Consider the following 72,089-nt stretch of genomic DNA (forward strand, 5'->3'; position numbering starts at 1 on the left):
TATATAATGTATTGTAACATTATAAATGAGCATAATGAAAAATCAATCTGGTTTTCCCAGTCTTGGGCTCCAAGAGAAAATTTTCTTGAAAATTTTCTATGTATATTGTCTATGATTACCTTTGTATCTTTTCTGTTAGTTTTAAGAATTAGTTTGCAAGTATTATCTATTCAGAGTTGAAACCTATAGTTTTCTTACCAACGAGGAGTTGATTATGATAAGACTTTTGTTCCAAATTCCAAGTAAAATCCTATCGAAACCATTCTTTCATTATCAACATACTATAATTAATCTTTGTATCAAATGAATGTAAATACAACACTCTTGAATGATGTTATTTAAGAAGAAATATGTATATTATTCTATAGGTTTTGATGTGCATGGGGAAAACCCATGATTTGCATAGGGTACAATTGAGGTACAGAGGGGAGAGGGGAGAAGACTATTGTTGGTAAAAACAATTTCCTTTTAAGTGTTAACTTTTGGTTGCTTCCAAAGTCCATGTTTCATTATTTCACTCCTTCACGTAAGTGTCTTTGTAATGTATCACTCTTAGAGTGTATTATGCCTTAGAGATGTGATGGTGTGATGCTAGCTATTAGAGGATATTGGAAGAACAATTATTTACTATTGGAAAAAAGACAGTGCTTGTAAAAGGTATGCTCTAGGGTTCATTGGTTTGTGTGATGCAAGAGAAGGGTAATTTTTGTGAGATATTGAAATGGATCTAAGGGTTGGCTAGTTGGTGTGATGCTAACTTCTCGTTGAGATATTGGAGAGGCTATTATCATTTGGAAATATGCTTTGATAAGCCTTGTTGTTATTCGTTGAGTTTTGGGTGATTATGGGTGCCCTAGATAAGGTTTGAGATGCATTGAAGAATCTTTACTTGGGATGAGTTGAAAGGAGTTGTTGCACTAGCATCGGATGAGATAAGGTGTTGTATTTATCTTCATATTGTGACAATGGTATCCTAACTTCTCTTATTGCAAATATGGTTTTCATGTGTTTTGAGCAAGTTTCATGGTGTTTCGAGATGCTAACTTATTAAGACAATAAGATTGAGATGTTGAGGATTTGGCATGCTTTCAATGAATCATTAGATATAAAACATGTTATATTTCTAATTTTAATGACTATAACTTTTATATATACATAGTTGATTAGATCACACCCTAAGGATTGTCTTAATCCAGTCTTAATGCATTTTCTGGTATTTATTTGTTTGAGCTTGCCTAGACAACTAGTAGATAACTTTGAAATATTTGTAGGTATACTTCTAAATATTTTTTAATTCATCCCCGAGGATGAAAGACCTATGTAACAAATGTGTGACCTAATTAAGATGAGGTAAAATTCATGATTTGGGTAAAGCATAGATCTCTTGGTGAAGATTTCCATCATGAAATTTCTATATTCTGAGCATAAGCAACTAGGAATTGGTCACACAGAAACTAGGATCTCGGTTTATTCTTTGTCTTGCAAAGAACCTGACAGTATACATGGATGTGAAGATGGGAAGGCGACTAAATCCAATAGAATCCTAGAGAGATTCAACACAAACATCCATCAAGTAGGAATCCATCTAAAACTAAAGGTACGCCTTATATCATCATATGAACAACAAATTGAGAGAGTGACGAAAGGAGGTGGGAGTGGAGGGGTATGTAGTTAGATGTTTGTGCATGAACTTTGAAATCTACAATTTCGTTATTAGTGAGATGCCGAGGGGAAGATTTTTGGAGTTGGAAAGTTTATGATGGTCACAAATCTCCAACTTCACGTGTTAACAAGATGATCGGATTAGCATTGACATCAACAGGTAACGTCAATGAGGGTTGAGTGGACTTGTGTTGGGAGCATCAACAAGTAAATAGTTGAAGATCAATAGGAAACAAGATTATGTTAGGTAGTTGACGTATGGTCACCATTAGTGGGTTCTTCTATTATAAACACTGGTTGATAAACCATGCTTTTATATAAGAGGGAAAGAAATTTGAAGAGATTAAGTTTGTTCTTCCAAATCTTGAGCTTGTTGCTTTGCATATTATTGGAATATTTTCTGGTTAGTGATGTTATCGTGAGAATTCAAGGGTGACTATTGGTTCATCTAATATTGGAGTCATCCTCTCTGCCTTTGATGATTGTCATGTATATACTTAATAGTGCACGCTAGGCACCCTGTTGTGCACGTGTGCAGAAGCCAATCCTTTATGTTCCATCATTCTCACAATATTTTCTGGTTAATGATGTTATCGTGAGAATTCAAGGGTGACTATTGGTTCATCTAATATTGGAGTCATCCTCTCTGCCCTTGATGATTGTCATGTATATACTTAATAGTGCACGCTAGGCACCCTGTGGTGCATGTGTGCAGAAGCCAATCCTTTATGTTCCATCATTCTCACAAAGGTTTAGAGTGCATATGTGTGCAGAAGTCAAACCTCTATGCTCCATCATGCTCACAAAGGTTTTGAGTGCATATGTGTGCAGAAGTCAATCCTCTATGCTCCATCGTGCACAGAAAGGTTTAAGAATAGTTTGTATAGGAGAAAATAACAATGCACCAAACTCCAAGCTAATGTCCCTAAAGGAGCGGCTTTGAAATAAAATGTTAATAGGGCATTCACAGATGGTTCAACACAGTTTTATAAGGCTCTTACAATAACTAAATGGTGTTCACTTGATTCTGAAAAACTCACACTGCATAGAAAATATCAACATAGAGAATTGAAAGGTATCACTAACTATATATTGCAAGCCAAACAAGGAAACAACCCATGAATACATCTTCTGTCAGGACTTCAGTATATTCACACTGCTAAGCTACACATTAAATCTCCAACTCTTGACAATTGCAAAATAACTAGTATACGCATCAAAGCGTATCTCATGCAACTAACAAAGTTTTAACACTATTCAAAGGTAACATTTCTGCACTTAAGTCGCAAGCATTAAAAAAATCCCCCAAGGACATTGGGAAAATCTTTCATGATCAGATATTATTGAATACCGTCTTGTACGGGTTTCGTAACAAAAGAGCGTGAAAGATCTAATGACATCTAATTTTTTAAATTCATTTCTTAGTTTCAAAACAAGAAGCCATACTTTCACAAACTTCGACAATATAAATTCACACAGAACTCCAATATGATGGTTAGAGAAATCAACTGTCTGCACATCATTACAGGAGATGGTCTTCCGTTACAGATACATCCATTAGAAAGATTTTACATAGCTTGGACTTGGATAATAGAAGACAATAGGGTGAAGTAAGTTTCCTTGTTATGTGAATTTGAGTTCTATAGTTACCACTGCCAGCGCTAAATGAGGATAACAATTTAGAAATCAGCTACACTTAAATACTTGCATTTAAGACTGCAATTCTATACCAGTGCCAATACTCCTTGGGCTTTATTAAGGTCCATAAATCATAATAATTAGGTTTGAAGTTTCACCAAGCTAAATGAATGCTAATAAACATTTATGTTGTACATATTATTTATCAAATGCAGTTATTACCCCTTATATGCCTGCCCAAATGGACTTCGTCATGGCCTAAAGCCACACGCTACTTGGTGGATTCAGGTTTAATGTAGTATGCTATCCTTTGCCGCAAAACAGATCTCACAATTTGTTGAGAACTGTACATTTGTAAATTTTAGTATTGCTGGCCAGGACTTTCCCATGATAGCACCCCTGAAATCCTGCAAATTTCAGGATTATGTCACTTCACTCGTGATGAATGGGAGAAACAAAAGCAGGTTGTAGCACAGGATATAAAGCAATAATATAAAAATAACTACAGACGAGAATTACAAGTTACAACCACTCACGAGGGTGAAAGCAAAACAGATGAAACAATGACTGAAAGAATGCATATAGGCAACAATTCTAAAGGTACAGCTAGTTTAATTTTTACGTTCAGGTTCAATTAAATATTCCAAGCTTCCTCATAATAAATAAACCATGCTTACTGAAGATATGCTGAATAAATCCATGTCAACATCCTTCTAATATCTGACAATGTGTTCTTGCTCGGATTTTTTAGATTTCATTATTGCATTAGGCTTGATCAGCTCATCAACAAAATTATAATGTGTCCTTTTTCTTATGACTGGAACTAGTTTCAAGTTTAGGATAATACTAGTCTTTTTTATAAAAATCATGCTGTCCAGTCCACAAAGACTGCTGAAAGATCCAGTAGAAGAACAACGAAGCAACTCCTGCTGACTTACCTCTGCTATCCTTGAACCATAATTGAAAATCAATCACTGGAACAACCTAGAAAAAGCTTTGCGCTCCTGTTCACGCTTCTCAGCAATCTGAAAAACAAATTACCCCTCTAATTAGATCAATAATTAACACGAAACTCCTATAAGGAATGGAGCTGTGAGATAATTTTGCCATCCACTGAACGTAAAATATCAGATTATTGATCCATAGTTGTGCATATTTCTTCAATCACACTGACAAGGTATGTATAAAGTCATACTTTCTTCTTTGCAGCTGCCATCTCCTTCTTTATTGCCACTGCAAAGGGAATACAAAGTGATGAGACAAAGTGACTGTTTATCCAATGCTCATAAAAGTTTCAGTTCAACAAAAGGTAGTGACATGCAAATGTTATACAATAGAAATAACCTACCATAAATGATGCATTTTAGTTGAAAAAGAAAGACAAACTGAAATTACCATCATTGGGTGCAAATTCCAGAGCTTTTGTAAAGCTTAAAACAGCAGCCTCCACATCATTCAGGGCCATATGTGCCTGAAACACCAAACATAAGCTAAAATAATTACAACAAACATCCTCCAGAAAGAACCTGTCAAATAAAAGGCATAACGATAAAACTTTATAATGTTATAATCCATCCTAGCATTTAATTGGAGAAAAGCTAGTTTGGGAACCCATATGTAAACCACCTCAAAAATTAAGGTTGTTTTTAATTGTAAACTGACAACCAAATAAGGAGGCTATGAAGAATTACAGAAACTGCACTGGATAAATGAGTATATCATTTAGTGCAACTTCTATAAAAGTTGATAATATTTCGCAGCACAGAATTCTACATATGAGACAAGATGACAACTCTTAATAGTAGTGTTGCTTTACCATAGTATATATGAAACACATGTTTCTAAAGAATTCTTAATGTGCATCCTTGCTTTTAAGTTGTTTTGTTCATTTTATTCTTAATGGCATGTTACCCCTTACACTAGCAGGGGTACATATATATTTTTGCAGCATTTTTTGACACCATTGTGAGCCCAAGGTCACAAGTTAAAGCCTTATAACAACCATGTGAGGCCCTATATTAGGTTTTCTAGACCTTGTGTTGGGTTGGACCATGGCCAGTCCCTTTGAGTTCATCTCTAGCTCCTTTTGTCCTAGATAGGATCAGAGACCATTGAATGGGCTTAATTGAGAGCTCATGGCTTTCGAGGAGCCTGCATTTGTAAGGGTGATCACCAGTGTAGGGGTCAATCTAGTACATGTCCCATGCACCTATGTCTTACCGCATGGTTGTGAGTCTATTGACATTGTATGTGGCCTTAACCTTGGTGCAATATGCCTAAGATGTTTCTTAACATGGAAGTTTCATAGTGTCAATTTTTCATGTTTCCCAAGGGAGTTCACATTTCTTGATGCAAGTGGTTCTAGAAGTCAAAAGTCAACTTGGTCTTAATTTGTTCACTTTGATGGAAGGATGACATGCCACATGGAATTTTTCCAAACAGTGAAGGCATTGTCTAGTTATGGCTGGTCAAAGTTGGTCAATAAGTACTACAAGTTTCCAAGTGGATAGGGGCAGCGTTGGGTAGTTTTTGACATGCATTATGCCAAAAGTGGTATACAAGAAGAGAGCAACAAAACCCGTTTCTCAGATTTGTCAGATTTCTTAGGGCATTACAGATCCTTTACATGGACATGATGATGTGGAAGAGGTTAGGGTGATGTGGCAATGTCGTGAACTTTGGGAGCCAATGGGGCTTATCATAGATGATATCAAGGAAAATAGTACCTAAAACATGTGGAACACTTTGCCAAATCATCAAGGTGTTGGAGATGAAGATAAAAGGTGGCAAATCAAGTTACTATTCATGAAAAGTCAAGTCAACTAGCCATTGGACGGATAAGGTAGCCATTTGAAAGGTCAAAGTGGACGTTGGAAGCATCTTGGACCAAGGACATTAGTTTGTGGACAAGTTACTAGCCATTGCAAGTCAACGAAAAACCATCTTCAACAAAGTCGAGTTCCAAGAGGACCAAGTCGAGTACTATCTAGTTGTTGAGTGGAACATTAGGGCTTTCAAGTAGAATGTTGGGGTTCCAAATCCTAATATTCATCATTTCTTAGTCTTTCAGGCCATACACAAGTGAAACGTTCGACTACTTGGGGATGTGTGAGTCAAACCAAACTCCTAAGTGGGAAAACTTGATGCAAAAAAATATTTTTCTCATGAAATTCAACTTAGTCTCCAACTTGTGGATGACATGTCAAGAAAATATTATTCTAATGGATGTAGGAAACAAGAGTGGGATAATCAGTGCTAATGTGGGTATAGTAGTTGGGGCATCTCGAATGAGTATATCATCCAAGTGGGATCAAATTTGTTGCATATGTTCTAGATTAGTTTGAGTGGGATAGTCTCACTTCCAATTCCTCATTCAGTCTTAGTCCTCATGGGAAAGCTGACAAAGGGTTGTGATCCCAACTCGACAAAGTGGAAAGTAAAAGGCCAATGTAAGCCTCAGTCCATCAACCATATTATATATATATATATATATATATTCCTTTTTTGTTTTTATTAACCAGCATGCGGCATAATTTTTTATCATACATAGGTAGTAAAGCCTCGGGAAAAAGAGAAACTAATTCTAAATCTAAGCCAAGGAATCAAGTACATCCATTTTGAATCTATTTTACACATTTCGCAAGCATATTTAGTTTTTTGTGCAGAAATACAGCAAATCACAATTGTAGCATATCATTTAATGCAGAATTCTTACCTGACAAGCTGCCTTTTTTCAAGTAAGTATCTTAAACACGGCCTATTTAGCTTCAAATCCAATTTTACAAGTTATATCTTCAATTGGTAGCTAAAAATAGTAATTTTCAGCCATCTAAAAACATTAGCATCTTGCCGGAAAAGATTTATGAGTTTGCACCCAAAGGGTTTTGACCCCAAAACCACTTGAAATTCTATTTTGTTGCAGGTCTAAGGATTAGAAGTGGTGAAAAGTGACTCATTTTCTATCTTATAGCCTGCCCACCCGTAAATCTTATATCTAGAAGTGTTTGGGCACCTTTGGGTGGCCTGTAAAGGGGATTTCCTTATAGTTTTATGCAATTTTACGCAAATTTTGTAGACCTGCTATAACAGGACAGCAAGTTAAATTGCATCACAACCCCTCTAACCAAGGTACTAATCAGAGAAATACCTTAACATTTGCTTAGCATATTATTTGTACACTCAATTTGACTACTCACAATATATCTTGTTACATTTGAGTGTCTTTCTTGCTGGTTTAGTATATTCTCTACAGATTTTACACATTGGGCCAATAGGCATCAACATATAACTCCTCCACTTCAACCATTTGACTCCATGCAAGGCACTGGTCTTGTGTCGGTTGGTTGAATTCATCCAAGGGAAACCTTTCAAGGAAACCTCCCATAGCCATTTTGGAGGTAGTTGGGCTAGAGGAGTGGTGACTATTACCACAAGATCTAGCAGCTTAGTGCAAAGCCTCACTAAGCAACCTAAGTCTTATGTCAACAAAGAGATCAATCACCACTGTCACCTAAGTGGCTTCTCTCCTATTTTTTGTGCTTAGATGACCTAGGGTTTCCAAGCGAAATGAGAGCCTAAAAATCTTGTAGATAAAATTAAATATAAAATCTTCACTAAAGGAAGGCTCAAAGGTGATAGAAATTTAATGGTTATGGAAGAAGGTACCATCAATCCTTGAAGGCCAGGATAAGATTTACAAATGTTCAAATATGCTTTCCAACAACCCCAATAAACTAAAGAAAGGTTGTTATAAGTTAGGGTTTTAAAGATATGCAGATTTACAGCATGCAATAGCAAATAACAACAAGAAGATAACCTATAAAGGATAAGATCAACAAAGGCCTTAGGCTATCCAAGACGGTAAGAAAGGGACAGGTAAACAAGTTATTTTTTAATGGCTAAAAATGCACAAAACAACAATAATACCTAGACATTAGCCCTATTTTTAGTGGTAAAATATACAATAAATAATATATTTTGTTTTTCAAACATTAACGAGTCCAAACCCTACCTAAAGGACAACAATGTATAGGTGTAAAAATGCTATTAAATGCAGATTTAGACCAAATTCTAAGCCTAGCTAGCATAAAATAAAGAAAAAAATAAAAATTTAAGTTCATCGACACACCAAGACTAGTGCCTTCAATCAATTGGGCAATGGAGTCTATTAGGGCATGGTCAAGAGAGAAGGACCTTGGATAGAGAGGGTGGAAGGAAATTTTCTTCACTTTAGAAACCCCAACAACTTTCTTCTTAAGAGATTTAAAGTCAAAGGATGCAAGAAAACTAGTTCTTTTGATGGATTCTTGATGACAAATTTTGCACAAATTCATAGAAATGAGAGTTCATAAAAGATATTGCACTTTTCAATATGGCATATAACAAACCCTAATTTCAGAAATTTCATGCAAAATGGAAGAAAATAGCATTAAGTTCACACCATTCAAGCAAGAATCACATTATCAATCCATAAGAAAACCTCTCCATCCAAAGCATATCCCCCCAAAGACAATTTGCACTCTACTTAGCCATTGTGTCGAAGCAAAAGAAAAGAAACACTATTGTACACTCCTTCAAGAGAAGGATGACGAGTGTGTCAAGCTGATCCAAATGAAATTAAATCCTCTCTATTTATATGAGGGTAACCAAGTCAATTTCCCATAACTTACAAATAAAGGCCCTAAAAGTTTGTTCAAAGCACTCAACAAGGCTAATAGGTCACAAGCCAACCTAAAGATAACCTTACAAAATGATGCATCATAATAAAATGCCATTAATTTCCCACACGTGTGGGAGAATCATCTCTCCAACATGACATCATTCTCCATAAATGAGCATCTCCACCAATTCAGGTGACAAAATAAGTCCAAGAGTTCTCATAACTCCAAGATACCTCATCAAAGTGAATAGGTGCATCTCCAAGTACATCTCCTCATCCAAGACGTCATCATCAAAAGCCCTACGTCATCTTTCTAGGGTTTGCATGGGTTACGTGGAAACCCTTAAACATGGCGTTAGATCAAAAGGGAGTGAGTCATCCCTCCCAAAGTGTCTCAAGTAATCTCATCATCATCTAGGCTTAGGAACATAGGCAATGTTCATCAAGTAGGTATAAGGCCTACCTGGGGGCATCCTAGGTCCTTTGGGGCACATCATCAATCAATCTAACACCCTGACTTCTTGGCTCAACATTTCAGCATATGGAAGTGTAGAAGGGGCCATGCATCCATGTGGAGGCTCCTCAAGGTCCAACATTGATATCTAAAGGTGCAACGATGGGGCTGTAATGTCAAAAATGCTTTCATAGTTGGGATAGACATCCTTTTCAATGTGATGGAAAGGTGTCAAGCCATCCCTCAAGGGACATCCAATGTATCTATGAGAAACCACCTAAAACGTACCCTCAAGATCAAGTGAGATCAACATCACTAGGTAAAGAAACCACTAAAGTACTATAGAGGACCATATTTAATGCTAGCAACACAAAGATACTTCACAGAAACCTTGCCTTCAAATGTCTTTCTAGGTAATGATCTGTAATAAAGTTACCACCCTTGTGCTAGGGATGACTATGCAATTAACCCCATTAGGTGTTTCTAGCCCAATGATAAATGTGGTCATGGAGTGGGAATGGGTTCAAGGAAGATGTCTTAGCCATTGCGGTAGTTGAAGGAGGTACAACGTCTTGAGTATAATGATGATAAGAGGGAGAAACCATGGAGGCCTAAGTTACCCGTTTCCTCGACCATTTTTTTCCACCCCTCTAGTGTGCCTTTTACTTCAATGATTTTTCTTTTCTTCCTTACATAGCTTGGGTGACCAGCTTGCTTTATGTTAGAAAAATGATTAGGACAACATGTTTCATTTTAGCATTTTCCTTTAATGACATTTATTTGTAATTTAGGTTCTTCTTATCTTGATTATGGTTATGTTCTTATCATCAAGTAAATGCCTAACATAATGAAGATCATATGAACACAAGATGTAGGCTACATGCCAGGGCAAAACCCCTCCAACAGGGGAAAATCCGCAAGAACTTCTATTCTTATCAACTTCAACGAAGACTTCCAAGACCAAATGACCATGTCTTTCTAGCTAGAAGTCAATACTTCTCCAATATTCTTCTCAAGTCAAAATGCCACCTCATGCAAGCTTCAAGAGTTTGAATGCAATCCTGGACTTCACTATTCTTCTTGTTGCAACTTTCAAACCTCTAAGATACCACTGTGAAATCTTCGGGCCTTTGTTGCTCTTCCTCCAAACTACATACCTTTGTTCCTCTTCCTACAAACTACATACCTTTGTTCTTCTTACTGTAGACTTTGGATCTTTGTACCTATTGTAACTCTTGGTCCTTCTATGCTTCATGTGACCTTCAAACCTCTTACTGTGCTTATGACTGTAATTTTCGGGTCTCCAAGATATCCATGTACCTTCGCCCTAAGCATACCACTTCACATTTCAGTTAGAAGCAGATTCTTTTATGTTTTTCAGTCTTCTAGTCTTGTCTCAGTTTTGTCTTCTAATTTGTCTAACTCATCGAATTCTAAACTGATTGTAGAAATCTCCCAAAATGATCTGAATCTCATGATATATATACCAATCTTCCTAAGTCGAGTAGTCTGAAACAAGGCCAACATGAAAAACTTCTAGGCCGACTTGAAGTTTCATAGGGCCGACTTGTAATAGGGCCAACGACTTGTAATAGGGCCAACTTGAAGTGCTTCTGAAGGTTGACTTGTAGCTAGAGGCCTAATGACTTCTTGAAAACAAAATTACATGACAAATCCTATAGGCATGCAGTGGATTCCTTGACCTATTTTCCAATGACCCAAGCATGAAACCCATGCTTTAATAATATTTTTCTTTACAAGAATTACACCATGAAATGAGACAAAATAAAAATTATGAAGATCGCAACTAGTTACATTTCCAAACACTTACTCTTAACTAGGGAGGTATTCATAATTTTCCAACTAGTACAAGGACAATACTCCATTTGAAAAGTTCTTATAAGAAGAGATCCAGATTGATAAGCATCACTCATCATAAGAAGAGATCCAGATTGATAAGCATGACTCATCATAAGAAGAAATCCAGATTGATAAGCATCACTCATCATAGCCAGTGTTGTCACATTACCCAAGGCCTTGACAGGTACACTCTATCTCTCACAAGATCAAAGCACAATGCTGCCATACTACCTCATCATGGTACATGCTCCAACTAGGATACCCAGAGTAATCCTACCACCAGACCATTCCTATCCAAGTCCATGTGACTTAGGATCTTTATCCTAATCCATCACATTACATGACTCTAAGAACGTTTGTCCAAGATGCTTATCTGATCCAACATTTTCCTTATCTATGTCCATGTACTTGACTTAGGACATCAGTCCTAATCCATCATAGTACCTGACACAAGGAGAGCCAAACAAGTCATCATTCTCCCTATCCATGATGCATGCACTAGACTTACGACCGATAATCCTGGTCTAGTACACGACATAGGGAGAACCAGTGTCCAACCATATTCCCTCTCAATTAGGGAGGATATCCCTATTCTCCTTTTAATCAGAGAATAGATCATGTTCCTATTCAAGGAGACTCCTTTTACTCCCTCTCAAGCCAAAAGGAGATTCCAACTTCGAAGTCACTACCACAAGTCTTCTTACTTGTCTTTCATATAAGCACCAACTATTAGTTATTAACTTATTTATATCTAGCATGGCTCCCTCTTTCCTTCATATTTCATTGTACAAAGCATGCTTCCTTTTATAGTATCACAAATCATGGAGCCATCATCTTATGATAAATTCAAGTCATCCATCTTGTACATCACTTTCCTCTCGACTTTATCAATGAAGACATTCTATTGAACCTTCCCAAACTTCAAGCTGATCATAGCTTCCTCACAAAAGTGATCTCCCTTCTAGACCTTCAGGTTTTCTTCTTACACTGTTACCTTCCAATCCCAACATGAGCACATCTTGATCTCCATAGATGTTAGTTACCAGATGTTGGGCTTTCCCTAAACATTCACATAGTTGAACTTGCCTCAATTGTCATCATGTATACCTCCAACATCTTTCCAGGTAGCAAAAACAACATGTTAACAAGATAACCAATAATAGATATTAACATCAAACTTACCTCACCATGACAATCTTCTTCAACAAAGCATCAACATCCTCATGGTCCATCTCCATATGAGTCTACCTTTATCAGAGTGCCCAAGGATCCAACTTGATTACCAAGTTACCATTCCCTCCATTCATCATGCTCTTCATGGCATAAGATCAACATATCTTTCTCATTTTGCTTCCTTCATTATGTACTTGCAACATTCACTGACAAGTACCACCAAGCAAAATATACAAGTACAAGAGCATGATTGACAATCTAGGGATTCCATGGAATCTTAGAGAGGGAGAACTCCTAGGGTTTTTAGATCCAAACCCTAAGTCTCTTGATATTTCCTTTTGAAACATCAACCCTAGGGTTTGAATCTCAAATCCAATTCTACCCTCACTAGGGTTTTCCATTCACCTTAGACTACCTACAAACCCTAGAGACCAAAAGCTAGGGTTTCTATGAGGGAACAAACAGATTAGGGTTAGTGTTTCTCTTTTGACTAGGGTTCCAAGTATCAACTAGGATTTTACAAAATCCTAGTTACCAACAACTTTTAACAAGATGAAGACTAGAAACCCTAGAATCAAAACATGTCCCAAAAACCCTAATGCAATTAATGTCAAACCCTTTATGTATAAATATACGTACCTTGTAGACAAGGATTACATACCTCAGTCCTCCATGGAAGTCTACTACAAAGCTTTCTTCACGATCTTCTTATTGTTTTCAAGATTGAAAACTCCAAAGATGCCAAAGCCAAAGACTGCCATCAATGATCTATTTCTTGAGACATTTGAAGCCCTTTTGGAAATGTCATACTCTTGTCAAACTATAGGACTTTTTCACTAATCATTTCTAGCCTCTACTAAGTGTAGTAACTAGGGACAAGGACTTGATTCCTCTTCTCAATGATTGCTCCCAATAAGTGACATCGGCCCTCTACAAGGTCTCCACACTACTCACTATATATGCCTTTTAAAATAAGCCCAACAGGTCTTCCATGTAAGTTGGCCTAGATACCTTTTCTAGGAATTCCTTACATTGACCTCTAGGACTATATCAAGGCTCCTGTTCATTCATATAAGACGCCTTCTAGATTAGGCCTCTTAACATACCTTCTGAAGATGACAATAGGTCTGCCTTTTTCTTCCTCCTTTTTCTTTTATTGTACATGACTTACATCCACAATTTTGTTCATATTTAGAGAGGTCTCAAACTCTTAATGCACAGAACTTAGGAACCTATATTAGGTCTCTTTACTTGGCTTATTTAGCACAGAGTTTTGGCCTAGCTTAGGCGGAGTTCTTGTCTATTTAGGATGGTTGACTGTTCTTCTAGTCTGAAGTTTGATGTGTTGAACTTCAAATAGATGCTAGTATGCTCTGATATATACCTTTGGTTCTTTGTTGGCCTAAAGGACTGAGTTTATGTCCTTTTGATATTTTTATTTGTTTAGAATGTGATTGCAAGTCTTCCTTACAGGATCTTCGGCCTAGTCTAGCTCAGTGAGATGATCTTTTTCGACCTCCTTTTTATGTTTCTTTCTTGCTTATCCTTTAATAGAATTGCCTATTTCAAAGAATGTTTGGTCTAAACCTTTACCACAGAGATCTCCTAGCTGCCAATGATACTAACCTCGCTCTGATACCATGCTGGAAAAATGATTAGGGAAGCATATTTCATTTTAGCATTTTCTTTTAATGACAGTTTGTGATTTAGGTTCTTCTTATCTTGATTATGTTTATGTTCTTATCATCAAATAAATGCCTAACATAATGAACACAGGATGTAAGCTACATGCCAGGGAAAAACCACTCCAGCAAGGGAAAACCCGCAAGAACTTCTCTCCTTATCAACTCCAAAGGAGACTTCCAAGACCAAATTACCAAGTCAAGCCTTCTAGCTACAAGTCAACACTTCTCCAAGAGCCTTCTCAAGTCAAAATGCCACCTCCCGCAAGCTTCAAGAGTTTGAATGCAATCCTTAACTTCATTGTTCTTCTTGTTGCAACATTTAGACCTCTAAGATACTACTGTGCAATCCTCGAACCTCTATTCCTCTTCCTGCAAACTATGGACCTTTGTTCCTCTTCCTGCAAACTTTATTCTTCTTACTGTAGACTTCAGATCTTTTTAATTATTGCAACTTTCAATCCTTCTGTGCTTCCTGTGACCTTTAGATCTCTTACTGTGCTTATGACTGTAATTTTTGGGTTTCTAAGATATCCCTGTACCTTCGCTCTGAGTAGACCACTTCCTGTTTCGGTTAGGAGCAAATCCTTTTATGTTTTTTGGTCTTCTAGTCTTGTCTCAATTTTGTCTTCTAATTTGTCTAACTCATCGAATTCTAAAATGATTGCAGAGATGTCCCAAAATGATTTGAATCTCATGATATATATACCAATCTTCCTAAGTCGAGTAGTTTGAAACAAGGTCAACATGAACAACTTCTTGGCGAACTTGAAGTGTCATAGGGCCAACTTGTAATAGGGCAGACTTGAAGTGCATTTGAAGGTTGACTTGTAGCTAGAGGCCTAAATGACTTCTTGAAGACAAAATTACATGACAAATCCTATAGGCATGCAATGGATGCCTTGACCTATTTGACCAATGACCCAAACATGAAACCCATGATTCAATAATATTTTTCTTTTTACATTTTTCTTTATAAGAATTACATCATGACATAAGACAAAATAACAATTATGAAGACCGAAACTAGTTACATTTCTCAACACTTTATGCCTTTCCAATACCCTTTAAAGATGTAGTAGTTTATTGCTCATCAGGTTGGGACATTATAAGTTCCTTTGATTTAGATAGAGCATGAAATGCTTAGGAATTGGGTGATGACTTATGAGGGGGGTAGAGCTCAATCTAAACTTTTTCCCACATGCTTATAATTAGTCTCAACCATATTTTGCATTTTTCATTTTCTTTCACTTGTTGCCACATATGCTTTTATCTTTCTTTCTATTGCATCAACTTCTTAGGGCAATTTTTCCAAGTCCTAACTCAAAAATGTGGATATAGGGTGTCATTACCAGTGAAAAAAGACAATCAACCAAAGAATAGAAATAAATATCAGGGATAGATGGAAAATGACAAGTATGGATAACCTTGGGCATGCTATATCAATCAGTTCATCCCACTTGTGCCTCTCCATAAAAAATGGAAAGAAAAGGCCTCAGGGGAGGTCACATTGGACTAGGATCAAAGGATAACCTCCCAGGTGAAGTGTGCGAACAAAGGTACAATCAAGAGCTATCAATCATCCAACTCAACTTGTGATCCCTATTAGAATGCCCTTAACATTGAATGAAAGCACATCATTACATAAATGGTTAGTATATATTTTGATAGATGACCCACTTTCCTTCGAGAAGTATGCTAGATGGGAAAGAGCACAGACCAAAACATAGGTGGAGAGCCCTGAAGTAAAGCTATCTATAGATAATCATAGACTAATTTTTGGCTTGTTGACCAAAGGTGGTAAAAAATTTCTCCTAAGGATTACCCACTTTTGGTGGGTAACAAAGACCTAGGTTGTGGTAATAGTGGGTCCTTGTCCTATGTGTGCTGATTTTAATAGGTTGCAAGGATCTTTGGAAACCATACTTATAGGAGCGGTAACATGGCCAAAAATGTTAATTCCCCTCCAAAAGCACACTACTACTATAAATAGATTGAGGTTGGTCTTGATAGCTCACCCATCAAAAAGAAATACAAGTAAATATATTTAATGAAAGATATTTGAAGAGGCCTTTATATATACATATAGAAAGTCTTCACTTACCAAATAAATTCCCTTGACCCACATGCCCCTATTTCTTCAAAAATCAATCCAATTGTAGTAAATCTGAGCCATTGGAAAAACTATATACGCAATTGCATGTAATGATAAAAATTAGTCTCAAATATATTGATAACTAAGATTCTCTATCAAGTAAAACATCAAAATTGAGCAACAAAAGGAGTTAACATTAGTAAATTTCATTTGAGATGCCCAGACTCCATGTTTAAATGTACACATGACTCAAGTCCCACATCCAATGAAAGCATCCCACAACTTCTCTAAGTCAGGTAGCTTCTCGTGACCACAAATAGCTTGAACAAAGTTGTGCCGCAGTGGACTAAAGCCATTCAAAATCTGGACTATCTCATTATCCTCAATTGTGTTCTCAACTACGGCAATTTGATCACTCAACTCTTTCATATCCATGAGATAGCTAACTCTTGTATCTGTTTTTCTCATGCAGGTAGAGGTGAGCTTGTTCTTTAAAAGCATCTTCTTGATATGTTCACACTTTGGTACAAGGTCCCCAAGGCATCATACATATATTTATTATTTAGCAGTCTCTTCCCCAACGATGTAAATAATAAAGCATCAGGTGATTTAACGAATCCAACAAGATTCGCTCCACGGTCACTGCCACCTTGTTGTGTTCTGCCAAATCTTTGGAATCTGTAGGCAGTGCAACCACCTTCTCCATGAGGTACCATAACTCTGCCATTCCCAGGATGTTATGCAATATCAACTTCCATGGTCCAAAGTTTGAGGCACCCTCCAACAGGTGACCCCCTCAGTGCTCACACACTAGGAATGGCCATTACTGCAAGTCTGTTGAACAACCTTCGATCTACACTCACTGGATCAACTAGGGTTGCACACCCCACAACCCTTCTCAATTCCACGTACTGATCATTGGCACAAGATTTGCTTCAATCACTGAAGCTTGGACATATTTCCCACTGAGACCCTCTAACAGCTTTCTACTTAAGACAGCTTGCCTCTACATACATGGAATTTGGAGGATTCAGAAACTGCGCTCTGATACCATCTTAGATTCTCTACACCATGGTAAGCAAACTTTACACTAGAAGAATTTCTAAACTACTAGATAGCTGAAACCTGAAAGTCACTCAAGCTTACTGCTCTAATAATGCCAAAGTCTAAAAACATTCTGCAGAAAATTATAATAGAAACTCGCAGATCTGTCCTAAATGATACCACTGTTATTAAGCAGAAAACAGAATCACTGTGTACGTGCTAAATCATTGTTAAAAGCAAAACACAAACTCAGTAGATGGACAGCCAAAACCTGTCACTGCTTTCTCATTAACTCTCAACTGAAATCTGTTACAGGAAAATACAGCACGCTAATTCACTGCTCAATGCTGAACTGAATTAATTAAACCTATACCCTACCTTCTCCTTTATAAACTAGGAAGTAGAGTAGGTACAATGAATATGGACACATGCACAATAGCACTTCAAACGGAAATGGTAAGTATGCATCCTCCTCAAGATCTGCAACTTTAACTAGACTTCATGCACCTTACCTAAATAAACCAACCCTAACCTATGGTGTCTTGAATTAGAGTGCTCAACACACATGAATTCATGTACCTTTATCCTCAAATCAACTGCACCTTTAAGAATAGTAAAGCCACAGAACAATGGCCTGTCTCCTTGGAATCAGTGTTGATCAATGCTTATTCCTAAACTGGACCCAATGCATAACATTATCCTATCCTAATCCATAGATGGTGCATGCATGTATGCATACACCCTCATTGTTGGAAGCCAACAAATATTGATGTGCTCCCTCCTAGTTTATTCTACTGCTGCACCCTCATCTGCAGATCATGCTACATGGAAGTCAATACTGTATGGATCTGCTGAGACTCGCACATGTGCCTGTACAGACCTGTAGTACTTTCTTTACCTTCTGATGTTAATGGACCTGTTCCAGCACCCCCTTTGCCCAGCTATTCTCTGCCCATACCCACAACTGTACCTTTTTCTGCCACATGTTCACCCAGGACTTGGCCACACTGTTCAATGTACCAAAAAATAACAGTAACTGACACCTCTGCCCTCAAGAACCTCAAGAAGAGGTATGAATGCTGACAATGACTTCCATGAATGGATTGACGGAGCTTAATGAGGAGCAGGCTGAAATCAAGGCACATTTCAGACTGGGAAGGACTCCAGAAATAATAGAAGCCTGTCAGCCTCTGTGTCACCATGTCTGTTATGTTCTTCTCTTGAGTTTTCTAATTTCAGATAGGATTACCCATGACTATCGTTTGGGTTTCCAGCTCTGAATCAAAGTAGTTGTCAGTGTAGACTGTAGTATATCTTTGATGGTCTTTAGATATAGGTGTGATATCAAAAGTCCACACTACCACACCTCTACTGACTGGTGAAATATTTTTGTATATGAAGAATAGTACAAAGTCTGTACGTAATAGAGTCTCCTAATAGTTTGTGCAGGATTCTGGTATGATGAGCAAGATGAAGGTTGTACACAGTAGATTATTCGGACAATTTGCAAGATTACAAAGAAAAGATGCTTCTCGAGGAACTAAAATTCTTTGTTTTAGTGGGAGCACTTTTTTTCCTTACCAAAAAGTGTCACATATCCCCGAGTATATGAAATATATCAACATCACCAATATTCAATTTTAGTGAATCAATTTTATTATTATGATTAAAATCAATCGACATTATTTAAAAATAGCTCTCTCAAAAAAGAGGGATGCCATTCAGATAGGAAAATCATTTGCGTTTCATACGCAAAAACCCTGTCAAGCAAAGGCCAGGATAAAAAAACATGGCTAACTCAAACTAAATTGATTGTCAAAAACAACTTTTACGTTTATAAGATGGCTTCTGTTAGAAAAGTCATTTATGATAAATAAGTCTAAAATACAGTGTCACTAAGACATGATGTATCTCTACTTATAAAGAAGCATCAAAATTTAGATAGAGAATATTTGAGCAGCGGCAGTTAGGGCAAAGCTTCTTAATAAGTAGCACTTGGGTACTGATGTATTCATGTGCTCAAAATTTAGTATAGATAACAAAGGGACTATATGCCAAAAGAGTATTGTATTCTATGGGCAATATCCAGGCTTGGAATCTAGGCATCAGAATATATATATATATATATATGAATGAAGTATTGACTATTGATTTGGGGTAGCATCGGATGTGCTCTAGCCATGAAAATTGGTGGAGAGGCTAAAGCACATGAGATCTCCAAGACCCAGAAATGCTTTAGGCAAATTCTAACCGGTTTGGGAGATATTAAAATAATTAATATTTTTAATGGAGTTCCTAAGTCTAAACTTAGGAAAAATAAAATATTGATGGGTATTAATATAAAACCGGGTTAGAAGGTTCCAAAAGTCATGGATCAAGCCAAATCTAATCTTAGCCATTGATTAGAGATTTAATCTCAGCCGTTGAAAGACCAATAGGAAAAGTATAAGAAGAGGACTGAGGGTCAGTTGGAGAACACACTGAGGGAGACCAGTCAGTTCAATTTCTGGAGTAGGGTTAGCTGAGAAATTCGAACTAGTGGGCTAGAGAGTAGCAGGAGGCAACAAGCATGGAACAAAGTTGGGATCATCACCAGAAGACTAGCGCAGAGGTTGGAGAGGTAGATGCAGAGCCTCTCAGGCAAATGCAGAGGCAGCAGACTACACAGTCACTAGAAGGCCTGCGTGGGTGACGCAGAGAGGCCCAGTGCTGATGCAAAGAGACAGGAACTGACGCAGTAGGTCTGGGAACTGCGTAGAGGCCAGTAAGCCTGACACTGAGGTTGGGAGAAGTGCTGGAGAATTTGTTCTCTGTTGGGTAAGCCAGTTTGGCACCCAGTTGTACTGAAGAATTGCTGAATAATAAAATCCTCCTATGTTGCATCGGTTTTCCCGCATTGGGTTTTTTCAGGGACATTTGTCCAAAATATCTGTGTTGATGTGTTGATTCTTGTGCATGTGTTTGTTTCTGTATTATGGTGTGATATCTGCAGCAGAATTTATTTTAATGTTTATTGAAGGGTTTTTCGTAAATAACTTATTGGCAAATAAGTAGGTAAAATAAATCAGTTGTTGCAGTGATAGAATTTTCACATGGTATCAGAGCAAGTAATCAGAGACAGGAAGGGAAAATCAATTATGGGTTGAGACCATGATGCAAAGGCATCTATGTCAGGAGACTCGCACAGATTTTCAAAAAATTGCACAAGAGACAGTGACTTCGATTTCTCTATGTTGGCTTCCAGGCTGGAAGAAGAAGTGGCTTGTGTGACTAGCTTTGCATCATCAGAAGTATGGTATATAGACAGTGGAGCCTCTTGGCATATGACGGGAATGTGGGAATGTTTCTCAGATTATCGAGAGGAGAGGATGAACTTTTAGATCACCATGGGGAACAAGGCAAAGTGTACTCCAGTAGGGAGGGGTACCATAGTTTTTCAAACAGAAACGGGAGAGCGGTTCTGTGCTACCAATGTGCTGCATGTACCAGGATTGGGGATGAATTTACTTTCCATGTCGCAACTTCAAGGAAAAGGCTATGACGTTTTCTTCATCAAGGAGAAAGTATACATCAAACACCCACGCTGGAAAAAGAAAGTGCAGATCGGGATCAAAAGTAACAGGTTGTACGAACTACAACTAGAATCACCAATGGAACTAATAGGCAGTCATGGAGACAAGGATTTGAATGAACTATGGCACAGAAGAATCGGACATTTGCACCATGGGGCTCTGAGAATTCTCAGAAACACTGTAACAGGAATTCTGGATCTTAGTACAGAACGAGATGATGTATGCAGAGGATGTGCTCCGGGAAAGTATGCTAAAGCAGCACTTCCTAGAAGTAAGAACAGGGCTAAGAGTGTACTAGGATTAATACACTCCGATATATGCAGACCTGTGTCCACGAAAGCTCTTAGTGGTGTCGAGTACTTCCTTACCTTCATTGATGACCACTCAAGGAAAACTTGGATTTATTTTTTGAAAACCAAGGACAAGGTTTTCTATCGATTCAAAAAGTTCAAGGCTTTGGTTGAGAATCTGACTGGGAAGAAAATAAAAGTTTTACACTCAGATAATGGTGGAGAGTATGTCGATAAGGACTTCACTGATTTTTGCGCTAAGGAGAGCATCAGAAGAAAGTGGACAACTCTTTACAATCCGGAGCAGAATGGAGTAGTGGAAAGGAAGAACATGGCTATTGTAGAAGCAGCTAGGGCCATGATGTATGATCAGGATATGCCAAAATTCTTATGGGCAGAAGCATGCAACACAGCAGTCTATGTTCAGAACAGGACTCCTCATCGGGCATTGGGCAAGATTACTCCAGAGAAATTTTTCACAGGGAAGACGCATGAAGTCAGTCATTTCAGGATATTTGGGAGCTTAGCATATTGCCGCATACACGAGGAAAAGAGGAAGAAGTTGGATCAAACTGCAGAGAAAGGACATCTAGTGGGATATAGCGAGAATGCTAAGGCATACATTATCTATCTTCCAGGGAGCAGGAAGGTAGTAGTTCGATGAGATGTGAAGTTCATGGAGGACAGGGCTTTCAAAAAATCTCGAGAAATGCCTTCTGAGGAGCAGTCAAAAGAGGAGCCGTTGGTCAAACCTCTTCAACCAACGAAAGTAAAGAATTCTTCCTCAGATCAAGAAGAATCCCAAGATGAGGAGGAGCTAATAGAAGCACTTGCTAGAAGAGGAAGAACGAGTAGGGAACTTCGTCAGATTCTGCAAGATGCAAAGGACTTCATCAATGCACCAAGGAACAATGAGAGGGAGCGAAAACAACCAGATAGATATCAGACATTAGTAGCTCAGGATGGGGAGCCTGCCAATTTTCAGGAGGCGGCTCAACATCAGGTTTCGCTGGATGCGATGGTAGAGGAGTACAACTCCATAATGGTGAACGATGTTTGGGAGGTAGTGCCAAGGCCTCAAGACAGATCAGTGGTAGGTTCGAGATGGATCTACAAGATTAAATACGCTGCAGACGGCAGTGTTGAGAAATACAAAGCCAGGTTTGTGGCTAAGGGGTATGCTCAGAAGGAAGGAATTGACTACGAAGAGACCTTTGCCCCGGTAGCCAGGTATACATCTATTAGAACCGTGATATCTCTTGCAGCACAAATGGGGTGGGAGATTCATCAGATGGATGTCAAAACGGCATTTCTAAATAGGGTGATAGAAGAAGAGGTATACATTGAACAACCAGAGGGCTTTGAGACACATGAGAAAAAGTCTCATGTATGCATATTGAAGAAAGCCTTGTATGGGTTGAAACAGGCACCTAGAGCATGGTATGGTCAAATCGATGGCTACTTGCAGAAGATGGGATTTGTCAAAAGTGACGCAGATCCAAATCTTTACTATCTGGTTGTAAAGAATGAGCCTCTAATCTTAGTATTGTATGTGGATGATCTCTTTCTAACAGGATCATCCAGGCTCATCGGGAACTGCAAGAAGAATCTAGCCACAAAATTCGATATGAAGGATTTGGGATGAATGCATTATTTCCTAGGGTTGGAAGTTTGGCAGCAAAAGGGGGAGATCTTCCTTGGGCAAGGGAGATATGCTACAGAAATCCTGAAGAGATTCAGGATGGAGGACTGTAGACCCATGGCTACGCCAATGATCATCAACTAGAAGAAGATTGATGCATCAAAAGAGGAGGATGTTGATCCCACCTTATACAAACAGTTCATAGGGTCCCTCATGTATCTAGTCAATACCAGGCCTGACATTTGTTACGCTGTCAACACCCTCAGTCAGTTCATGGTGGAACCAAAGAGGGCGCATTGGGCAGCAACCAAACATGTTCTCAGATATATACAAGGAACAATCAATTATGGACTCTTGTACACCAGGAGTAAGGATATCAGATTGAGTGGATTTACTGATGCAGATTGGGCGGGAAGTTCAGTGGATCGGAAAAGTACCTTTGGGTACTGTTTCAACATTGGATCAGGAATGACCTCTTGGTGCAGTAGGAAACAAAAATCCGTGGCTCTGAGCTCAGCAAAGGCAGAATATATGGCCGCAAGCACAGCTTTGTGTGAGGCCATATGGCTTAGAAAACTACTTGTGAACCTATTCAGAAGAAAGATGGAGGCGACCAGGATCATGTGTGATAATTAGAGTTGCATAAAGCTCTCTGGGAATCCAGTGTTTCACGTTCGGTCAAAGCATATTGATATCCGGTGTCACTTTGTCAAAGACTGTGTCCAACGAGGAGCTGTATAGTTGAGCTACACTCCTACAGGAGAACAGGTGGCAGACATCCTTACCAAGGCCCTTGGAAGAACCAAGTTTGATTATTTCAGGGAGAAGATGGGGATGATAAAGAATCCATTTCAGTAGCAGAAATGGGTATGTTGCAGTGCAGTAGCAGTCAACAGTAGCACGATGCAACATGATGAGAAGGAGTTTGCAGTGCAGATGCAATGTTGGGAAGAAGGACCAGCAGCAGCACGGATGCAGAGGGAGTTGCAATGCAGATGCAGTGTTGGGAAGATGGACCAGCAACAACACGGATGCAGAGGGAGCTGCAGTACAGATGTAGCAGTGGCAGTGATAGAGCCATGGGTAGCAGTACAGGATGCAGCAGTGCAGAGGATGTTGGGCAGGGAGGCTTAGCATCAGCATAGGTACCGATGCCGTATGATCAGAGTAATGCTCAGTGTGGAGTATTACTAGAGCACAGTCCTCACTAAGAGGGAGTGTTGATTTGGGGTAGCATCAGATGTGCTCTAGCCATGAAAATTGGTGGAGAGGCTAAAGCACGTGACATCTCCAAGACCCAAAAATCCTTTGGGCAGATTCTAACCGGTTTGGGAGATATTAAAATAATTAATATTTTTGATGGAGTTCCTAAGTCTAAACTTGGGAAAAATAAAATATTAATGGGTATTAATATAAAACTAGGTTAAAATGTTCCAAAAGTCATGGATCAAGCCAAATCTAATCTTAGCCATTGATTAGAGATTTAATCTCGGTCGTTGAAGGACCAACAGGAAAAGTATAAGAAGAGGCTTGAGGGTCAGTTGGAGAACACACTGAGGGAAACCAGTTAGTTCGATTTCTAGAGCGGGGTTAGCGGAGAAATTCGAACTAGTGGTCTGGGGACCAGCAGGAGGCAGCAGGTATGGAATAGAGAGTCAGGATCAACACCAGAAGACTAGCGCAGAGGTTGGAGAGGTAGACGCAGAGGCAACAGACTACGCAGTCACTGGAAGGCCTGTGTGGGTGACGCAGAGAGGCCCAGTGCTGACATAGAGAGGCAGGAGCTGACGCAGTAGGTCTGGGAACTGCGTAGAGGCCAGTAAGCCTAACGTTGAGGTTGGGAGAAGTGCTGGAGAATTTGTTCTTTGTTGGGTAAGCCAATTTGGCACCCAGTTGTACTGAAGAATTGTTGAATAATAAAATCCTCCTATGCTGCACCGGTTTTCCTGCATTGGGTTTTTCCGAGGACATTTGTCCAAAATATCTGTGTTGATGTGTTGATTCTTGTGCATGTGTTTGTTTCTATATTATGGTGTGATATCTGCAGCAGAATTTATTTTAATGTTTACTGAAGGGTTTTTTCGTAAATAACTTATTGGCAAATAAGTAGGTAAAATAAATCAATTGTTGTAGTGATAGAATTTTCACATTGACAGACAAAGAATCCTACATATATACACACACAAAAAGTATCGACTGCCAAAGAATCTTGGGCATGGTTGGACTTTATGGAATCCTCTAATTATAAAAACATACAATATGTATTATAAATGGCATACCTGACCCTGACGAAAGAAAGCTTTGGTATTATCCTCACCAGTCTGAATTGCATGCTCAATATCCACTAGAGCTCCCTCGGCATCTCCTAATCTTAACTTGCAAACCTGCAAATACAAAGGCTAAAATAAACAATATATACTGAGGCATCACTTATCATTACAATCTTTCCCCTGACAAATCTATAGTGTAAGTACCTGTAGAAGCCACTAGGATAAATGCAAAAGCTAAAATCACTAAATCACCACAGCCTAAATACATAAATATCAGGAATAAGTACAAAAATATGTCCTCCAGAAGCATACTGTTTATATCATAATACTCATCAACAAATACATATTACAGCTTCTTTATGGTTAATTATCCCATTGTAAAGGTCATTTTAAAAAATACCCCTAAGAAATTTAGAGATGCGAGTAGAAATTCTCTCAAGTCGCTTCCTAATTATTTTAACACTGCATATCATTTCTCAATCTTATTCCACCCAACTGACTTGGGCACTTTTCAAGACAAGTAAAGGGATTGTCATAATCATGTGGAGGCAAACATTGAACAATCTAACAAAAGCAAAGTTACATTTGTTCTTAAAAGTTCAGCATGCTTATGCCAGTTTGCACAACAATATATCAATCTCAAGGAAGTTCACTCATGGTATTGAATTTAGCCATCCATAATGGGACCCTAAACATTTAAGCTACAGCAAGAAATACCCTACTGTCTTGAATGTCAATGGGACAATATAGAGGCACACATGCTTCGCAGACTGACCTCATTCTCGTCCAGATATTTACAGTTTTGGTCAGCCTCGCATGTTCTACTAACACAAATTGACTGCAATATTAGGATATTACAGCCATGAAAGGCAGCAAAACAAAAAGCTGCGCATAACTCACAAGATATAAGGGAGAGAAGACCTGTATGAATTGAATATAATTAAAAGTGAACTCAGCACCACTTGGAGATCAAATCTTGACAGGATAAAGCATCCATGTGATTAATGCCAGGTTGTTATAATGACTATGGTAACAGTTCTGCTACATTCTCCCATGAAACAAATATACACATAAGAAAAATCTGTTACAAGTTTGCAAGATTACAAATAGGTATATTAGAGTAGTAGGAAGAGCAACAAATACTATTTATCTACTTAAGGGCTCGTGTTACTAGAAAAACCAACCAAAAACAAAAACTCTGAAAGAAGACTTACAGAACTATTTGTCAGGATTTGTGACTTTATCTTCCGTAACCGGTGGCTTTTCTCTGTCAACCCATAAAACTTACTTGTTAGCCTGCCATGGAATTCCAACTAATATCACTTCAAAGTACTGAAATTCATCAGTCTTGGAAGAAATCAAGGCATCATATGGGAAGCTATGACTATGTATTCTAAATAATGGCAAGCCATTGAAATGAAATAATGTGAAATAATTCCACATAACAATATCGGCACTCAAAAACACTAATAGCCTGGAGTATCATCTAGATGATTACTTGAGATATATGCACATTCAGATAAGGATGTTTGACTCAATCGTTTCACGGGCACATTAAGACCAATTTTGCTACATGCTCAACAGCTAAATAAAAAACAAAAATAGTTGAATTGTAAATAATACCCTCGTCAAGCTCTTCACTGTCCCAACAATTATCAAGATAGTACATAGCCTTCCTGTATTTTCTTAACGCCATCTTGTAATTCCCATTCTGCAAAATTAAGAATTGAGAGTCAAGTTCAGCCACTTTAGCATATTACTGTCAACAATAGTAGTTGTAGTAACAATGAACGGTATGAACCTCATTCCAAGCATTACATGTGAAATTTTCTGTGAAGGATTGAAATGTTGTGAAGCATAAAATAAAGAAGGAAGTTCAAGTAAATTAGAGCTAACCTTTTGTCTTATACAACAGCTTGGCACAGTGCTTATCACTCACAGAATTTTTGATGTAATTTTCAGCTGATATGATATGTCTTTAGTTGCAGCAAACAGCCTCCTCAGAGGGAACTTATTATGTATTTTTGGACTTTGGTTTTGATATGCCTTTTTTTGGCATTGCTGGTATGTTTTATAGACCTAACTGATATGCCTTCGGGTATCTACAGAATGTAATTTTCATTCCTTATCTAATGGAAATTACCACTTTTCCTTGGGGAAAAAATTAGAGCTAACCTAGCTCTGATAAAACAAGATACACAATAGCAGGAAGAAATCAAAGAGATTTATCCCCTATATAACATTTCCTGAGTTATCAATATTGCAGCAACAAAAATTTATCGTTTTAACCAAACTAGCATTCAGGATCAAAAGCATCATTTTTTTCATTTTTGGCAACTATGCTAAAGCTCATAACATAAATTTTGTAAGAGATGTGAAGCTCTAATGATAGACATAGCTGCAAGAAAGCATGCTTAAGAATGTAAAAAAATACTAATGGGAAACTTCCCAAAACAAATAGCTTAAAAGCACAGAAGCTCTTCCAAAAAGCCAATACACTCATTCTAGGCTTATAATTGCAATACAAAAAAAGGATATTCGAAGTCAGCAAAATCACCTTGAAATTTTCATTTCCAAAACTTTTAGCGGACTCCACTGCAGCTATCCACCATGACAGCTCTGAAGGTTTCTCATCCAAATCAAGTGGCCAATCTAGGTATTTGTCTCCATCTTTAAAGAAGTTAAGAACACCATCGTCTGCACCTTCTGGTATCTCTCCACAGTCTGCAATTATAACATCATTGAAGGGACAATCATTGTTGCCAACAGGGCTCTGCTCAATTACCCTTATAACTCCTCTACCTTTTGTTACCTTTCCAAATACCACATGTTTTCCATCCAGATGAGAGGTCCTTGCCATAGTGATAAAAAACTGCGAGCCATTCGTATTAGGTCCAGAGTTGGCCATTGACAACATACCTTTCCGTTCGTGCTTCCGAAGAAAATTTTCATCCTCAAAATTCAATCCATAAATCGACTCCCCACCTTTACCATTATGAGCAGAAATGTCCCCCCCTTGTATCATAAAACCTTTCGTCACAAGATGAAAGGGGACTCCCTACAATGACAAGAAGATCATTTTTTAAGTAACTATAAAGTTAACCAACGAAAGGAAAACTGGTTTGGTTAAATCAACAATTAGATAAAGACATATGGATGTCCACCTAGCCAAATGAGATCTCCTTAAGGTGGGGCCTTCAGCCACAATGGAGTCAGCAAGCCCCAAAATGCCAAGTATCTGCTGGAACGATCTTGGCCAGCAGCGGATCAGCCCAAATTTGTGTTTAGACATCAGCAGTACTGCTATAATTAAACATGATCCATCAGCAGTACTGCTATAAGGAATTTAAGGTTCACTTGGGTTTTTCTGAACAACAATACACAATGCATCTCAATTTCTAAATAATAATTCACTGGCTTACAATATAAGGAGAACTTTACTCGGTTTTTACTTTTACTCTGAAGGAACCCTTGCTCGGAATTGTAATTGCAGATGTATGATGAGGATATGGATGTTTACAGTAGAATATCAGTTGAATTAGTTTCCATGACAGACACTGGACAGCACTTCGACACAAACTAATCATACAATTGTGGGGTGTTGTTAAGAGCAATGGTCAAAACTAAGCCTGCACCTATTTACATAAAAATTCGTCCATGAGGTCCAAACTTCTTACAGGTCTTCCGGTATCTATTTCTGGACCAGTGTACTCTTTTTCAACCTCAGATAAAATAAAAACTAGACCCAACAAAAAAAAAAAAATGAATTCATTTGAGTTTTTGAACAAGCAAGCAATTTTCTACAGAAGATAATGACAACATATGAAAGCCTGAATCATTCAAGAAGCCCAATTAGTCTGCGCTCTTGGAACCAAAACTAGAATTATCCACACAAATTTCAGTAAGTGAAAACCAAAACCTGTCATTTCACCTAAGCCAGCACCAACCCCAAAGTTGGATGGAATTATCACCAAAATTGTGTGTAACTCGATCCAACTTAAACACCTTTTAAAATACCCTTTAAAATAATTTAATTCCTCAATAGTAGCTCCAAGAAATTTGAACCTAACCTAGGACTGGGTGGGGATCTCACCTAAAAGATTACTAATATAAACACCAAAATTATCAAAAAGTATCTTCTTCTCACAAAAAGAAATGTCATAGTACTGTCGAAAGAAATACAGAAAATTTACTTTGTAATGAAGAGGAGCACCAGTATGAGCGCCTATTCCTTTCTCTCCCGTACACAGCGCCCTGAAATTCTCAGCAGTCTTTGGCACTATGTCTGCATAAAGTTCCACCACAATCCTCCCCTCTAACTCTCCTCCAATACTTATATCTAAATAGCACCTCATTTCTGAAGAGAAGAAGGCCCTCAAACTCCTTGAACCCACGTACCAGGATGTCTTTATATAGCCATACGAGTGTCATACTCCACCAAGTCACCTTCATTACCAGGCCATGGCACTGTGCATCATGAGCGGTCTGTATTTTGGCCTGCGCGATCATGGGTGGGTTGTGTTTTGTCCTGTTTGGGTGGGCTGACATTCAGACGCACAATTATGTGTACAGACCAATTACTGTTTGGAGCACCAAAAGACCATTATTTTTGGATTGGCTGTTCATGAAATGGAAGATAATTCAATATCTCCAAACATCTAATGGCGTGTCTGTTTGTTGTATAAGATATACTGTGATAAAAAAATGGATTGCTCTTCGCTTCTAGTGATTGGTTCATAGCTGTTAGTGGTTGAACCAACATGTTAAAGATTACATATTTAACTAGATCTGGGTGTGATCCATGATAATTAACTTTCATGTTGTCTAAAATAAAATAGAAAAATAGCAGGTGGTGTTTTTTATCTTATAATTTAAGAGTATTCTTATATCTATTTTATTTTAATAGTATTAGCTATAAAGGTGACATGGAAGTCTCTTCAAGGTGTATAAATATCTGTAACATAAGAGCTTAAATGCCAAATGCCAGTATATTGTAACTTAAATGAAGATGGATATAAAGTAAAACCAGTGGTAATCATATTCTACCAGTGTAATGCAAAAGAGAATATGATAGGAAAAGGGCCCTCCGAATCATAGGGATCTTGAAGTTTGAAGACCATAAAATAGAAATGAGATGAGCAATAATGCTATATTGTATGCTCAGTAACTTTTTAGGATTTCAATGAAGATGGATATAAAATAGAACCAGTGGTGGTCATATTGCAAAAGAGAATATGAGAGGAAAAGGTCCCCCAGAATCATGGGGATCTTGAAGTTTGAAGACCATAAGATAGAAGATCCCATGCAATGAAAAGAGCAATGATGCTCAAAAGCAGTAAGAACGAGAATATACATACAATTCCTCTAGAAAAGGACTCCCTTTTCCAAAGTAATGTCAGAGTTCCATGATTCATTAAGTACATGAAGGCTGGAAAAGAGAATGATGTGAAAGCTAAAGGTACACAATCAATAAAGGTACACAATCAACAAGATATGATGGGTAAGTACCTATTTTCAAAAATAGAAAAGGAGATTACCTCACGCTGAGTGCCTATGGGAATCTAGGTTTGAATCATTTTCAAGGGTACATTTATGACAGTGTTTTTGGGAAAGATATAGAATGTTGTACATATTTATTTATAAAATATGTAAATGGATGTTATTGTATAAGCCTGGTAAGGGATTTTTATTTTGAATATAGTAAATTTATTACAATTTAGTTACTAGTTGTTAAAGGATAATGATAATATTTATTAACTTTTTATTTATAATTGTGGGTTAATTATTATATTATTATTTAAAGAAAATTATAACATTTGAAATGATTTATTCATGGTGTGTAATGTGATAGATTTTTGTTCTTTCTAAATGTTTTTAAGCTTTGGATTGTTAACTTATTTTCCTATATTTGATAAATACAAGTTTTTAGCTAATCAAAGGTAATTTCAAGTCTTACTCCAAGAGCAAAAGATACTTTCAATTAATCAAAAATAGTTGTAGGTCTTACTAAAATACCAAAAGATAGTTTCAACCTAAATAATATTAGCAAAAAAAATAATGTTCTTTATGGCATTACTAAAGTTACCTTCATGTGCTTTTTACCAACATAGCCTAACTTGTGGGCTATTAGATCTACATTTGGCACTGTAATGGTAGCCTAAAGGTTTGATCTTAAGCCTTGTCCATCTTACTCCAAAAAATTATAGATTTAGCATGATTTAAAGAAAAAACATCTAGCTTTAGTTCTTTATATGAAACCAAATAATACTTCTAATCATAATTTAACTTCTTATTTAAGAAAAAACATAGCAACAAAAATTGTGTAAGTAAAAAAAAACTACTCATTTAAAAAAAATCATATATTTGGTTAATTCTTTAAAATGTTTAAAATATTTATTAGTCTTTGCCTCCCCAAGTACTATAGCATCCACTTCGTAGTCAAAGTGCATTGACTTTGCATTATTTTGCTTTATTTTTGCAATTTTAGCCAAAGTTTCACGAAAATACTTACTATTTCTACTTTCCCATATATTCAAAAATAATTTTCTATTTTTTTGAAAATATTATTTCTAATTTTTGAATGGTTGATTGAGCTCGGATGGGACATAGTTCTCCTAGTGGAGGGTGTTTTATTTTTGGTTTTTGTCAATATTTGACAATTTATTAAAAAAAAAAAAAAACTAATTTTGTGAATGGTCATTCCGTTGGTGAGTGTTTTGACACTGACACTATTACGCCATTGCTCTGTCCAATGATGCAAGAACTAACGCGGTTGCATGTCCTTTATATAGGCAACCCGGGAGTTGTAAAAGACTCCAATTAATATTATTATGTTTCATTGTGAGGAGTGTTCCTTCTGCAAAATCTTCGACATTATTTTTTATTTAACATTGTAGTGTAAATTATCTATAATTGTAGGTCTTCCTCATAAATATATTTATTTTAATCTAATGATTCTTTTTACCTCTAATCTAAACCGTCACACAAATATTAAAAATGCATTTGCATTATTCTAATCATAACATGTAGTGCTTAGTTGAACTTATCACCTATGTATATGTTCATGAAAAACAATTATAGGTGAATGCAAAGGATAAATTTTTTAAGGTAACCTTTAATTTCAAGTATGCTCATCAGTGTGAACATAATGCTCAAGCATGTAACCGCCTTTAACAAATTTTTCCTTATTTCTATTCAATAGCTTCCCGTTTATTTAAATTTGCATTGTTTTCATTTACATATACTTTCCATTTGAATTAGACATTGATTTTCATTCGTATGAAATAAGTATCTATACATGTGTGTTTTTCTGAAAATACACATTGTCATATATTTAGCTATTGTCCTAATCACATAAGGTATTTTTTATATAGGTTTTCTTTTCTTGGGCAAAGTTTTATAAATTTTAACATAGTATCATAAAAATCAAGGAATTCCAACATGTATATTTATATATACTTTCCATTTGAATTAGACATTGCTTTTCATTCGTATGAAATAAGTATCTATACATGTGTGTTTTTTCTGAAAATACACGTCATCATATATTTAGCTATTGTCCTAATTACATAAAGTCTTTCGTATATAAGTTTTTTTTTTCCTGGGAAAATTTTTATAAATTTTAACATAGTATCATAAAAAAACAAGGAATTCCAACATGCATATTTTAAAAAAATCTTTAACAGAATCGAAAATCTCTCTCATTTCTTGTGATCGGAAATCATTTCATAATATTAAGTTGGCTTAAGGAACTAATAAAGAATTTTGTTTATGCTCTCTAAATTCTTAATTATTTAACAAACTTAAATGTCAAAATTCTAGATAAATTGCATACTTTTGTGAAAAAATAAAATGAATTTTAGATAAAATTATTACATATGGCATTATTTCAAAGCATTAAAATATTAATATTAAAGTATATTTTGAAAGTTATGACAAATGCATGTGCAGAATTGTGGAAGAAGTTTATTGTGCAAAGGAAGCTTTCAAACTTTCATTATGCAAACCTCTGCACTCTGCACAATCTATTAACGATACAAAAAAAAAGCATGTATAATGACACAAAGATAACCATAATAACAAATGAGGTGGTCAAATTACAAGTGTACTAAATGAATCTATATATATTAATTTTTCATTTAAAGTTCAGATTGCATCAAAATTAAAAAATATTTTACATAATATGGCATTATTTCAAAGCATTAAAATATCAAAACTAAAAACATGATTTTCAAAGCATTAAAATATTAATATTAACATATATATTCCAAACTAACACAAATGCATATGTGTGAGACCGCGAAAGAAGTCCATTGTGCATAAGAAGCTTTCAAGGTCTCATTGTGTGGACATCTACACTCTGCACAATCTATTAATAATAAAAAGAATGATGCTAGCCTAATTATACAGAGATAATCATAATAATAAATGAGGTCAATCAAATTTCATGTGTACGAACTCCAAAAGAGTTAAAATGCTTTACAATTAAAATATGAAAGAAAAACATGTTATTACAAACTACTACATTCATTATTTGAAAGCATTAAAACTTAAATTAACCTATCAAAACTAAATATAATTATTTTATATATTAATTTCAATATATATTTAAAATTTAAACTACTCTATACATTAAATTTTCAATTAAAATTCATATTGCATCAAAATTAAAAGGCATTATTACATGTTATTATTTCAAAACTTAAAATATCAAATCTAAAGGCATGATTTTCAAAGCATTAAAATATTAATATTAACGTGTGTTTTTTCAAAATTAACACAAAAGCATATGTGCATCACTGCGAAGGAAGTCCATTGTGCTAGGAAGCTTTCAAGCTTTCACATCTATTAATAATAAACTAACCATTGGTCTTGTGCAGGACTAATGAGAATGCTTTAAAACACATTATAATTAAAAAATCGAAAGAAAAACATTATTTGAAAGTATTAAAATTTAAATTAACATATCAAAATTAAATCTAATTATCTTATATATTAATTTTGATATATATTTAAAATTTAAACTAATCTATATATTAATTTTTCAATTAAAATTCACATTGCATCAAAATTAAAAAGCATTATTACACAGTATGGCATTATTTCAAAGCATTAAAATATCAAAACTAAAAGCATGATTTTCAAAGCATTAAAATATTAATATTAACATATATTTTCAAAATTAACACATATGCATATGTGTGAGACTGCTGAGGAAGCCCATTTTGAGGAGGACGCTTTCAAGCTGTCACTGTGCGGAACTCGGCACTCTGCGCAATCTATTAATAATAAAATTGAATCTAGCCTAATTACATAGAGATAACCATAATAAATGAGGTGAGTCAAATTGCAATAGTTATAGCTCCAAAAGAGTTAATATGCATTACAATTAAAACATCAAAGAAAAACACATTATTACAAACTACCATATTTATTATTTGAAAACATTAAAATTTAAATTAACATATCAAAATTAAATACAATTATCTTATATATTAATTTTTATATAAATTTAAAAGTTAAACTAATCTATATATTAATTTTTCAATTAAAATTCGCATTGCATCAAAATTAAAAAACATTATTACATATGTAATTATTTTAAAGCATTACAATATTAATTCTGAAAGCATGATTTTCAAAGCATCAAAATATTAAGGGCGAGGAATTCCAACTTGTGTGCTTTAAAAAAAACTTTAACCACATCGAATCGAAAATCTCGCTCGTTTCTTATGATCATAAATCATTTCATAATATTAAGTTCGCATAAGGAACGAATGAAGAATTTTGTTTATGCTCTCTAAATTCTTAATTATTTAAGCACTGAAATGTCAAAATTCGAGATAAATTGCATACTTTCTGTGAAAAAATAAAATGAATTTTAGATAACATTATTACATATGATATTATTTCAAAGCATTAAAATATCAAATCTAAAAGCATGATTTTCAAAGCATTAAAATATTAATATTAATATATATTTTCAAAATTAACACAAATGCATATGTGTGGGACTGCATAAGAAGTTCATTATGTGGAGGAAGCTTTCAAGCTTCCATTGTGCGAACCCCCGCACTCCACACAATCTATTAATAATTAAATAATCATTGGTTTTGTGTGGGACTGCGGAGGAAGCTTTTAAGGTTTCATTATGAAAGCCTCCACACTCTGCACAAACTACAAATAAAAAAAGTTGAAGTGTGTCTAATTACAGAGAGATAACCAAAATAATAAATGAGGTGGGTCAAATTGCACATGTTCAAACTCCAAACGAGTTAAAAAGGCATTACAATTTAAAGATCCAAAGAGCAAGAAACTCATTGATGAGATGCCATTTATCTTTCCTTCTACCTTCGTTGATTTCATAGATGAGGAATGCTTAACATTGGAGGAGTGGACAACCTCTATATATAGATGTTTGTCCCTTCTTTAGGCCAACTTGAAGACCACAGGTCGACTTTCTCTATTTGTTTTGGATTTCTTCTTTCGATGGTGCCATTGCATGGAGGAGAGTTGATTTTTCTTGGAGGTTTATTCTTTGAATCTAATACATAAGTATACATAATGTAACATGCCCTTAAGGTCTTCAACATTTCTTTTGACTCTTTGACTCACCTATAACACTTTAACATGTGCTATACCTATTTCACTGAGCAAGAAACTCATTGAAAAATATAATAAAAATAATATTTCTTTTCTTGAATAAATACAAATATCAAAAGTAAATTTATGAAGACCGAACCTAGTTACATTTTCTTCAACACTCCCTCTTAACTAGGGAGGTATTCATACAACATTACAAGGTGTTTGGCTATTTTTCAATCTTGAAGAATTCACATAAGAGAAACTGGATTGGCAATCTATCTGTTATAGCATCATGGTAACCAACATTGTTTCCACAACAAGGCCTTGACTGACAGCTCTATATCTCAATAGATCAAAGCACAATGTTGGCGAGACCAATGACTTATAGACACCTTAGTCATTGTCACTCAAGGTACATACCCACCCGGGTGTTCAATGAGTATTACCTTCTAGGACTATTCTTATCTTGGGTTCCCAACCCTCAAAGAATACCGGTACTCTTTCCTACTCTTGTCTTGGATTCCCTACACATCCTCAAAGAGTATCAGATGCTTGATGATTACCCAATCCTCCCATTCTTTCTTCCCAAGTGAAGACAAGAATGTTGTGTCTATCTCTTCCTCTCAATTGAGGGAGACATGCCCAAGTATCCTCTGAAAAGGTACTTGACAAAGTTCCTTTATAATTGGGAACTTGTTATAACTCCCGCATAGCTAGGGACTTGTCCATTCATTAGCAACTTCTTCTTCGTGGGTCCTTCAGCTGCTTGATCTCCTTCTTTGATGTCATGAATTCTTTGTTCTAAATTCTTCTTGGCAGGGCATCGACCATTGATCACTTTCCTTCTTGTCTTGTCATGTCATTTCTTCTTCATGGAAAGTGTCCTTCTAGATATGTGTTAGGTTATTTCATCATCTGGCTAGTCCTTTGTCATATGTCGATGTTTTAGAATACTTATCACATAGATGATTAGTTGTTCTTGCTTGTTTCCATGCTTCTATTTGGCATCCCTTCATGACTTCATCATGACTTGCCTCAACATTAGATAGAGCTTTTGTTGGGTGGCCTCTTCATCATGACATCTTCGTAGAGTTGAATCATCTATATGTACCTTACTATCGCCAAGGCCTTCATAAGTGTCAAGGGTCCTTTGATATTTTTCTTCCTTTGTCAGAGTTGTCATACCTTCTTTCGAAAGATGTCTTTAATGGATCTTGTCAGATAGTGATTCCTTATGACCATGGTGTTCTTCACATGCTTGATCTCTTTCTTCATTTTCTTTTTCTTGAGTTATTTAGATAACAACCTTATACTTTCCCATGAGAGCAATATATGCTTTTACTTGCTTACTTGAATTAGTCAGCATTTCCTCTTCACATGTCTTTTACTTAATAATCTTGTACTCCTTAGGAGAGTATTTTCTTCTTCACTTGCTTCATGGAGTAGTCAACAACCTTATGCTCCTTATGTGAGCACTTCTCTTGTTGACTTGTAGATGTTCTTGAGTATGTATTCGGTGAAAGAGATCTTTTTGTACTATATCATGTCTTAGATATATTCCCATGACTTTAATAATATATAAGATGACATGACTTTACCTTTTAGTGCATACATACCTCATCTTGATTATGCTTTGATCATGTTGGCTTCATTTGATGGTCCTTCTTGATTTATGTAGCCCTTCTTTGCTTCATCCATTCTTGCCTGCACATCATTCTTCCTTTTCTTCCATGAATGGAATTCTTGTTGACACATCTGCTCTTATTTATGAACCTTCTTTTGAAGATTCTTATCATAGAATCTTGTAGATCCTCATCCTACAAATGTTTCTTTCTTTTGATGATGGTGACCTTCTAGGATTTACAACCATGATCACTTATTATTTTATCATGGATGAGGTCTTATAATGGGTATGCTCCTTCTATGTGAATATATTGAGCTATATGTACACTATGCTCCTATATTCTAGAAGATATGAACATGCATTTTGTTCTATTTCTAAGTGTTCCTTCTATATGAGTAATTTGAACTCTATGTACATCATGCTTCTAGATTCTAGAAGATGTTTCTAGCCATGCATTTTTATTATATTCCTACATGCTCCTATATTACTCAAAAAATTGAAATAAGACTTTAAGTAAATAAGTAGACTTAGTCATAGTAGAGATCCGAAGGATCTTCCTTCTTTTGTTTCTTTTCTTCTTCTTTCACCTCTCGAGTCATGTGAGCTTCTTCCTTTTTTCTTTTGTTTTTGTTGTCCTTCTTAAGTTTTGGACAATTCCTTTTATAGTGTCCATATTATTGGCATCTAAAGCATTTCATTTTGGACATATATCTATTGTTTGTTCTTCGTGGAACAAATTTAACAAATTTTCCCTTTTTCTTGGCCATGGTTGCAAATGCTTGCTCCTTTGATCCCACATCCTCTTTTGCTTTGAGTATAGTTTCCTCTATCTTGCATAGAGACCATAATTCACCTAGTGGGGTAGCTTCCTTCTTTGCACATATTCTTGATGTGAAGTTGCCCCAATCCTCAACTAGAGCATTGAGTACTACGGTTGTCATTTCTCTGTCAGACATGACTTCTCCTAGCTCTTGAAGTTGATCCCTCATCTCAGAGAAGTTGATTCCTTCCTTTGATATCTTCATCTCATAAAAACCATTTCGAAGAGAAATCACTTCTCCAGTTGTGCTTATAGAGAATAGCTCTATTAGCTTGTCATAGATTTCTTTTGATGTTTCAAGTTTGGAGACATAATGAATGAGAGAGTCTTTGATGGATTCTATTAGAATCCTTTGAGCTCTTGTCTCATCCTTATTGTAATTGGGTAAGGCTTGAGTTTGTTCCTTAGCAGGGATAGTGATATTTCATTTGATGTGTTCTAGAGGCTCATTCTCCTTGAGAAGTAAATCAATCATCTTCTTCCATGCAAGGAAGTTAGTGGTCCCAATCAATTTATTACTTTCCTTGCAAAATGACATTGATGTATAATCAGAACGGGACATATACTTACTTGTTAGAGTTTGAGATGTAGTGGACTTTATTTCTTCTTGAAGACTTGACGGCTTGCCTTCCTTGGATCTGGATGTTCTTCAAGTTGCTTTCTTCAAATGGACTTGATTGATGACTTGACTTGTAGTGCATTTCCTTTTGAAGATGGTGTTGCTTGATGTAGGTCCCTCCTTAATTTTCTTTTCTTGTAGGTTCCTTTATACAAAAGGTTTCTCCTTTTGCTTTTTTAGTCTTCTTGTAGTCCTTTCTTGTCTTGATGAGATTGAGACTTCTTCGCTTGATGCTTCAACTTTTGTAAATGTCCTTTCTTGATGAGTGTTCTTGAGATGCCCTTTCCTTGATGAGTCACCTTAGCTCTGAAACCATGATGAAGAATCAAGGGAAATGATGTATAGTAGGATTCTTCTACACTTGATAACAATTTGTGAAGCACTTTTACAATTTATCTTTGGTAGCTTGATCTTCTTCTTATTATTATTAGTGTGTGTGTTTACTTCATCAAACTGCTAACAAAACACAAGAAACAAGAACACAAGATGTTGGCTCTCTGCCACAGAAAAACCTCTCTCTCTTAGAGAGGAAAACCCTTTCGTGAATTTCTATTGAAACTTCTATAGATCAATGCCAAACCCTAGACCCTTGACAAGAAGATCCTCCAAGCATAAGTCAATCCCTTTCAAGATTACTTCCTCTTGCAACACTTCGTCCTCCTTCTTCTAGCACTTTGCCTTTCTTCCTTCGACACTTCTTTTGGAAACTATAGAGACCTTAGATTGTATGCTCTAGAATTATCCTTGACTTTTTCCTCCTTCGCTTGAGATGGAGCCTTTCTAACTTAAGAATATGACCTTGTTGCCTCCCAACCGAGCCTTCTTCTCTTTCACAAAGGTTGCAGACTTAGAGCAACAGTAATGAAACCCTAGTTCTTCGCACGTGTGAGGGAATACCCTCACAAGAACTATGTTAGACTTCTCCTTCTTCCTTCGCTTGTATAGCCTTCTTCCTTGCTTGAGTGAGAGGCCTTATAGGCCTAATTATCTAGCCCAGCCAACGAGATTATATGACTGTGATAGTAGTGTTGTAATGACCACAGGAAGAAGCTCCTTTCTTTGCACGTGTGATTGTAATAGGCTTTAAGACAACCCTATTGCACTTCAGTCTTCTTCCTCCTTTCTTCGCTACCCTTGGAGACTTTTATTTTGTCCTTTAATTACCTTTGTTGCCCTTTATCTTGCCTTCTAACTTCGCTGATTTCGGAGATTAGGAATGCTTGACGTTGGAGGAGTGGACAACCTCTATATATAGAGGCTTGTCCCTTCTTTAGGCCAATTTGAAGACTGCAGGCAGACTTGCTCTATTTATTTTGGATTGCATCTTTTGATGGTGCCATTGCATGGAGGAGACTCGAATTTGCTTGGAGGTTTATTCTTTGACTCTAATACATAAGTATACATAGTGTAACATGTCCTTAAGGTCTTCAACATTTCTTTTGATTCTTTGGCTCACCTTTAACACTTTAACATGTGCTAGACCTATTTCAATGAGCAAGAAACTCATTGACAAATATAATAAAAATAATATTTCTTTTCTTGAATAAATACAAATATAAAAAGTACATTTATGAAGACCGAACCTAGTTACATTTCCTTCAATAACATCACCGACAGTCATCCAACATCATTAACAGAACCCTCAGGAGACAAATCAGCCACTCAGACAACCTGTCCCTGGGTCCCACTGCTATTATGCAAATCTTAGGCCATAGTCACTCTCATGCTATGGGCAAGGGAGTGGCCAACAACATAAAGCCACTCTCAGAGGCCTGCCTACTAGCGATTGTGGACCAAAATTACCAATTTATGCCAGCGACCCCGGGATTTAAGCCACTTTTCTACCCCAGAATCCTGGTCTCTGCCCAGAACTTGTTGTAACTTCCATAATTCATTAAAAACATAATAACAATGTTAATCAATCAAAAATCACCCTCAGGACTAGGCCTGAGCATCCCCAACCGGTACTGACATTCTGTCAAACACTTGGCATCAACCTACAGGTCTAGGATAAAAGACATAGCATAAATGACTGAAACAACTTATGAAACATAACCAGAAGGATCACCTCCTTCTCCATTGAACTACTACATCATCAATTAGGTCTTGCATCCATCCATTTAACAGTTACAATTAAATATATGAAATTACCATGACATGAACCAGTGATTCAACCATGCTTATAACCAACATAAAACCATATAAATATCAGAGATATCACATCCATTGAATCCACATATAAATCAATGTAAAATTAAGAGAACTTAGCTTTTATTAATCATAGGCAAATCTGACCAGGTTCGAGACCTCCACGTACCACCCGACCATAGACATGGCTGAACCAAGTCTCTCTTTCATCCAATCACCCCCGTGCCATATTCCAAGCATGAATGTAGGATCTCATAGAACAATCAATCCAGGAACAACCAAAGGAATCCAGAGGTTAAACCACCTCCACCCTCATCGGACCATGATCTCACCAAAATCGGTGCTTCGATAACAACTGAACAAAACTTGGAATGCCATCTGGAATCCATCACTATCCTTCAGGAATTTTCCATCTCCTTATCTCTCAGAGTTTATTGCAACCCAAACCTGGATCACTAGGCCCTATACCAAGACTACTCCCTCAAGATTTACCATGTATCCCACCAAAACCAGTCAAGGGATTCCTAGGCCTTTGGGAATGAACCTTAAGACCACCCCCGCCCCAGATTCTGAAATCCATTCGACAATTCCAAAGTTCCAAAACTGAAATAAACATCCCAACATACCATGGCATCTGAAAAAAGGCTAGGCTAGGCTGAAATCCACTATCATAACTCGACAAAACCATGCCAATGACAGCAAGAGAACCATACACCAACATGTAAAGTCATGCATGTCCAAACCATCTAGGAAATCACACATGCAAAAGGTTACCTGCAAGTATTCCTGTTGAAGCTGCTTGATGTTGCTTTCCTTTCCTTGATCCTTGCTTTCTTTTCCTTTCTTTCCTTGCTTTCCCTTTCCTTTACTCCAAACTAGAGTGCTCCAAGAAAAATATAAGTGACCAAGAGAGTGAGAGAGAGAGAGAGAATAATGAGAGAGCTCCAAACTTGAACTTGGCAAAATCCTACACTGACTAAGCTTGAGCCAAGAGCTTACATTGCCTAAGAGCTTAACACTAAAAAAAAAGCTTGCCAACTGATCCTCAGAAACCTTTTTCTGAATGAGGCCTCTATTTTCTTCATTTTCCATTATTTTCCTTCATTTTCTTCCTCACATGCAACTTGTGACCTTTCACCTTACTTTTCTCCTAATTTCCTTAATTTTCATAAATAAAGTTGCCAAAAATGCATTTTTGCCTTTTAATGCCTTTGCCTTAACCTTTGCCAATTTCCTTTAGCCAAAACACACATCTAGTGATGCCCACTAGGATATCTTTGTCCAACATTCAGCTTGGAATAAGTGTCCCTTACCCATGGTCTTATTTTTGCCTTTATTAACTTTTATTATATGAATTTTTCGCCAAGGCTGTTACAGAAATGAGGTAATAATTTTCCTCAATGACTTGCATCACAACCAATGGCATATCATGGATCATCGAGACTCTCGTAGAAGAAGCCAAAAGAGGCTCCAATACAGACTAGACAACCTCGAGGGACGTATGACACATATTGAATCACATGTACATAAGACCTTCCACCATCACGATGAGGGTGAAAACGCAGCTCTGACTCCTATCAACAATCAATAATAATGAAAAGCATAAATCACTTTTTGTTCAATGCAAAGTTTTAAGCTCCTTAGGCCATTGATATATGATCATATAATTTTATTTTACTACTATCTCAAACTTTTTAACGAATTCGATTAAATTGAAATTTCATATTTTTGTTTTTTAACACCAACCATCTAAATTATTGAAAATTGTTAACTTTGCAAAAAGAATTTATAATAATAAACGCTTTGAAAATAAAAATATTAACCAACTTGTTCTCATCATAAAGTATTCATATCGTGGAAGGAAGGCCATCCAAAAGTTGTACTATGTTAACCAATCCAATAAAAAACAAAAACACACTACATAATGCAAATGAACGATTTGTTTAGCTACCTTTACATGAAATTTCTTAATTTTTAATGTGTTTTGCCTTTACACGGAATGTCTCAATTTTTAGCTTTTTGTGTTTCAAGGTATTATCAATAGTTTAGGTAGGTGTTCACTTTTATGTTAAGGTATTATTTTTAGTTATTTATTTTTTATTTTATTAATTTTAAAAAGTGAAATTTTAAATGAGGAGTCTTGTTGTTCCAAATTTTTTTTTGAAATTAAAATGATATATATATTTTTGTTAAGTTTGGTAGGTCTATTTCATTTTCTATTATATAATAAACAAGTTTACACCATATATATTAACTAGGTGGCCTCAACTTGCCCTGAGGGGAAATCAAGTCTATTGGCCACCGGTCAGCATTATAAGCCATCCAAAAACAAAATTGTTTCAGTCTTTCTAGCCAGGCTAGATACGTCTCTATCTCATGTCCAAACACTACATAACTGTAAAAACTAACATTTGCAACATAAAAATTAAAAGCTAACCGCATAAACCAAAATTATGCATGGGAGGAGTCTAGTCCTTTTGTTCCTCTGAGGTAGATGCGACGGGAGCAGGATCTTCAGCAGTAGCCCTTGGCATACCATACAGCTCCAGAATGCAAGGGATGTGGTGGTCGATTCTGTCCATCCTGATATCCTGTTTGTGTAGCTGGAAGAGAATTTTCTCCATGTCTTTCTTGTAATTCGGCAATCCCTGGACTGTCACCACCATCCCCACAGAAATCTGCTCCATCGCCTTACCGAGTAGACTCTTCATTAACCAATACAGGTAAAGCGTTTGCTTAAACTGTGTGATTCTCCCTCGAGTATTCCCTGGATCTGGAACAAGAGTCCTCCAATTGTCCATCTCTTCCTCTATCTCGCTTTCTTGCTTTACCTCCTCTTCCCATTCTTCCATCAACTTCCGAATGCCAGCATCCATCCCTTCACGGTATGCCATTATTGCTTCAACGATGAGATGCTCTACTGATTTACGACCCCTACGAGTTTTCGGCGTGCTCGAACCCTTGTCTGTCCAGGGGGTCGGGCCTCTCCTACCACACCCGCGTCCTCTTGCTGCTCGGGCCATGACTTGTTTGGCAGAACACTGTTGACACCCAGAAGAAGTTAGATTCAAATTCAGACTTTTCTTAACACACCACCTTGCCCAAGCATGATTTTCCTCTCCTCCATACCTCACCGCATATGTATAGGGGTGGCCCAAAGCTCGCATATCCCAGAGGGGGGGTCTCTGACTCTTACCCCAAGGCCTATCATTGTTCCCTTCCCCCTTACTATGGATTATATGTCGGTCATCCCGCTTTGTCTCAAGCCGAGCCCACAGGCCCTTCTTGAATCTGGTAGGACGCCTACAGTGGTTCCATATTCTTGCTTCCTTGGCCCAAAGAGAAATGACTTTGACTCTCAGGTCCCTCCGGTAATTTTTCCACATAGGGTTCCTGGCTTTTCCTTCAATGCCATACGGGTTCCAGCTATCCCAATGGTTTCTCTGCAAACTACTACCGTGGTTGCAACCCCATCCCCCTGCCCTAAGCTTTTCCCCGCCTCTCTCTACAACCCCCAGCCCCTCTTGAATTGTAGTGCCTCTATCTAGTTTCCCCTTGGCCTTAATTACAAAGCGCAGACCCTCATAGCCCCACAACCCGCTTCTCTGCCCCCCCCCCCGAGCCATGGTTCTGACCCATTTGGGAGAAAGTATATATGCAAAACCAGGCCATGGCAAGCAATTGCCTCCCCCATTGCCACCAACAACATTCAATTCCCCATTGATTCAGACTCTTACCCTCCTTTCCCCCCGACAAAACCCTAACCAGAACATACATTCCATGCTAAGGCAAAGTCGAATTACATTCCCAGTTTTTGCAGGCGTCCATCCATGACCAAGGTTCCTCCCGTGTTGTTGACCTTCCATTGCTTTGTATCACCACCGTTCTCCACAGCCTTTCCCTCCTACATTGCACGTCGAATGGCCTCACCTACTCCACCACCCTGCCTTATTTCCTTCCCCGCCACCTTGCCCACTTTCCCAACAGGCATTCATGTCGAAGGACACCACACCCCCTACCTTGAGCATGTGGGGGGCAACGATAATTAATGCCCAGATACTATACATGTTTGCACCCAACCTGACCTGACTGACAATAATCGCACCCGATTAAAAGAAATTAAAATAATATTTTTATTAAAAAAATAAATAATGTCTAGATCTCTTCGGCAAAATCACATAATCAATCTTTTGTCGACGCGTTTCGAACCAACCAGTGTGGTTCATCGTCAGGACAAGTTGAAGAACTGATCAGGCTAAGCTTGATTAAATAGAGTGTGCAGAGACTCCAACGGCTATATTGCAACGGCTAATTTTGACCTGAGGATCAAAGTCAAACCCTTGATTTTTATTAATAGAAGCATATAATTAATTATTATTAGTTAATTGAGTAGTGAATATAATGGTCATTATATCATCATATTTATTAAATAACCTATATTTAATATTATCCCCAAATTATTTAAATATAATTAAATAGTATTAAATTACTATTATTCCTAGAATTTAGTTACAATAGGTAAGTGTGTATTAATTTAATAATAATTGTTTAAATCAAAGGGTCCAAAGGTAAACTAGAAATATTGGTCATTAATAAATATGGTAAACTAAATATAAAGGTCATTAATAAATTAAATCTTCAAATAACCTAAATTTATTATTATTTAGATATAATAAATAGTATTAAATTACTATTATTCTTATAATATAGTTACAATAGGTAACTGTGTAATATTTATTAAAATTCAGGGTCCAAAGGTGAACTAGATCTCCAAAACATTTTTATTAATTATGATAAGTTCATACAATAACTATGTTTATTAAATACTCTATATTTACTTAATAATTTTTATCTTATAAATAGTATTCTAGTTAAGTAAATACCATAATTAAAGTACATGTTTATCTAACTTAGTAATTTATATCCATTAAACAATCAATATTTATTACTAACTTTTTTATTACTTACAAGGTTTAAAAAAGGGTTTATTTTAATTAAATATATATGAATTCAGTTAAAGGAAATAACTAGGTTAAAAACAATGCAAAGAATCTAATCTAATTTTAAATTACCCCCTCGGATAGGATTAAAACCATAATTGGCCCGAAACTACTAATACCAAATTACTACCTCCTGCATTCCAAGACGCACCCGCCAAAAACAGAAATTGAGGAGAGGGAAGACAGAAACCCTAAGACCTAACCAAAGGGGAATGAGGAGGCTAGGAAGACAAGGCTGGGACCCAGCAACTGCTAATCTTCCAGCCATCATCCCTATTAAGATTGTTCGGCCTTTTCTCAATCTCCAGGGCCTCTCTAAATTTGCGATGGTGAAACTGCGCAACTTTGGCAATGACTTGAGCATCCTCTATACAAACATGATGCATAGTCTTCCCCGCATGTTCAGCTAGGGCTGAGGACTTGGTTCTACCATGTCTTAAGTCAGCTGAATGCTCGCTAATTCGTTGATTGATAGAGCGACCAGTTTCACCAATATAAGGGGTCCCACAGGAACATGGAATGACATAGACGCCCTTCATGTCCTTAGGGTCAATAGGGTCTTTCACAGACCTGAGGGAGCTACGGATCGTGCGGAGAGGTCTAAAAGTTGCAGGCACATCGTACCTTCTCAGAACCCTCGCAATCCTATCTGTGGTCCCTTGGATGTAAGGAAGGTTCACACCCGTGATATGGTCTTTAGGGACTCTTCGGATTGAAGGCTCCTTTTTGGCCCTGAGGAAGGCTTTTCGACCTAGGTGCCTATTGTAACCATTCTTCTCGAAAACATCTAGGAGATGAGCCTTCTCCGCTTCCAGGCTCTCCTCATCCGAAATTCTTACAGCACGCGTGGCAAGCGTGCTAAGAACCCCTAACTTCTGAGCGGGGAAATGATGCGAAGACGCATGCAAATATTGTTCAGTATGCGTCTTCTTTCTAAACACCTGATGAGAAAAGGAACCATCCACCTTCTTAGAGATGAGAACATCCAAGAACGGAAGACAACCATTATCTTCTTTTTCCATCGTGTATTATTATTAAATTAATACACACTTACCTATTGTAACTAAATTCTAGGAATAATAGTAATTTAATACTATTTAATTATATTTAAATAATTTGGGGATAATATTAAATATAGGTTATTTAATAAATATGATGATATAATGACCATTATATTCACTACTCAATTAACTAATAATAATTAATTATATGCTTCTATTAATAAAAATCAAGGGTTTGACTTTGATCCTCAGGTCAAAATTAGCCGTTGCAATATAGCCGTTGGAGTCTCTGCACACTCTATTTAATCAAGCTTAGCCTGATCAATTCTTCAACTTGTCCTGACGATGAACCACACTGGTTGGTTCGAAACGCGTCGACAAAAGATTGATTATGTGATTTTGCCGAAGAGATCTAGACAATGTTATGGATCACAGAAGTCTAAATTCCTTAATAATTTCCCTGCACGGAGAAGCCGCTGCTAAGAAGGTTCATCAATTCGAGCGGTCACGCATGCAGGTCTCTAAGTTGAAATCTGATCTGGTGTTTCTTAAACGTTGCAGAGATTCCTCGGTTATTCCTAACTTTGCCCGGATTAAGCATAACCTCAATGTTCCAAAAAATCGTGGCGTTTTTCTGAAGGCTAGCTTAGGGTTGGTCAGATCTGAGATTAGCAGAATAAGGAGGGATTTGGATCATCGTTCCAGGCTTCTTCTGGCGGCTCATTTGGAGCTGGCGTATATTTTCCCTGCTTCTCTCTGGTCCAGAATTGATGCCTGTTCGGCATTGAAGTCCTTAAGATTGGAAGAGGCCCTTAAGATTAGACAGTCCGCGAAGTATAATAGACTTTCGGGCTGCTCTAATCTGAAGTCTGGTTCATTCTATGATCGGGGTTCAGACAGTAAGGTCTCCTCCAGCCAGGTCTCCTCCCTGAGGGCTTGGGTTTTAAGCGGCTCTTCTCCCGCTGATCCGCCTCCCTCTAGCTCTGGTTGGATGGAAGAAAGCGGTCGTTTGAACGTCGACAGGGTTTCGGGTTCTGGTGATAGCTCGCGGATCGAGTCGCAGCAATCAGAGGCCTGTCCTTCGGCTGGCTCGTCAAGGATTAAGGAACCGCGAATATGCTCGGATGAGTTAATTTGCTCGAGTGGCATTGCAGCTGGTAAGTCAGAGGATCCGGATTTGTGCGCAGGCTCTGAAGGATGCTGCTCGGACGTGTTCGGGCTGGATGCGAAGATCAGAGGTATGTGTTTTCAAATTAGCGATTATGAGAACGATAGTAACCAATTTAATATTGGAGACCCCCAGCTGGTTAACGGTTCTGTTGTTTGCAATAATTCGGATTTCCTTAATAAACCTTACGGTATTATGAACAATAACAATTATGATAATAAGGTTGCGGTGTGTAATTGTCAGATTAACGATGGAGACCCCCAGCCGGTTAACGATTCCGATAATTCGAATTTCCATAATAAACCATACGGTATTATAAATCATGAAAATTACAATAAGAACGATGTAATATGTAATTGTAACATTATTAATAATAATCCGATAAGTAATGGAGGGGTTATTGATTTAGGTGTTAACGTTAATATGAATATCAATAATAAACATTATGGTAACATTATCGTTGGTGATTATGATAATAAAGCTGCATTATATAATTGTAATAATATAAATAATAATTGTAATAATATAAATAATAAAGAGAATCCGAGGTGTAATTTTAATAAAGGATTTAATAATAGTAGTGGTCCCTTTAATAAAGTATTAGATGGTATTAATCGTAAAGGTGATATTAAGGGTGTGACGGTGGGTGGGTCGAGTTCCTTCCCTCAGGACAATAAGGTGGTTAATTTGTCGAGTTTTTCTTTTCCGCCCGCGGTTTTTAGTCTCTTAAGGAAGGGTCTTAATTTTGCCTTAGCTCCCAGAAAAATCCCGGTTGAAGACATCATTTGTGATGTTGAATATGGCATTAAGAACCTTCCTGATAAGATTAAAGACACAATTAGGCAGGATTGCGCCGTTGCCCTGAGGAAGGCTAAACCTCCCCGGAGCAATATTAGCAAGGCTGAGTTTGAGGCTCTGAAGAGCTTGAACGAAAATCGGGACGTTGTGGTTCTAAAAGCAGATAAAGGTGGGGCTGCCGTTATCCTGGATAGAAAAGATTACAGATCTAAGATGCTGGACCATCTGTGTAATAGTGGGAGTTATAAGAAGCTTTCGAAAAATCCCCTCAAAAAGGTTTCCAGAGCGGTCGCTCTTGCGATCAAGTCGTGCAATTCCACGATTCCTCTAGCCCAGAAACTTATTGAGGGTAACCCCATCACTCCTAGGATTTATGGTCTTCCTAAAATCCATAAGGATGGGGTCCCCCTGAGACCCATTGTCAATACCATTGGTGGTCCGACTTACCTCCTAGCCAAGTTCCTCGCCGCAAAGTTGAGACCCTTGGTTGGGCAGACTGAGTCCTTTGTCAAAGACTCAGCTTCTTTTATTGAGGATCTTAAGAAAATTAAGCTTGAGCCCGAGGACATTCTGGTAAGTTTCGACGTGGTCTCGCTTTATACTTGTATTCCTATCAATGAGGCCATGAAGGTAATTAATAAGCTAACTGACCCTGATACAGCTAAGTTGGTTGAGCTTTGCCTTACCTCCACCTTTTTCAGCTTCGAGGGAGAATTCTATGAGCAGACTTGCGGAGTTGCCATGGGCTCCCCCTTGTCCCCTGTCGTCGCTAATCTCTTCATGGAGGATTTTGAGTCTATGGCCTCCTCCCGTCTCTTACCGAAGCTTTGGAAAAGATTTGTTGATGACACTGGTGTTGTCTGGTCTCATGGTCCGGATGAACTGGAGCGTTTCTTCAGTCACCTCAATAACCAGTCCACCGCCATTAAATTCACGATGGAAAAAGAAGATAATGGTTGTCTTCCGTTCTTGGATGTTCTCATCTCTAAGAAGGTGGATGGTTCCTTTTCTCATCAGGTGTTTAGAAAGAAGACGCATACTGAACAATATTTGCATGCGTCTTCGCATCATTTCCCCGCTCAGAAGTTAAGGGTTCTTAGCACGCTTGCCACGCGTGCTGTAAGAATTTCGGATGAGGAGAGCCTAGAAGCGGAGAAGGCTCATCTCCTAGATGTTTTCGAGAAGAATGGTTACAATAGGCACCTAGGTCGAAAAGCCTTCCTCAGGGCCAAAAAGGAGCCTTCAATCCGAAGAGTCCCTAAAGACCATATCACGGGTGTGAACCTTCCTTACATCCAAGGGACCACAGATAGGATTGCGAGGGTTCTGAGAAGGTACGATGTGCCTGCAACTTTTAGACCTCTCCGCACGATCCGTAGCTCCCTCAGGTCTGTGAAAGACCCTATTGACCCTAAGGACATGAAGGGCGTCTATGTCATTCCATGTTCCTGTGGGACCCCTTATATTGGTGAAACTGGTCGCTCTATCAATCAACGAATTAGCGAGCATTCAGCTGACTTAAGACATGGTAGAACCAAGTCCTCAGCCCTAGCTGAACATGCGGGGAAGACTATGCATCATGTTTGTATAGAGGATGCTCAAGTCATTGCCAAAGTTGCGCAGTTTCACCATCGCAAATTTAGAGAGGCCCTGGAGATTGAGAAAAGGCCGAACAATCTTAATAGGGATGATGGCTGGAAGATTAGCAGTTGCTGGGTCCCAGCCTTGTCTTCCTAGCCTCCTCATTCCCCTTTGGTTAGGTCTTAGGGTTTCTGTCTTCCCTCTCCTCAATTTCTGTTTTTGGCGGGTGCGTCTTGGAATGCAGGAGGTAGTAATTTGGTATTAGTAGTTTCGGGCCAATTATGGTTTTAATCCTATCCGAGGGGGTAATTTAAAATTAGATTAGATTCTTTGCATTGTTTTTAACCTAGTTATTTCCTTTAACTGAATTCATATATATTTAATTAAAATAAACCCTTTTTTAAACCTTGTTAGTAATAAAAAAGTTAGTAATAAATATTGATTGTTTAATGGATATAAATTACTACGTTAGATAAACATGTACTTTAATTATGGTATTTACTTAACTAGAATACTATTTATAAGATAAAAATTATTAAGTAAATATAGAGTATTTAATAAACATAATTATTGTATGAACTTATCATAATTAATAAAAATGTTTTGGAGATCTAGTTCACCTTTGGACCCTGAATTTTAATAAATATTACACAGTTACCTATTGTAACTATATTATAAGAATAATAGTAATTTAATACTATTTATTATATCTAAATAATAATAAATTTAGGTTATTTGAAGATTTAATTTATTAATGACCTTTATATTTAGTTTACCATATTTATTAATGACCAATATTTCTAGTTTACCTTTGGACCCTTTGATTTAAACAATTATTATTAAATTAATACACACTTACCTATTGTAACTAAATTCTAGGAATAATAGTAATTTAATACTATTTAATTATATTTAAATAATTTGGGGATAATATTAAATATAGGTTATTTAATAAATATGATGATATAATGACCATTATATTCACTACTCAATTAACTAATAATAATTAATTATATGCTTCTATTAATAAAAATCAAGGGTTTGACTTTGATCCTCAGGTCAAAATTAGCCGTTGCAATATAGCCGTTGGAGTCTCTGCACACTCTATTTAATCAAGCTTAGCCTGATCAGTTCTTCAACTTGTCCTGACGATGAACCACACTGGTTGATTCGAAACGCGTCGACAAAAGATTGATTATGTGATTTTGCCGAAGAGATCTAGACAATGTTATGGATCACAGAAGTTTAAATTCCTTAAAAATAAATAATATTAAATTATTTTATTATTTTAAATATAATAATAATAAATATTGTTAAATATAAAATTATATTAATCTATATTAAATTATAAAATACTTTTAAATATAATAATGATAATCACTTAAAAATATAAAATCAGAAAAACAAACTCAACAACTTCTTCTCATAAGAACCCAACCATCAATGCATCATAGCACAAAGTATCCATCTTGCGTAAGAGAGGCTCTCAAGAATTGTGGACTACGTTTCAAAAAACTCCACCATGCAAAATGATGATTTTTTCAACTACCTTTACATGAAATGTCTTTATGTTTTATGAGTGTGAGTTATTTTTTCAACCTTATATGCCTTTTGGTTTTCTAGTTAAGGTAGGTGTTCACTTTTTTGGTTTAGGTATTATTTAATTATTTAGTTTTTAATTTTTTAAAGTGAAGTTTTGATTATTTTATTAGAGTCCCGTTGTTTAAGGAATTCTTTTAGAACTAAAACGATACTATATAACAACATTAATCTATGTCAAATTATTTAAAAAAATATTATTATATCTAATAATAATAATAAATATTTTTAGATATAAAATTATAAGATATTTTATTATTTTTAATATTATAATAATAAACACTTTTCTTTACCACAGGCCATTCATAGAACAAAGAGAACAAAGGGACAACAGTCCCATCAGTTGATAGGCAATGGCGATTTTGTTTATATTTGATAATAGAAATACAGAGAACATGGATAATATGTATATAAACAGAATCCTCTTTTGGATATAATGCACAGACAGATGAATGTAAACAGAACAGTTTGGTCGATACCTACAGAACAACACTATGAAAATTTGATTTTTGTATGAACAAGCAAGTAATGCCTCGGCATCTGCTATATGTAATTTTCAAACATTAATGAAAGTTATTGATTTTTCCAGTGGAAAAAAAAAAATAAACACTTTTCTTTAGATATAAATGATTTAAGAAGAGAGGAAAGGGTGGTATGTCACCATCCTCTTTGACCATTAGGCAGGAGAATGTGGCAATAGGCCTTCAGTGGCACTATAATATTTTTGGGATATTCATTTTGAATGTTGAATAAATTGAAATCATTACTAGCTAAGGTTTGTAAGGACGAGAGGAGGGTGGGAACTTCGTGGCTTAAGCATGCAAAATTGTACTCAGGTGATATGTTGAGAAACAGTTGTCTCAGAGGAGGTTTTCCTGCAAAGAATTGAATTAATGTCGATAGGTTGGTACCGATTTATTTGTTGCAGAGGGAGAGTAATAAAAGAAGTAAAATACGAGGAAGGTGGTTAAGCAATTATTGCATTTTGAGGTTATAAGTACTTTTGAGATATATCTAAACCTTCCATCCTCACTGCTATTAAAAATATTCAGTGAATATTCCATAGAGATTAAATCAAGGTTTTAATCAAATAAAAAATGAGAATACTGTATATATAAAGATGTGAAATTTATATAGTATAAATAATATTATTAAGAACCTTATCCATCTTAATTAAGGATCTCTCAAGGTGCGAACATTTCCTCAAGTTTTGCACTTAAAAAAAAAGGTTGTAGTCTAACCAGACTGCTTTTTTGCCTTGGAAATTATGGAAATTTGTCCCTATAATACTAGTGATTCCCCCATTACTATTGTCATTGTATCCCTTATTGTTATTATTGTGCCCCTATTGTCTCCATATTGTTATTAGTGTGCCCCATAGAAGCCACTATTGTTATTGTTGTGCCCTTATGTTATTATTGTTTTGTCGACTTGATTATATTGTGACCCCTTAGACTCCTATATATAGAAGGGAGGTTTAATCATTTGTATCATCCAAGAATTGTTCATTTGTGTAATGTAAAGGAGGTTGCCCTCTTGAAGAGGCTGAATTCTAAGGCGTTGATCTATCTTTTCTATCTTTTTGTGAGCGAGTTTCCTAACAAAATTCTGGCAATATTTTGATAAAATCCGGTAGGGATTTTTGTAAATCCAGGTTACAACAGTCAAATTTCAAGGTTTTGGGTGCCCCAAAGGTTTTTTGATGGTGCTGATTCCATTTCCACCATAAAAAACATGATTCAAACACTGCCATTGCAAAATTTCTTGAAATTTTTTTTGCCCAAATTCCGACTACTTTTGACCATCTAAGCAATTCCTTCACCTCAATAAATAACACCACAATTTACATAATCTCTCTAAATACTTAATAAATCAAGAATTAAAATAAACCTATACTAAATTTTAATATAAAAATAATAAACACTTAAAAAACAAAACAACTCTTAAACTTATTTAAAAAAACAAAAAAAACAAGATGGATGATTGTTTTAACTACCTTTACATGAAATGTCTCAAATTTTTATGTGTGTTTCCGAGTCGTTATTTTGTATGTTAGCTACATGTGCCAACCGTATCTGCTTTTACAAGATTATGTGAAGTGTCACCTTTTTCTTTTCTTTTTTTAATCTTCTTTTTTCTTTTCTACCTGTAAGGTATTATTTAATATTTAGGTAGGTGTTCACTTTTAGGTGATATTATCTCTAGTTAATTAATTTTTATTTTTGTTTGATGAATTTTAAAAAGTGAAGTTATAAATGAGGATTCTTGTTGGTAAAGAATTTTTTGAAATTTAAAATAATATTTTAAAATACAATTAATAATATTTACATATATTAAATTATAAATTATTTATTATTTTAAATATAATAATAATAAATATTTTTAAATATTAAATTATATTAATATATATTAAATCATAAAATATTTTTAAATATTAAATTATATTAATATATATTAAATTGTAAAATATTTTTAAATAGATAATAGTAATACGAGTGATTTAGTGGTATATCATTATATTTTTGTACACATTACTGTATTTTTGTATATATGAATTGTGCATATATAATTTTTGTATTTTTGTATATATGAATTGTGTATATATAATTTTTATTTTATTTGATTGAAATGATATATGAAAGATGCAATTATTTAAAAAATGTAATGTTTATTGAAAATTATATATTTAAATTTTCAATTATATTTTTGTTTTAAACTTATAATTTTATTTTTATATTAAAATGTTAAATATTACGATAAAATGTTAAAATATTAATTATATGTCATTTCAGGAAAACTCAAAATTTATTTTGCAAAAAAAAAAAAAATTATAATCCAAAATTAACTTTGCAAAAGGAAAAAAAAAATTGTAATTTTATGTACAATCAAAACTAATATGTCATGCAGTCATATAAGAAAATCCATAATAAAAATTGAATTTTGATTATCAAAACTAATATGTCACACAGTCACATAATAAAATCTATAATAAAAATTGAATTTTGATGTTCAATTTGGAACATGAACAAGGCTATTTACTCATAAAAAAAATTGGCACGTATAATTAACTCTAGGTGTTCTAAATCCCATCAAATTAACTATGAATAAATGAATTTTTAAAAAATGAGATTATTCATGAGTTTTCTGTCCACAACGATTGCACATTTGAGCAACTTTAATAAACTCTCCCCATTAGGCAAGGGGTCGTGACAACACGTCCCCCACATGTGGCACTATAATATCCTCGGGATTATAATCTCTTGAATGTTGAATTGAATAAATTGAAATCCCCATTAGGCAAGGGGTCATGACAAGACGTCCCCCACACGTGGCACTATAATATCCGTGGGATTATACTCATCTTGAATGTTGAATTGAATAATTTGAAATCATTACGGGCTAAGGTTTACACGCACGAGAGGAAGGTGGGAACTTCATGGTTTAAGCCTGCAAAATTGTGGTCATGTGAGGCAAGAGTTAACTAGCTTGCTATCGGGTATTTAATGTACCCGATAGCAGTTCTCAGATCTAACTTATTCCTAATTTAGAAAGAGAGGTTGAGAGAATTTTTCAACCATCTCAAACAAACATTTCAAGTATAGGATGTAAGCATTAACTCCAACAAATTTGTTCCATATTTAAGTGGTTGAGAGTGTTATGTACCACACCATGTAGATTGTAGATTGAAATAAGTAATAATTCTGAGATATAGTTATTCTAACATAATATTAATTAGTTAAGTTTATTATTTTTTATTGTATAACTTTATTTATTAGGTAAAATATATAATGTAATGAATATATCTATGAGTTGTGTTTTCAGATTCATAAAATAGAAAAATAATGTTATTATTATTGAAAAAATTACAAATGAAGTGGCAGTGAGTGTTAATGTGCATGTTTTTCCTCTAGAACACTATTTCTTTGGATCATTCATTAGTTTTGTTCACAAATATTCAACCTTTTGACTTACTAAAAAAAATTGTTCCCGCATTGTTGTTAAACACAGTTCCAAAAACCAATCAAATCTCTCTAACCAAGACTTTTTCTGAGAAAAACGCTAACTATTCACATAATAAGCCTCATTCTAGGCAAATCTTAGATCACATAATCTTTAAATTCATCCTCATTTTCCCAGAAAAGTAGCAACAAGTTCAGTTATGATTTTCTCTCGTAAAAGTCCCTTTAAATGCACACGCAGTTGTATCAAGAGTTCTAACCTTCAATACTGCAATGCTTGTTGGGCGTAATTATCTGCAGTTGGGCATTTTCACCTCTATGATTTGTAGGGATCAAATAAACTCCACATGGGGTTCAATTTGACACATTAAGCATTGATTTTTGGGCATCCAACACAAGCACCGCAGAGTTGAGATTGATTATATTCTAAAACAATGCATAGATGCCTTTTGTTGCAATTTCCAACAATTGAACTATTCAATGAATCTATGTAACTCAAGATAGAGGATGAAATGTCTTTACTCAGATGCTATGAGTCACACCAATTATAAACACGCAGTGGATTTACATTCAATGATCCTCAATCCAATTTCACACACTCAACTCTTGCAACCTATAATCCCTAAAACACATAATATTTAACACATATGAAGTTAAAATTTAAATTATGTAATGACAGAGATAGTTTCTACAAAGCCCACACATTGCTCTACTATACACAGATGACTCCTTTTTATTAATATGAAACCACAATAAATTACATCACATTCAATCCAAAAGAGTATGATCTGATTGACTAAGATAAGAAAAAAAAATTATCATCGTCCTAATATAAACACGCATACAACAATTAACTCTCAACCCTTCGGATGATCTCAAGCTCCACTTGATAGTGAGGCCATTATTACACACAAAACTCACCACTCACTCAAACAACCTAGACTTTCTAGAAGTCAACAAGACAAAATAAAAATTTTAAATGATGCCCCTGCATCAAAATGGGAAGGCTTCTAGATTCAGTGAAGAGGGGATATAGGGATGATTGAGGAGAGAAACTCGTAGGCAATGTATCTTCTGAAAAGGACCAAATCAAGTGGTGGCTTGTATGATTGAGGATGCTGGGAGCAATTCAAATGTGATTTTTAAAGAAGAAACCCAAAATTCTGGAAAGGAGTTGCACCTTCATACAAAGAAAAGAAAGAGGTAGATTAAGTATTACCATAAGGGGAGGCATGGAAGGGAATTGTGAATTGACCACCTTCATGGTTTGAGGTGTCCGAGGGAAGAACCGGTCCAACAACATCCTCCAATAGGGATTTTGAGCATGTTCCTATCAGAAATTGACCGTCCAAAACACTTCCTTGGAGAGGAAAGTGCAACGTCGATGGATCCATTGTTTCTGAGCCACTAAGGGGGTTGTTGCTCACCTCGAGGACTAGTTTGAGGTGAGGTGAAAATGGATTTTCCCTCTAGGGGGTCCTCTGGGTAATTGGCTAGTGTTTCTTCCATAGTAAAAAAAATTACCCTAAAATGCATGCAACACTAACCCTTGTACTACCTTACCATTACAAGGGAGCTTGAACTTTCTTTTAGCAAATTTCACGAGTTAATCATACTATGTGGTCAGATTTGGTGAGTTCTTCATAGGCTTCCCTCAAAACGAGAACCAAAAAATAAATGCATGTTAGGCAGGGGCTTGCATGGACCCATGAAAGAAAGCCACAATAATGAGTCCTATTAGATCAAGTTAGTGGGTGCATCTAATGGCGTTGTTGCGATCCCTCCACTCCTATTGTTCTTCATTTATATAATAAACTCTTTATTGAATAAAGGCATAATGAATTGTTTATTAAATGAAAGCATTGTTCCTAGTTAAAATCCTATGTTTACCTGGTAAATATTAAAAAAAAATTGCAAAACCCATCAATTTTATCCAGTAAAAAGAGCTCGTAAAATCTCATATAACTTGAAACATTTAATTTTTAATTTGTTAAGAATTCTTTTTCTACATTTAACCTCCATGTTGGGAATGATATTTTATTTAAAAATCTATTACAAATTTATGTCTTATGTTTTGGCTTCATAGTTTTATATAAATTATATGAGTAGATTTGTTTATTTTGGAATAGGATTTTGAGAAATTCTTTTTAAATATCAATAATTGTGAGTTAAATTGTAAGAATTTAATCTCTATGAAATATTCTTAGCAATATTCACAAATCAAAAGTTGAAATCCATATTCAAAGTAGTTATTCCATTTTTTTCCTTTTAATTAAATAAAAATGTCAAAATGTCATCGTATTCTAACAAAACCTATTTACAAATTAAAAATCTCCATGATAAAGTGAGATTTAATCCTTAAAATGTTTTGTTACATATTTATTTAAATGCATATATATTTAACTTATAATAATAATAATAATAATTTTATGATTTTTATGTTCCTATTAAATTAAAAATAAAATATTCTCTAAATTAAAAAACCATATAGAAAAAATAAAAACGAATATACATATTTGATTAATTTAATTAAAAGTATTATAAAACATCAATGCCAAGTTGATATTACAATCGAGTGTGAATTCCATCAAAAATTTATTGGAATTGCATGTTTAAATTGTGTACTCTAAAAGGAGGTTTGTGCCTCATGAAATTTTATCCCTCTCTACACTTGCTAGATCTGTAGTTAAAATGAATTTATACCATGACATGTATCACAGTGTTTAGATGCTAATTATGGATTGACTATATTAATATATGTTTTTAATAAAATTCGGCAATTTATTTTCAATCTTTTACATTTAAATTGAATCGTCAAATACAATAATAAAATCTTTGGCGACCCCAAATTTCAAATCTGAATTATATATATTTCATTTTTATTTCTTTCAATCTTAAATATAAATATATTCCTTCCGTGATATATAAATATCTTTCCATATTCTTATTTACATTATTAAAAGATGAAAATTTAATCTAAAATCACTAAGTAAAATACTAAATCTGAAAAATAAAAAAAAATCTAATTAATAATATTTATTTTTCACTCTTAATTATAAATATCTTTCTTTCCTAGAATATAAATATAAATATCTTTCCACATTCTTATTTACATTATTCAAAAATTTAAATTTTATTTAAAATAATAAATTTAAAAAATAGAAAAGAATTTAACCAATAATATTTATAACCATAAAATAATAATTCCTTTTGCAAAAAGGTTAAGGAATATGAAGTAAAGTTAAAGACCAAAAAGCTCAATTTGCTTATTAAGATATAGAAAGTCTAGATTGCTAGTTATCTTGAATATAGATTATGTTGTTCCATGGGGTATTGTGATGGTGAATATAGATTATGTTGTTCCATGGGGTATTTTGATGGTGAATATAGATTCTGTTGTTTGATGGGGTATTTCGATGGTGTTTGTTAAGGAGATGTCTTTTTTAAAGCAAAATTCGTTTAATTCAGGTTAGAGAACTTTATGGCAAAGGAACTAACAGTAAGGTGGAGATTTTGGGTTTTGGTTATTAATGGAGGTAGTGAAAAAAAAAGAAATATGAGAAGTCTAGATTTTTGGTGATTCTCAACTAATAACCAAATAAACTATTTTTCAAATCATGATTGAGCATTTGACTTTAGACTTCTTCTACAAATCATTCAAAATCTATGATGTCTTTTGATTGACTGTCTTTTAAATCCATTGTCAAAGAACTCAACACACAACAGATAAACTATCCAAAGATGTTTTGGAGCTCTCTGTTGGAACATTCAGTTATTGAGAAGTTTGTGATGGCTCCATAATCGAAGTCTTTGATATCAGGGTGTAGATTTTGGCTATATCTCTGCTATTTGGATGCAGATTTTGGCTATATCTATGCTATTTGGATGGAAGGATATGTTTATCTTAGATTTCAAATTCTGGTGTAATTTCTCACTGTAATTTTTTTATGAAGGCACAATCCTATCTTTATAGTTTAACTAAGTAATTCGAATACAAAAAAAACCGCCTCTGCCGGATGTCTTGCACATGGATGATTCTTGCAGTGGCAAGGCAATGGCGGGTATACTATTACTAAAAACATGAGTCAGTTTGAATGCATGAGGATGAGCGCGTTGAGAACATCTTCACTATGTCTGCCAAACACACTCACGCATGCCTTCCTTGCCTGGAAACCAATATTTCCATCCTCCATGGGCTGGTAGCCATACCCTTCAAAATGCCTTCGTATATAGATCCGAACCGAATCAGAGCTTTCTGCTGAAGTTATTAGTGACTTTCTGCTGAAGTTAATCTTGGCGGAAGCCTCGGCAGCGTCTTCAATTTTGAGCACATCTGAGCAATTCCGTTGCATGAACAACTCCTTCTGCTTACTCTCGCAGTGCTCAGTGGTAGTAATCCATCCCACCCATTATAAGTTCATTTAAAAAAAAAATCAAAATTTTCTAGTGGGAGTGCTGAGTTTGAAATATTGAACACATGACTGAAAGTGTACTTGTGTTAATTACATCTACACTAAAGGAGTCAAGCGGTCTTATCTCCAACCTGTATTAACTGCATCAAGTACAACGAGCTGTTACCCTGCAGGAATAGGAAGGTGGTCGAGTCGCCGAGAATTAGGGCAACAAATAAATCTTATGCTATCACGCTGTATTGAGCAGCTGTTGTATATGCCCATTATTTGATTTCGGCTTTGGCAAAATCAAACTGTGGGCATATACAACGGCCCCTCAATTAAAGCCCGAGCCCTATAGCATAGGATTTATTTGTTGTGGGGAATTAGCCGGGGAATCGGGATTATACACATTGGTGCATGTTATGGGCATGGTATGGTGGAGCTGTTATCGGGTGCATTAAATGCCCAATAACCGATTGGTTAGCTCTTGCTGTCATGTGATATGTTGAGGAACGGTTTTGTCTAGTACGAGGTTCCTATAGAGAATTGAATTAATGTGGACAAGCTATTACAAGTTTATTTGGTGCCGAGGGGGATTAATAAACGATGTAGAATGTGGGGAGAGTGTCGAATAGGGCAATTATATATACCTGAAGGTGGAAGGGAAAGAGGAGGAACCAGAGACCAGTGCTAGGTGGCTTGGGCTATTTGTGTGTAGAGTTATTTCATTATTTACAGGTACTCCCTTATATAGTGGATGTTTCCTTGCAATGAAGAGTCATGCTCATAAAGCCTAGGTTATAAGAAGTTGAACTTTTTTAGAAGGGTTTTTATTCAAAGTATTTATGGGGTAATTTCCTCGCAATTACTCGTGTTTATGTTTCATAGGAGGAATTGGAGTGGGGAGGACACTCTTACTAGTGATTGGTGTGGATTGATCCTAGTGAGAAGGAGGATAATCCAGTGAAGTATGGGGAGACATGTACCGTGAAAGCTAAATTTCCACATAATTTGGATTTTGGGCAAAGGAAGCTAAGGGATAGCCTACTCTCTATGAAGAGACAAAGCAATCCCAATTTGAGGGAATTTACTTGAGGCAGGAACAAGAGTTCGTCTAGAATTACTCTTGGGTCCAGGGTAAAGGTAAAGCCTTATGCAGGGAGCTGGACATGAAGAATATCAATATCTTAAACGTTGGTTTTGGTGAAGAAGAGAGGTTGGGTTCGACTTCCAAAAGTGGAGGTCTCATCATTTTTTGAATTAACAATCCTCCTAACGAATTACTCTAGTCGCCACAATAAATTAATCCTATGGAAACAAAGATACAACGGAGGGAAGGAAACAAGGGTGTTGATATCATTCTTGAGTAGTGTGCAAGCTCGTATCAAGCTAAGACTTAGGTCTTTGGATATTTATTCAACCTGAAAGTGGAAGGATCTTTCACCATGTCGAGAGAGAGGTAGGTCTAGATATGCAGAAAGAGGTCAACAAGGGAATTCATATCTTCAAAATCGAGTGGAAGATTTTGTAGCAAGGTTTCATGAACAAATTCACATGCATGTTCAGGAGGAGTTTTTAAGATAAAAAAGAGATGCCTCCTCTCAAAGAACCTCTAGACTATCTGATGTTGAAGTTAGAGCACACCGGGAAGAATGGATTTTAGATACAGGTCAGACTAGGAACAAAGCAAGTGAGTACATGCATACAATTAATGTTTATTGGCAAACGAAGTATCTCCTAGGAAGGATGCTCTTGGATAGTCAAGAAGCAAGAAGAGATTTTCAACACACCCTAGATCATTTGCCTGGCCACCTTAGGCACTACAATTGTAGATTAGATACAATGGATAAGAGGTTCTTGCAGATTAAAAGACACTTGGGTATTCGTCCTATAATCCCTGGTTCTCTGCCAATACTAGCGGATCCTATCCATGTTGAAGTCTCAAAATCTGACCTGACTCCTTGAGTTTATGATGGTTTTAAAGCTATATATATTTTTAGTAATATTGTAGATAAATATAATTATTTTCAAATTAAATTTTTATGTTTAAATACAATTATGATAGATATTATCATATAATTATGGCTCTTTGAAAAGCCCATTTTATGTTATGATCCGATCTTCTTGGATAAAGACCAACAAAACCTGCAGCTTTTGATATAAACTTTTAATTTTGTATGACCCTAAAAATATAATATTTTAAACACTTTCAAATATAAAATCATATAAAAACAACTCTTAACTAACTTCTTCTTATAAGAACTCAACATCACCCTAATGAATTCAATTCATCGTAACTCTTAATCAACTTCTCCTCATAAGAACTCAACAATCAATTCATCATATTAAATTCAATTCATCATAGTATAAAGTATCCATATTGGGTAAGAGAGGTTATTGTTGTGAACTATGTTAAAAAAACTCCATAATGCAATCGAATGATTTCGTTTTCCCATTTTTATATGATATATCTTTTATGAGTAGGAGTTAATTTGTATGTTAGCTAACTGTGCCAACTTTATATGCCTGTTATACCAAGATTATGGTAGGTGTGTTTTTTTGGCTAGATATTATTTATATATGGAGTAGGTGTCATTTTTTTGGTTTATTCTGGTCACTTTGTTTTTATTTATTTTTAGTTTTATTAATTCTAAAGGGTGAGGTCATGATTAGTTTATTAGGGTTACTTGCCCTTCTTTATACCTCCTCTCCCACTTTTACCATATTGTTAGGTCATGTCACTTTTTGGGTTAGGTATTATTTGGTTAGGTTAGAGTTCTTTTAGGCATTTATTAATTCTTAAAGGTGAATTAGGTTTAGTTTAATTATTTTAGTTGTTTCTCTTTATACCTTTGCATGGTGTCAGCCCATAACTACTACTAATGTTCGAATTGTCTATTTCATGTTGTTTTACCTTTAATTTAGATTATACTATTATCACATGTTTTCTCTTAAATTTGTTTTTTTTTGCATTTAATTTATTATTAAAAGTTATATCTATATATATGAAGTAATAGGAGAAAATGACATATATTAAAATATATATTTCATTTATTAATTTTAAATGAAGTATAGTTTTATATAAATAAAATTAAAAATTATATATATTTTTATAAAGGTTACTTTATTATCATAATTTATTAATTTAAATTATTTATAGAAATTTAATTTTAGTGTAATATAGCTATATTTTTCATTTATTTGATTATGATACTCTCAATAAGTTATATATAGCGAGTACCTATCAGCTAGTTTAAATAAAGCTAAATTAAAGTAAAAAATTATGAAGATTTGGTAAAATAGAAGCCTATATAAATGCATGCAGAAACAAGAAACCAAAACTAGAAGAAAAGAGGTAAAATTGGAAAACAAGAGATTGCAACAAAATAATCATAATATTTTGAAAGAAATTTCAAAAAATTTAGAATCATAAAATTGAGAAAACCCCTAACTCTTTCTATAATTACTATAAAATTCAAACAAACTATAACAATGTCAATGAAATTATAATGGGCAGTTGTTTAACCTTCTATGTAATCCAAAGTTCCATTAAAAAAATACACTAAATTAAGTGGAAAGACTCCTATAAAAACCATCTACTTTAATTTGGTTTTAAATTTCCTACTTTAAAACCATCTTATATTAATTAAATTTCTTACCTCAAGACCACGTTATACAATTAAATTTACTTTTCTTGAACTTTTCTCTGGCTATAGCTTTTATTAGAGTCAAATATTTTTTTCATCCTTTTTATTTGGGGACAAGTAACCCACTCCTCGACAAAAACCTAAAACATAACTTTTGAATTACTTGTCATACAACAATGCATCTCATCTATATTTATGTGTTATTAGTCCCTGCCTCCGGCATAGCAGGGACTATAGTGTTCGATACGGCGTTGACTGACAATTAAACACTTCTTTGACCAAACATTTTGCTTGCGTACAAATATTTAACCAAAGTTTTTGCTGGCAATTTGGCTGCACCAAAATTTTAAGCAAAGTTTTCAAATCGACCTCTTATTGGAAACTTCATGTTTCCTGAGGAAACTTTAGATATACAAAGCGTTTTTATCCAAAGTTCGGATTCCTAAATGCAGAGCATTTCTTCTTTGTCTATTTTGTGATATCCAAAGTAACTTTCACTTCCTGTATGCTGCCACTACCATTTTCTTGGATGCCACCTATTCTTGTTGCCCTGAATTCTGTCACAACTCTTTGATGCCACATGTTCTCATTGTGTCTTTGAGTTATCAACAATAACTCACAATAAATCCAATCAGTGAGTTGAAGTAAATTCTCTTCAGAGCCAAGCCGAGCCAGTTGCATAGCTTCCCGCAACCTGAAGCAGTTTATGAGGGCTGAGGCCTCTGGAGCACTGTAGAGGGTCCCGGAAGCTTCCTTGTCAGGTAGGAAAGATCCTCTGTGAATCTTGCATCATCCGCATCGATTTAGCGTATTTCAAAATAAACAATAAATTCAATTACTGATGTAAAATGTGAAAGATATATCGTATTTCACAATGAAAAAAAAATTCAGTTACTAAAGCATTTTTTTTTTTCCACTGGAAAAATCAGTAATTTTCATTAAGTTAGAAAATTACATATAGTAGATGCCATTGGCATTGCTGTGATGTTCGTACAAAAATTCACCTCGCAGGGTGTTGTATCAGAGCATATTACAAAAAAGAGCTAGATACATGCATATGTCTGGCTGTTTTAGCCTGTTCGAGATCGCATAGGATCCATTTGCATACAAAATAATAACCATAGTTATGTACAGTTTCCCATCATGACAAAAAATACTATCCATTACTGTCAGCTATCGGGACTGTTGTCCCTCTGTTCTCTCTGGTCTATGTATGGCCTATGATAAAACCTGTGCTCTTCAGTCCCTTTCTGCTCCACAATTAGCCATTCGCCTCTGGGTAGTATCGAGGCCTCTTTGGATAATTTGTCAGCCTTGCTGTTATGTTCTCTGTAGATGTGTAAACAAGAGAAATGATTAAATGCTGCTTTGAGTGTGAGAGCATCATATAATATATTGCTGAGAGTGTGTGTATGACATGTAGTGACATTATTGATCCAGTTAACAACCATCATTGAATCCCCAAATATGTTAAGATTTGTATGCTGATGTGTTAAAGCGAAATGCAGTAGATTTTGAATGGCAGAGAGCTCAGCAAAATTATTTGATCCTCTGCCGAATCCCATTTTTACAAGGTATCTGTGGTGTTCATTTATATGCAGTACGAATCCACCTCCACAACCCGTTTGGTTTGCTGCCCCATCGAAGAAGGCCCACGGGGTCGATTTGTCAATAGTGGGCAGTGCCTGTATCGACCTTGATCGAGGGGGGGGAGGGTCGGGTAATTCTTGATACGCAGCGATGATGGTAGCTTCTGTCCGGGGCCAAAAAACAGCTTGTTCCTCGAATATGACACGATTCCGCGCTAGCCAAGTATACCATGTTGCCACGAGGGGAAGGTTTAAGAGTTTGGAGCCCGGGTGGCTGTGAGTCCATGCAGTCCATGCCCTCGAGAGATCATCCCCATTCCAATTCCCCGCTATGCCCAATTGTGTGCATATGTTGTTCCATAGAGTGTGTACAGCCGGACAATGGAGAAAAATGTGATCCGAGGTCTCAGATGCCGCCTTGCAAAATGTACACCAGGAAGGTCCATAGATGGATCTGCGAGTAAGATGCTCGCCCGTGGGGACGATGCCTTTGAGGGCACACCAGAAAAATAATCTGGAGCGGGGTGGAGCCTTTAACTTCCAAATGACATGCCACCACGAAGGTATAGGATCAGGTATTCTGTGAGAGATGAGTGCTCTGTATCCAAACTTAGGTGCGTATATACCATGATCCGCCTTACACCAAATGAGTTCATCAGGTCCTTGTTTGATGCGGATATGGGATTCAGTTAATGCAATAATATAGTCACTCCATTCCTGATGCCATTGCGGGGGGAGATCGAGTTGCTGGGCCGATTTCCAAGCTTGGGAAAATATGTCTGTGCGCAGATGATCGGTGATATGGGCAAAATTCCGAATGTCTCGATTATGTAGGTGTGTAATGAGGTCACGGTTGAGGATGTGTCTGCCCCCACTGTTGATCCACGGATCCAGGCCAATCCTGCCCGACGAACCATCATTAATTCTCCATACAAGATTGTCTCGAATGAGGGGAAGGGAATGAATCAGGGCCTTCCAGATATATGAGCATCCCTTCGATGACCAAGTTGGTAATCTAGCCCAATCCATAATATTCTGGGGCCAGATATATTTGTGGTAGGATACATGAGCCCAAAGGTTTTGACTAGTTAATAGGGTCCATCCCATCTTAGCAGCAAGAGCCATAGCGAAGTCAGGAAGGTCTTTGAGACCCCATCCTCCCCATTTTTTGGGCAAATATATTTTCTTCCAGCTAATCCAAGCAAAAATTCTTTTATCCTGATTCCCATTCCAGAGGTATCGGTTGCACAGCTGCTGTAGTCGTCCTAGGATATTCCTCGGTATCCACGCAAGTGCCATCCAGAATATCGGGGTAGCCTCTAAAATAGATTTAATGAGCACCAATCTGCCAGCCCTAGAGAGGTATCTGAAGCTCCAGCCTGTGAGTCTTTTTTCCAATTTGGCAACCAACCAGACCCAATCAACTATTCTTTGGCAAGTAGGCTTCAGATTGAAACCCAGATATTTGAGACCTCTATCCAGAGGGAGAACATTGTAGGGGAATACCTGAAGGGCTAGCCGGGATTCCTGTACCGAAGTGCGAGTGCAAGTGATGGTTGATTTCAACTGATTTGGTAGCATACCTGTAGCAGCAGAGAAAAGTTGTAGGATCTTTGAGAAAGTCCGAGAGTCTCGAACACTACCGTCAAGAAGGATGAGCACATCGTCCACGAAGAGCAGATGAGTGAGAGCGCATAGGTCGGATATGCGGAGGCCCCCTACATCTCCAGCCCTTTTTGCAGAGTCCATGAGGCGGCTAAGTCCTTCCATGACCAAAAGGAAGAGCAGGGGAGATAGGGGGCAACCCTGTCTCAGCCCTCTTTCGGAATGAAAAAAGGGGGAGGCCGAGCCATTAATGAGGATGCTGAAGGTAGGGGAGGATATACAGGCCATGATCCATGAGATGTAGGCATGAGGAAAACCCAGGTGGATTAGGATCATTTTGATATAGAGCCAGCTGACCCGGTCGAAGGCTTTTGAGAGGTCAATTTTGAGGAGGATGGCTTTAAGGTGCCTAGACCATATGGAGTGTATTGCTTCTTGGGCGAGACCTATGGCCTCATGAATCTGCCTAGATTCAAGGAAAGCGAATTGTTGCGGGGCAATGGATCTGGAGAGGATAGGTCTAAGTCGATTTGCAATGGTCTTGTTGAAAAGTGTGCAACAAGAAATTCTTGTTGAGATTGCAACAAGATGATGGAGCTTAGTGAAAAGAGTCGCCTTCACTAAGTGGGCCCGCAGGCTATTTTTGGTGCAAGTCTATTTTTAGACATATGGATCATGTCTATGTTTATGGATGATTGATCAAGTTGGGAAAAATAGATGGACTTCTATTTTTGATGAAAGTGTGAGTGATCACAGTGTGAGTGATCAAAGTCTATTTTTAGACTGGATGTCAAAAATAGAAAAGTCAAATATTATTATCTCACAATAATATTTGGACTATAAACTTGATCTTATTCTCTTGGAGCACTTCAGTTTGAGCTACAGAGGTGGCACATGCAGCTGTCAGAAGGAAATACGCTTTTCTTATGAGTCAGTTGAGTTGTTGCATGCATGACTTCAGTTAGAACTCAAGTGAGTTGAGTTTAGTGGACTGGAGGTACAATTGATGGAGTTGTGTTCAGTTTAGCTTTGTTAAACTGGTTGTATTTAGTCTAACTGATCAATAGACTAAAGATGAGTTGGGTGAATTAGTTATTAATTAATTCACAAGTTATTAACTCATAATGCAACTATAGAATACATCAGTTAACTCAGTTGCATGTCAGTGCATGTTCAGTTCAGCAGGGACAGGTGTTAGAGGATCAGATTGCTATCAGTTGTGACTATAGCTGTGCATGATGATTTGCACAATCAAAGGATTGAGTATGCCAATGAGTTTGCTCACGTATCTTCATGATATTATAGCTGTTGCTCACGTCCAACATAGTGTGGGTGACTATTTTGCAGTGTAAAATCGAGTTTGGGAAGCCATTCTCATCATTTCTCGAGCAGGTTTGAGCAGTGGAGGCAGGCAAGCAGCGCGAGAGATTTGGAGATCAAATCTGAGCTGTATTGTGTGTAACAGGTGGAGATACTTGTGAGAAGTATTATGCTTTGTATTGTTACATGATTCAATCAATATAATATACAGATAGTGTGGGGTTTTTAGCGAGATGCTTTCCCTGGGATACATACTGTGTTTATGAGTTTGATTGATGCTTCGATGTGTGCCTATGGATGTTTCTGCTTCTGTAATTTGATGATCAACGTAGAGGAGATTATGTATTATACATGTTCCGCTTAAATTGTATGATCAGGATAATCTCTGTTGAATATGTGTCATATTATTCAAAATTTCTACATGGTATCAGAGCTAGATGATTTGTAGAAAAAATTTCTACATGGTATCGGAGCTAGATGATTTGTAGAAAAAGTTTCTACATGGTATCGGAGCAGCTTGATTTGTAGAAGAGATTTTTACAGGATATCAAGCGAGGATTGATCATCAGATCTACTATTCTCACGAATTCTAGATCGGAAGCAGTTGAGTTTTATGCTGGTGGAATTCGAATTTAATTCCAAAGCAAGAGATAAAACTCAGAAACATTCAGTTCGAGAATGGAGATAGTATGCCCCAGTATCTCACGAGGTTCACTCAGTGTCGAGATGAGCTGGGAAGTGTGGGGGTTACTGTTGATGATGAGGATGGTGAGTCTAGGACTCCTTGACCTTCCTAAGAGTTGGCATAGCTACCAGGACTCGGTGAATAGAAGGGAGAAACTGCCAAATTGGGAACGACCATGGTCAGATTTGATGCAGGAGGAGATTAGACGGAGCACCAGAGACAGTTCTTCATCCATGCAGGATGAGGAGAACTGTGCCTTAGCGAGTAAGGTGAAGAAGGGGAAGGAGAAGGTTTCTCTTTTCGAATCTTGTTCTTCCAGTGATGGGAAGAAAGTTGACAAGTCGAAGGTGCGATGCTTTCGTTGTCATGAGATTGGTTCATGGGTCAGGAACCTGTATGCTCTTGAGGTTCAAGATGCATGCAAAGCCTTGAGTAGCGAGGCAACTGATGGAGACTTGGTGGTTGAGAGGGAGCGTATATTACCTCTCAACATGCAGAGCCAGAAGAAGTCTCAGACGATTGTGGAGGAGCCACGATTGGTGCAGCAGCTTCAGGAGGTTGTGGAGCAGCCACAACAAGGGAAGCTGAGAGGAGATCGAGTAGAGACATCTACTCATCCAGAGACCTCCAGTAGGGGGAAACTTCAAGCCAGGTGGGCTGAGGGATCGCATGCATCCATACCTCTAGGTAGGAGGTGGGGTGATGTGGATTGATTGTCCCAAGGAGGAGGGGCAAGATCCTTGAGGTACCCAACCTCTTGGATGAGACCTTGCTACGGGAGCCCCGATGTGTAGTAGCAGGAACTGACTGATTGGGTAGAGACAGATGCGGATGGAGCGGCAGAGAGAGCGACAGTGCAGGGAATCCCAGGACAGCGCATAGCTAGCAGGCTGTAGCAATGCGAGAGGCACAAGTGTTTTGCACAGTGCTAGGTGGCACAGAGAGGTGTGCAATGGTGCGAGATGCATGGAGATGTTGCAGTAGCGCAGATATCAGAGAGGGAGCACTTGTCAGCAGCAGGTAGAGCTTCAGCATCAGAGGGTGTTTCTATCCCAACAGGGAGGTCAGTTGGGAGGTGCAGTGCGGATGCAATGCTGGGAGATAGAACCAGCAGCAGCACGGATGCAGTCAGAGATCAAAGTGACAGAGGCTAGAGCAGTCAGATACTGAAGAGCACAGAGATGCAGAGTTTCAGTCGACAGAGGCAATAGCAGTCAGAGACTTTGATGACAGAGCAAGTGGACCGGCCAGATGTGTTGCATGGAGAACATTCCAGAGTTACAGGATTGGGTTTGAGAGGAAGCCTTTCTTGTTGAGAGGGAGTGTTGAAAAGTGTGCAACAAGAAATTCTTGTTGAGATTGCAACAAGATGATGGAGCTTAGTGAAAAGAGTCGCCTTCACTAAGTGGGCCCGCAGGCTATTTTTGGCGCAAGTCTATTTTTAGACATATGGATCATGTCTATGTTTATGGATGATTGATCAAGTTGGGAAAAATAGATGGACTTCTATTTTTGATGAAAGTGTGAGTGATCACAGTGTGAGTGATCAAAGTCTATTTTTAGACTGGCTGTCAAAAATAGAAAAGTCAAATATTATTATCTCACAATAATATTTGGACTATAAACTTGATCTTATTCTCTTGGAGCACTTCAGTTTGAGCTACAGAGGTGGCACATGCAGCTGTCAGAAGGAAATACGCTTTTCTTATGAGTCAGTTGAGTTGTTGCATGCATGACTTCAGTTAGAACTCAAGTGAGTTGAGTTTAGTGGACTGGAGGTACAGTTGATGGAGTTGTGTTCAGTTTAGCTTTGTTAAACTGGTTGTATTTAGTCTAACTGATCAATAGACTAAAGATGAGTTGGGTGAATTAGTTATTAATTAATTCACAAGTTATTAACTCATAATGCAACTATAGAATACATCAGTTAACTCAGTTGCATGTCAGTGCATGTTCAGTTCAGCAGGGACAGGTGTTAGAGGATCAGATTGCTATCAGTTGTGACTATAGCTGTGCATGATGATTTGCACAATCAAAGGATTGAGTATGCCAATGAGTTTGCTCACGTATCTTCATGATATTATAGCTGTTGCTCACGTCCAACATAGTGTGGGTGACTATTTTGCAGTGTAAAATCGAGTTTGGGAAGCCATTCTCATCAGTTCTCGAGCAGGTTTGAGCAGTGGAGGCAGGCAAGCAGCGCGAGAGATTTGGAGATCAAATCTGAGCTGTATTGTGTGTAACAGGTGGAGATACTTGTGAGAAGTATTATGCTTTGTATTGTTACATGATTCAATCAATATAATATACAGATAGTGTGGGGTTTTTAGCGAGATGCTTTCCCCGGGATACATACTGTGTTTATGAGTTTGATTGATGCTTCTATGTGTGCCTATGGATGTTTCTGCTTCTGTAATTTGATGATCAACGTAGAGGAGATTATGTATTATACATGTTCCGCTTAAATTGTATGATCAGGATAATCTCTGTTGAATATGTGTCATATTATTCAAAATTTCTACATGGTATCAGAGCTAGATGATTTGTAGAAAAAATTTCTACATGGTATCGGAGCTAGATGATTTGTAGAAAAAGTTTCTACAGGTCTTAGAGATGATTTTATAGAGGCAATTGCACAAGGAGATAGGTCTGTAATCATCGAAGGATTCAGGGGAGTCAGATTTAGGGATAAGAGCAATGAAAGTAGAATTGATGGCATGATAGATGGATCCCGAAGTCCTGCTCTCCTCGACCACGCCCAGCAGGTCATGTCCCAGTACATCATAGAAGGCTAAATAAAATTCAATGGTCCATCCATCCGGGCCAGGGCTCTTGTCTTTTTTGAACCATTTCAGCACTCCTTCCAGCTCCTCTGCCGAGACCGGATCATTTAGAGCCTCCACATCT

The 72,089-nt window shown here is 36.5% G+C and overlaps 2 protein-coding genes across 5 annotated transcripts in view; both read right to left on the reverse strand.

Annotated features, from left to right (window-relative positions):
* Positions 1-3,551: 3,551 nt before the first annotated feature.
* Positions 3,552-29,779, reverse strand: LOC149249245 (peptidyl-prolyl cis-trans isomerase CYP40-like). Of its 4 annotated transcripts, none has more exons than XM_089458660.1 (10): positions 29,235-29,778; positions 27,961-28,099; positions 27,599-27,765; positions 26,665-26,752; positions 26,256-26,308; positions 25,051-25,155; positions 4,696-4,771; positions 4,496-4,533; positions 4,239-4,325; positions 3,552-3,707 (listed from the first exon to the last, which is right to left on the reverse strand). In XM_089458660.1, the coding sequence occupies exons 1-9, from the start codon at positions 29,394-29,396 to the stop codon at positions 4,272-4,274; spliced, it is 882 nt and encodes a 293-aa protein (XP_089314786.1). In that variant the 5' UTR covers positions 29,397-29,778; the 3' UTR covers positions 3,552-3,707; positions 4,239-4,271. The 4 variants fall into 4 exon arrangements, with proteins under 4 accessions (XP_089314786.1, XP_089314785.1, XP_089314784.1 ...); XM_089458659.1 differs by adding an exon at positions 28,206-28,408 and having other exon boundaries at positions 27,599-28,099; positions 29,235-29,372; XM_089458658.1 differs by having other exon boundaries at positions 27,599-28,099; positions 29,235-29,770.
* Positions 29,780-65,152: 35,373 nt separating this feature from the next.
* LOC149249246 (uncharacterized) overlaps positions 65,153-72,089 on the reverse strand; it is an 8,184-nt gene continuing 1,247 nt past the window's right edge. Inside the window, exons 1-2 of the mRNA XM_089452438.1 lie at positions 72,030-72,089; positions 65,153-67,436 (exon numbers count right to left, since the gene is read on the reverse strand). The exon at positions 72,030-72,089 is cut by the window's right edge and continues 1,247 nt beyond it. Of these exons, the coding sequence (XP_089308564.1) occupies positions 65,153-67,436; positions 72,030-72,089 (2,344 nt within the window). The remainder of the gene's footprint in view (positions 67,437-72,029) is intronic.

The sequence above is a fragment of the Pinus tabuliformis genome, chromosome 7 (assembly GCF_031772625.1).
Source record: "Pinus tabuliformis cultivar Carrire ecotype Pingquan chromosome 7, CPIR1, whole genome shotgun sequence".
In the NCBI taxonomy this organism is placed as follows: Eukaryota; Viridiplantae; Streptophyta; class Pinopsida; order Pinales; family Pinaceae; genus Pinus; species Pinus tabuliformis.

Bases quoted from the DNA above. Each gene is read 5' to 3' on its own strand.
- LOC149249245 (XM_089458658.1), bottom strand. From the start codon at position 29,396: ATGAGGTGCTATTTAGATATAAGTATTGGAGGAGAGTTAGAGGGGAGG. The intron at 26,753-27,598 runs GTGATTTTGCTG...TTAATTTTGCAG, and splicing joins TTGGAAATGAAAATTTCAAG to AATGGGAATTACAAGATGGC. The intron at 4,772-25,050 runs GTATGCCATTTA...TTGGTGTTTCAG, and splicing joins CTTTCTTTCGTCAGGGTCAG to GCACATATGGCCCTGAATGA.